Below are 72089 nucleotides of genomic sequence, written 5' to 3' on the forward strand. Positions count from 1 at the left end.
ATACATAGATATTGATGAGTTAAAGGGCTTGGTTTCTTGGGATATTGATGAATCATACATAGATCATGATCAAGATTATGATTATTATTCTCCATTTTCGAGTTCTTTTGATTCCAATATTCAAATATGGAAAGATGATCTTGAGAGTATGGTTCTTGAAGATATGAATAAACCATGGGAGGATCCAACTTTCAAAGCCTAATTTGTGGGGAGATTGCATTAAAAGTTAAGCTGGTATAATTGAATGTATGCATGGTATGATCGATCTTAATTAATGCTTTAGTGATCATTGAAATTATTATTATTAGACCCATGTATTCCTCAAATCTTCAACTAGATACTATGTAGTATGAGTCAGTTTTTGAAGATTCATTTCATGTTTATTTGATGGGTACAGTGACTTGTATAATTGTTAAACACTGTTTTAAAGTTATGCATATGCTATGCTATGCTATGCTATGCTATGCTATGCTATGCTATGTATGTTCTATCTTTTATTTTTCATATACTTTTCCTTTTCCAAAAATGAATGGATTATTGTTTAATTTAATTGGTATTAAATTAGGGCGCTCGCTCTATGTACGTATTAGAGGGGACAGAGTGGAGTCGGGTAAAAAAGGAGCCGGAAAGGAACACGGCCCTCCAATTTATCCCGGGCAAATATTCACATAATGCGAGGAATTGAAGTGGGATGATGAAAAAAACCGAAAAAAATATGAAAAAATCTTGCGCACACATATACGCAAAAAAATATGAAAAGTAGGTCTCTCTCATGGACTCATCCCATTTTTACCCAACTCCCCGGATTCACATTATCTTCCCCATTCATGGTCCCATTTTTTCCAATTTCTTCTTGAATTTTAGTGGGTTTCGTGAAATTCTTTCCGATTTTCCCAGTTATCACGTTTCACCTCCAACTCAACTCTCATTTTTCCCCGGTTCCCATTTTCTTGAATCCACTCCTCATCTTCTAAAGCATACCCAACATTCCTATACTACAAAAAGGGGGCGGTACTAGCTACAGATAAAATTTAATTAAACCATCATAAATAACATGATAACTTATTTTTTCAATATATGTTTAAAACGTTAAAAGTGTAAAAACATATTATTATTATTATTATTAAACCAAATTTATTTTTTCTTCAATGCATGCATGATGCATCAGAGAATATAATTTATTTTAATTATATTACTTACCTAGTAAATTAAATATATACATACTATTCTAAATAAATAGTTTCGTTTTCCATGTGAGAGCATTCTCAGTGGTTGTGAGAGGATAAGAGATAAAGTGGTTGTGACGGGATGAGAGATAAAGTGGTTGTGACTTGTGAGTGAAGGAGAGACAAAATGTAATGATAAAAGTATAAAAAAATATTATTTAATTGAAAATGAAAGAGAAAAGATGGTGTTTTTAGTGTAATTATAAAGATGAAGATAGAGAATGAACTGGGAATGCTCTAAGTATATAGTAATTATATCTAATAACAATACTAATAACTTAAAAAAAGTTTATTAATTTCATTATACCTTCACATTAGTACGGACTTAATCGAACAAATTAAGTTAATTAGAAAATTATTAATAAGAATTATATAAACACTAAGTTATTTTTTTTTAATTAGACCAATAACGAAAAAGATCAAAATAAAACTCATAAAACATGGTCCCTAAGGCTGTGTGCTATGGTGGGGGGCTTCGAAGCTCCTTCACAGTGCCACGTCAGCGCCACGTGGGCACTAGGGCATCGAAGCCCCAGGGCATAATGCCTCGAGGGGGCTTCGAAGCCCAACTTTTTTTTTATATAAAACAAAAAAACCAATACAAATACAAATAAAAAAACATACAAATAAAAAAACCAATACAAATAAAAATAAAAACCCTACAAATAAAAATAAAAATCCTACAAATAAAAATATAAATAATGCTCGTCGTCGTCGTCCTCGTCTGCATATTCGGCCGATATCTTTGCTCTTCTTTTTATCATTACCTCCCGCGACACAGGATCTAGATGCTACAGATCTTTTATGATAAGCTCGAGTTCCTTTTGTTTTGTTCGCTCCAAGTGCATCGCTTTGTATTCCTTAAACATTGTCTGTCATTCTTCGTGCACTTTAATGATAAGATCGTTAAACTGTATAATAGGAAGTCAATTATTTAATCATGTAGAGTGTACATTTAGCCGATAAAATAAATAAAAAAGAAGTTTGTACGCAATAATTTAATGTTTTAAGTTCTAACAAGAAGATGCGATAGTCAAATGCTAGAAAAAGTACCTAGGATTAGGTTTACTATAGATGATAGAAAAATATTGATGGACATGCATGTGAAAGACACAAGGGTCTATGATACATGATACATTATTTCAATTGGTCTGAGTTGATGCAAGATTCTCTTTCATTACCCTCTTGTTTGTCTCAAAATAAGGATTTATTTTAAGAAAGCAACGTAAAACTTTACTTGATGGTATGTCAAGTTTGTAAAAGGCATCAAGTGAATATAGGCGGGTGACTAAGGAGTTGGATGTATTTAGAATATTCGGAGAGTATTTGTATAGTACTCGAACATGACAAATACAAAAAAAAATAATTTTTAAATCTTATATATATACTAAATATCATAAGTTTATTAATATTTATAACAAAATAGATGAACGTTAGTATAAATAAGAGAATCACATTTTTAAATACTAAGCTATTCAAAAATGTGCTAATCATTAATTAAGAAATAATATTCGTTCTTTAACATTATAGAAATACGAATTATGTTTTATTTTATTAAGCCAAAATTGGCTCAAGTTTGACCGACTAGATCTAATTCTTGTCGAGGTTGATCACCTTTGACCGATAGTAACTATGCGGAGTTAAACGTCGCCTTGACGTCATACCTTGTAGCGATTACTCGGAGAGTATTCGGCAGACCTACTTTTACAATACTCGTATTACCCGCACTTGAACAAAATGTGACCCTAACTCATGCATATAGATAGACGTCTTTAGTCTTTACATGTCAAAAATACTTAAAAGAGTTTCAACTTCACTAAACAAAAAAACAATTATAAACCCGATCTATTACACGTCTCATGAGTCAGGGATTTTTAGCATCAAATATTCCCACTTCAATCTTTCTTAAGTTGAAAACAAAAACATATCATATGACAAATGCTTATCATTATGAGCAGGATTCAGTTAAATGCTCCCATTCTTATGCCAGTATCTCTAGTAGGGATGACACCTTCATCTGATCTCGTGTAGAACACGTAATAAAGTTCAGAAATGATCCCCGTGAAAACCACAAACGCAGCCCCCGCGCCAAACACACCTTTCCTCAGGGTCTCACATGAAGGCGGGTTAGCCGAGAGTACGGTCCTGTACTTTGTGTGATACGCGTTTCTGATAGAACCTGCAAGCAGGCACGCCTCAGCAACGATGAATGTCACCCTGATCAAAATCCATACGAAAAGGAAGACAGGTCACTTTTTGTACAGGTCGTAACGTGTCGGGTCAACCCAAAACACTTATTTTGTTTAATAGATAGTCAGTGTGTCAAGTGTGATTGAAATCCTTTTTTTTAATAAAGTAAGATTTTTGGAAGACTTCTGGGCCGGTGGGCCACATTGACAGAGTAATGGGCCAAATGGGTAACTTTTTGTACGGGTCGAAGCGTGTTGGGTTCGCTCAACCCGAAACACTTATTTTCTTCCACAGTCAATGTGACAATGTGATATAAATTTTATTTCTTTTTTTCTGTCAAATAGAATATAACTTTTGGATGACTTCAGACCCAATGGGCCACAAAAGGGTAACTTTTTGTAGGGGTCGAAGCGGGTTGGATCGATTCGTAACACTTAGTCAGTATGTCAAATGTGATTTTATTACCTTTTCTTTTTCATAATATAGCTTTTGGATGACTTCTGGCCAGGTTTTCCTTTTAAGCTAATTAAAATTTATTTTACCCATTTGACCCGTCAGAGATACAGTTTGACTTATTCTTGATAGATTGGAGGTACAATTTAACTTTTGTATATGGTCAAGAATGTAATTTACCAGCATGTAATGAATAAGAAGACAGCTAATGCCCTGGAACGACCCGGGCTCAGAATCCGTCCACAACACAGGCAAGGGGTTGCAAACATTACAATGAGTTGGCTCACAAGCAGGAACAATAATGCACCAACTCCCAACCCTGTTGCTATATCAGATTCATAAACACAATATCTTGAAGTTGCATCTTGAACAATTCGAGCCTGTCATTCAATTAAACACAATAAAAAGTTATACTTAACAGATTGTTGAAATATCGGAGGGAGTTATATTTACCAACAAGCGCTTGTAAACTTAAAAAATTTAGATATTTACACTTTGTGAAACACATTTATACTTCCATTTTGACTTATAAAAGTCAAATGGATCAGTTCTGTTCTTCGAGGAAGTTTTGACAACTATATAAATCTACAAACACACTTTCAAGCACAAAAAACCATAAGGTCCCGGGTATATTTTGACTTCAAAAGTCTAGCAAGAACAATAAAAAGTGTGATCCAAGACATCAAACCAAGCAGGGCCGTCTCCGAGGATTTGAATACCTCGGCCAAGCCGAAATAAAAAGGCCCATAGCCTTAACGAGTAAAGAAATATATAAGCTAATTTTTTTAAACGAGGCTTAATGTTATAACAATAAATACTGAAAAATATATTATTTAAAAAAATACCATAATAACTAACGACTAACCAATGATTTGTGAAACTCTCCTAACATTGGGGAAAAAATAGCTTGGTCCTTGGTGGCAAGCTTGGTCAACCGTGGAGGAGCCTGGTGGTTAACAACGAACCAACAGTGGTGGTCGACTAGGTTGGTCGTTGTTCAGCATTCGTAAAGAAGGAAGGAACCAAACAGAAATTTCAATCAACCGTGTTTTCTTTTATTTTGCATCAGGTTTTTATTTAATTTTTGTAGTTTTTAGTTTTAGTTTGGGCCCAATAATTTAAACTTGATTAAATGGATTATGGATAAAGAAGAATTTTGGGCCCAATAATTATAAGATGGTAAAGAGCAATTCATATTATCTAAGTTTTATATTTTTAAATGTATATATAAAAAATATAGATACAAAAAGTTTTGGCCCCTAAAAATTACGTGCCCCGGTCGACGGTCCGACCGGCGCCACCCTCCAACCGGCCATGAAACCAAGCACCCCCTTATGAGACCTCAAAAATACCCATATAATGCATATAGCTATTCAACTATGATACAAGCTTATACTTCCTCTTTCCCAAATCTAGGGGGTGTTTGGCCTAGCTTTTTTTAACATGCTTATAGCATTTTTTTTACAAAATAAGCTTAGTTTGGTGTTTGTTTTAGCTTTTTAAGCTTATGCTTATAATCTTATATAAGCTAATTTATAGAAGCTAGTTGGAAGATGGTTTTTAAGCTTATTTAAGGAAGCTTATTTGTGTAAGGGTGTTAAGTTACCCATTTGCCCTCAAAGGAAATGGTTTAATCCATTTAACTCCATTTAACTCCTATTAATTTTTAACAAATCAATTAGTAATTAATACATAATTAATGCATATTGTTCATTTTAACCCGTGAAAAGCACATTTAAAGTGTCATTTCATCCTAACCTATGTTAGGCGTTAAAGTATACCCCATGGCCTAAGAGGCAAATGGTGGATAATTAATAAGAGACAACTTATTACTGTAACAATTTAACAAATTATTGACGCATAATTAATAATAGGTAAATGGTGGATTTTCAGAGAAGAGGCAATTAGTTGATCGAATGGTTTCACCCGCCGTGAAGTGCGGGGTCGAAATACTAGTTGTAAATTATATATTGAAAGTTACCCAGAGTGTATTTTAAACCATAAAATCTTATTTCAAGAGGTTAAATATTAACTCTTAGATAAAAACAGTTTTCGGGTCACGCCCGTTATTTACATTTCTGGTGTTTTATTAGCTAACAGCTTATAAGATTTAAACACTTCAGGCTTCAGAGCCTGGTCCTTTAATTTATTTGCATGAAAAAAAATATATGGAAAGAATAATGGTATTGATAGTCTAGAGTCTAGTGACATTAATGAAATAGATGAAGACACAAGTACACAACGTAGAATAGATGATTTATGCATGAGTGCAGTTAGAGATATGATTGCAGGAGATCTAGCCAAACAAAGATGAATGTTTATTGAATATTAATGTATTTTTGTAGAAATTTTGCGTCATTCTCGATATAAATTTATCCAAAAATGATGTATAACTCATAAAAATAAAGTAGATACATATAAAATATAAGTTATGTGATAATATGTAATAATGCCCTTTTTGGTCATTTTCCTAATATAAGCTAAATAAAAAAAGGTAACAAAAACACTTGAAAAGAGCTTATCAACTTATAAAATATAAGCTCATCCAAACACATAAAAGGAGCTTATCAAATGGTTGAAAAAAAGCTATAAGCTTCTATCCAATAAAAGCATAAGCTAAAAAATAAAAGCTAGGCCAAACACCCCCCTAGAGTCCAAAATCTTATAGTACAAAACATTCTAAACTAAAAAGATCAAAGGGCCAATACACATTTTGAATTTGAATTTAAAATAAAATATGAAGCATCAGATATATCAAACAAAAAACCAAGCAAAAGCAGAGCTAACTAGCCTTTCAAGAAATCAAGTTAATCATTCCTATGATGAAATTGTAAATGGAGTACCAATATGAAGCATTTCCTAGTTCAACTATAAGGCAAGCTGAAGAAACACTAAGTGACCCAGTACAGATTATAGATAATCTGGGGGTTAAGTAATGTTTCCCACGGATGAGGTCTAGCTGAGAAGGCTGTTCTTCAGGAGACCTGCAAAACAAACACCGTAAGCTCGTCACTGAGAAGGGGGGGTTCCTCCTTGTGACCACCCTCCGGCGTGAGAATCAGACTAGGTTGCTCTGAATATAAGTGTATATTAAGAGATTGCTAGATAACTGGATAGCAGATGATCTTACCATTCCAAGATGTTGGAGTATTTATAGCCGAAGGTAGGTTTCCAAGCAGGTACAGCCGGCTGAATAGTATTCCTGTTCTACCAACAGTGGACTATGCACAGGCCATACTGGTTGGTGGGTAGGTTACGGCCAACAGTGACAAAGTCGGCTGCACTATTCCACCAACTGTAGATTATGCACGTCCCACCTACTGTGGATTGTACGCAGGCCATACTGGTTGGTGAAAAGGTTACGGCCAATAGTAACACTATTCCACCAACTGTAGGCTGTGCATGTCCCACAGTAAGGGTTGGTGAGTAGGCAGCGGCTAATAGTGACAAACAGTACTAGAGGGTGCTCCTCCTCACACTGTTGTCGGTGAGCTGTCACCCTGTGATTGGCTCATGGGTTGTTCTGGTCAGATCGTCTGTCATATCCATACCTTGGTAGGTATAGTACAAAAGATCTTTCAGAATCATAGACTGGCTCATTTAGGCGGGATTGTTCCCGCCTTGCTCATTCCTTCATGTGACTACTGAAGTATCTATTGTCTTGTGCGTGTAGCCCTGCTGTCTGCGGGTAGCCTTCCCTGATGGCTTGTATCCGCAACTGCGGGAACAGGCGGGGTACTTCACCATTGGGAGGCTTTCCCTGCGTGTACAGCTTGCGTACTGCGCGTAAGGTTCTATGAGCATGGTGGGTCCTGCGGGAGCAGATGGTCTTTGCGCAGACGTCCCTGTTCAAGGTGAGTCTTGCGGGACCAACTGGGCTCTGCTGGGACCTACCTCTTCAAGTCCCCCCAGTCCAATGTTCTTCTCATGAATGTTCAATAAAGTGAGGTGAACTTTTGGACTTTAAGCAAGGGGTTTTGAAAAGGTTTTTAGTTTTAAGGTTCTCCGTGGGGATTCTTCCCGCGGATTTCCTAATGTCACTTGCAAAAATTCCCGATTTTTTGCTTGATCTTTGGGTATGATGCGGGTAGGTATGTAACCTTCTCGCAAGTCAGGAGCGTTGAGTCTCACTTGTGTGGATTCTCCTTGAGGTTTTAGTGGTTTTGAACATAGTGATCAATTATGTTTAAACCACCAATTCCATCCTGGAGCCTCAAGACAATGTATTTCTCGACGTTCCCGCTATGCGGGGATGTTATTTCCGTTTCCACAAGCATTGCCCAAAAGATCCTTCTTGGTTTCAATTCCCTGCGGAGCGCTAGGTATGTGAAGGGTTTTGCCTTAACACTGTACCCGTGCTCGTCTTACAGTTACTTTTATCTTCATAGTTTAATCTTCAAGTCTTTTTAACACTTTCCTTCTTTACGCAGGTGTGGATGTTGGCGCATTCCAGGGTGAGGGGCCGAGTACAACCTCTCCGCCAATGACGGTAGGCTTGGTCAGCCTACCTGAGGCGTCGACCCAGGCGCCTGCGCCTGCTTCCGCTGGTTCAGTTGCTCATTCTGAGCCGACTGTTCCAGCCGAGATGACGTCACCGCCGGCGGTGAGTGCAATTTTTACAGCATCGTTCACCGAGCCGGCGGTTACTGTTGCTGCTGACTCTTCGGCGGCGTCCGCGACGGACACCATGCCTCCGCCATCGACTGCGGCGGAAACCATGCCGCCTCCGCCATCGGCCTCGACGGCTGGACCTTCAGGTACGCGCGGGGCTTCTCGCCGATCTTTGTCACCTTCCCATCTGCCTGACCTTTTGGATGGATTTCCCTTAGGTTCAGGTGATGGGTTCGGTGGCTATCGGCCTGTGATCGACCCTACAGGTGCGTAGGGTTCCTTTGTTCTTTATGTAATTTTTATCATCTTTTCCTAACTGCTTTGTTTCTTTTGCAGTGTCGGATTCCAATGAAGTGTATGTTCCAAGATGGAACATACGCCGAGGAACAACCCTTCGTACACCTGTGGAGTGCGTGGACTGGGCTCGCCACGTTGCTCCCCATGGTGCGTTGGGGGAAGCCATGGTTAGCTACCAGGAGGGTAGGCTAACCAACGAGCTTCGGGTTCTCCTGGCCCGGATGCAGCCACGCGTCGAGCTGCTTTGTCGTGAAAACGACAAGTTGAAAGCAGCTCGTGTTAAAGAAATATCTCAGGCGCGTGCTCTCCGGGAGGAGAACCAAAAACTGACCGCAGTATCTGCGGAGAAGGAGAAGGCCTTCAAGGCCCTCGAGGCTGAGGTTCAAGCGCGACTCGAGGCCCGCTCCAAGGCTGCCCAAGCTGTTAACGAACAGCTTCGGCTAGCTAAGGAGACTGCGAGGAACGCGACCGAGAGGGCCACCAAGGCTGAAGCTGTTGTTGAGCCTCTCCGCCTGGAGAATGAAGAACTTAAAGCTATGTTAGAGGCTCTTCAACAGGCTCATGATGCCTTGGCTATGGAGGATGCGAAGAAGCTTCAAGAGATCCTGGACCAGAGGGGTGTGCTTGCGCAGACCGAGCGGAAGCTTAAGGGCGTTGAAGAGGCCGCTGCAAAGGATGTGCTTCTCGCCAATCTTAATAAGAACGAAGCTGAACGCGCCTGCACCCAAGCTCTGGCTGCCAAGGAATGGCTTCTTCGAGAAGCGTTGCCTGAGGTATTTTAGTTTATGTCGTCACGCTTTCCTTTGTAGAATAGAAGTTTATACTTGTACATTTTTTGTAGGTTGTGCATTTGGTGTTTTCAGAGACATCTTACGACGATGCTATGAGCGCAGCCCTCAACGCTTCTCATGAGGATGGGGAACGGACCGGCTTCCTGCTTGGTCTAGGGTTTGCTGAGAAAGGCGTCCCGCCTTCCAACTTCCCTCTGTATAATGCGGATACCGAAACTATTTATGACCAAGCAGTGAACCATTATGCTGCCTTCCCGCATCCGGTGGTGGAGAAGGTAAATGAAATTGCTGCTGCTGATGATGGGCTTGCTGTCCTTAGAGCTTTCCTTGAACCGTCACACTCTGCTGATGGTGCGGGTCCAAGTGGGAGTGGTCCTGAAGCATGATCCAAAAGATCCCTTTCCACCACTAGCGTAGATATTTGCTCTTACTTCTTTTGTATGTGGGCATATACCCAGCAATGTTTGTAATATTCAAGTTGAAATAAAGAATGTGTTTGTCCTTTCCTTTATTTAACGCATGTTTACACTTGGCAATTTCTTTAGTACTTAGATAAGTTAACTTTTTGACATGGTAAATTATAAGTTTATTTTTTCTTCCTCTTTCATGATTGTGCGGGTAAGACCGTCACTTGCACTTAGTAGGATGGCTAAACTTACATTTATCCTGCGTGGAAGTTTTCCTTATCTTTTCCTTGAAATTTTCTAAGTGTTCAGAATAAGTTAACCCTTGAACGTGGTAGATGATAGGTTGAAGTTTTGCTTCCTTGTTTGTGATTGTGCAGGCAAGACCGTCACTTGCACTTACAAGGATGGCTAAACTTAACTTACATCTGACCTGCGTGTAGGTTTTCCTTAGAACTTTTAACATTTTTAGCGTTGTGTTTATGCGGGTTTTGCCGCCTTCCACACGCAACTACTTACTTCTTCACGCATTGGTGCGGTGAATACCGGCACATGGGAAGTTCATAAGTTAAAGGCAAGGCTATCAACACATTGTGTAAGGAGAATCATTTCCATTAGAAGTGGCTCTAGGCCTTTTCTTTACAAGTTTGGAATTGATCTACATATAACATTTGCGTAATTGAGCTCCATTCCATGTTCTTGGGATAGGAGTGCCATCGAGACTTTCAAGCCGGTATGCGCCTTTTCCCAGGACTTCTTTGATAGTGTATGGCCCTTCCCAGATCGGGGCCAGCTTTCCTGAGCGCTCTTGGTTTGAAGCCTCGTTGTTACGCAGTATGTAGTCTCCTTCCTTGAAGTTGCAGAGTTTTACCCGCGTGTTGTAGTACTTTTGCATTTGTCGTTTGTAGTTCTCTTCACGCACTGCGGCTAAGTCTCTGCGTTCCTCGGTTAGCATAAGATCCAACCGTCTTTCCGCATCATTGTCTTCTGGCTGACTCAAGACCCTTGGTGAGGGTAGACCAATTTCGACCGGGACCATGGCTTCAGTGCCATAAGTGAGGCTGAACGGGGTTTCTCCCGTACTGGCCTTCTTCAGCGTTCTGTTTGCCCAAAGGACGTGCGGAAGCTCGTCCACCCAGCCGGATCTGTGCTCCGAGAGTCTTTTCTTTATGCCATCAACGATGCTTTTGTTTGCTCTTTCCACCTCACCATTCCCTTGCGGGTGTGCCACTGAGGTAAAGGTGTGGGTGATTTGAAGTTCTTTTAGCCACTGTTGTAGCTTCTTGTCAGCAAAGTTGGTGCCGTTATCGCTCACCAAATTCTGTGGAAGTCCAAAACGACAAATTATAAATTCCCAAATAAATTTTTTGATATGCTTTGCGGTTGTTTGGGCTAAAGGTTTTGCTTCTATCCACTTGGTGAAGTAGTCGATGGCTACCACTAGGAACTGAACATTTCCTGCTGCTGTAGGAAATGGGCCTGTCACATCGATGGCCCACTTCTGAAATGGCCACGAAGAAGTGACTGGAACCAGTTCGTTTTTTGGGCGATGCGTGTTAGGTGCGTAAAGCTGGCAAGACCTGCATTTTCTGATGTATGCCAGTGCATCCGTATGCATCCCCGGCCAAAAGTATCCCGCGTTGTTTAGCTTGGCTACAACAGCGCGGGGACCTGCGTGTACCCCACAGATGCCTTCGTGTACTTCCCTTAAGAGGTAGTCGGCATCTTGGTTGTCCACGCATCTCAAGAGTGGACCAAGAAAGTTACGTCTGTAAAGGATGTCATTGACGAGTTGATAATTCAGTGCTTTACAGCGTAGTTTTCTTGCCTGTGTTTTTGACTCTGGTAGTATTCCTGCTGCAAGGTAATTTATTATTGGTGTCATCCACGTTTCTGTACTGGTTTGGATGACACAAATTTCCTTGTGCGGGACTGATGGTGCTTCGAGGAGTTCAATGCGGATGTCCTTTCCCAAGTGGGTGAAGGCTAGTGATGCAAGCTTGCTTAACGCATCCGCAGATTTGTTTTCGCTGCGCTTGACGTGTATGACTTTACAATCACTAAAATCACGCATAAGGGTTTTTGCCTGGGCGAGGTACAGGGCCATGGTGTCGTTCACAGCCGTGTACGTCCCATTTATTTGGTTGGCCACCAGCATGGAATCCACGTGGGCTTCCAAGTTTTTCACTCCCATCTTACGCGCAATTCTCAAACCGGCCAAGAATGCTTCATATTCGGCTTCATTATTCGTACTTGGAAAATCCAACCGAATAGCGTAAGTATATTCTTGGCCTGCTGGGTTGGTTAATTTTAACCCTGCGCCTGAACCCTCGTTACTGGCTGCTCCATCAGTGTAGAGTCGCCAGACATCATTGACGTCCTGTGCTGGGGAGGGTTGAGCCTCCTCCTGGCACTCTTTCTCCCGCGAAGCGGGGACTTCTGCAATAAAATCGGCCAGGACCTGGCCTTTTATGGCTGGTCTTGGCTTGTACTTAATTGCATATTCTCCCAATTCAATTGCCCATTTGGCTAGACGTCCTGATAATTCGGGTTTGCCTAGAACGTTTGAGAGTTTGAAGTTGGTGAGAATGGTGATTGGGTGGCCCTGGAAATATCGTCTTAACCTGCGTGAAGCGTGTATAAGTGCTAAGACTAATTTTTCGAGGGTAGAGTACCGGGTTTCTACGTCTGTTAGTACACGGCTAACATAATAGATTGGCATCTGGATGCCCTTTCGTTCTACTAGCAGGACTGCCCCGGTTGCTCTATCTGTTGCGGAAAGGTATAGGATTAACTCCTCTCCCGCTTGTGGTGCTGTAAGTGTTGGGAGTTCGATCAGGCGTGACCGAATCTCCTGAAAATCTGCTTCCGCTTCTGGTGTCCAGCGGAAGTGCGTTTTCTTCAAGCAGTTTCTCAATGTTGACACGAAAGGAAACGACTTATCCGCATGGTTTGCCAAGAAGCGATTAAGTGCGACTAGTCGTCCATTCAGTGTCTGAGCCTGTTTGATGGTGGTAGGTGATTCCATTTTAACAATGGCTTCGACCTTTTCAGGGTTCGCTCTAAAGCCATCTTTAGTAACAATGACTCCCAAGAACTTCCCTTCTTCCATCCCAAATGAACACTTGCTCGGGTTGAGCTTCATGTTTATCTTTCGGAGCGTGTTGAAAGTTTCTTCAATGTCTTTCAACATCGCCTCTGGCTCGAGGCTTTTGATGACCAAATCATCCATATAGACTTCCAAGTTTCTCCCGATTTGGGCATGAAACTCTTTGTCCATTAGTCGTTGGTACGTGGACCCTGCATTCTTAAGTCCGAATGGCATCATTTTATAACAAAATGTACCATCGGGCGTCCGAAATGCGGTTTTGTCCTGGTCATCAATGGCCATGTGGATTTGGTGGTACCCCTTATACGCATCCAAGAAGCATTTAAGGCGAAATGGTGCCAACGAATCCACTTTGAGATCAATTTCTGGTAACGGATAACAATCTTTGGGGCATGCTTTGTTCAAATCTTTGAAGTCTATGCACATGCGCCATTGTTTGTCATTCTTCGGTACCATTACGGGATTTGCAACCCATGTTTGATATCTACTAACGCGTACGATGCCTGCGTCAAGGAGTTCCTTGACTTGGGTTCTACACGCGTTAGTTTGTTCAGGCCCCATTACTCTGCGCTTTTGTACGACTGGCGTAACAGCTGGATCGCACTTAAGCTTATGCTCCGCCTTACTTCGGGGTACACCAGTCATGTCAGCTGGTGCCCACGCAAAGATGTCAGCGTTTTTCTGCAGTAAGCGTTTGAGTAAGGTGCGGGTGGGATCAACGATTGTTGGTCCAATGGTAACGGCCTGGTCGGGGTATTTGCCATTGAAGGCCCATTTTTCTGGTTCAGTGATGGTTGGTTTAGCCTTTTTCGGTTTGGGTTTAGATGAAACAGATGCAATGCATACCTGGGGAATGCCAGAGATCATTGCTACACCCTCAGCTGTTGGCCATCCCATCATGCCATGGACTGAAGATACCACGGCGTTGAATCTTGCCATCCCGTCTCTTCCGAATAGGATGTCGTACGTATGATGTGGCTTTTTCATCACGACAAAATCCACGTCTTCTGTGCGTGAATGATTCCCATCAGTAAGAGTAACGGGGAAAGATAGGATACCCAGGGGTGTTTCTGTACTTCCGTCAAACCCTTCCATTGAAGCGTAGACCGTTTCCAAGCGTTCTTTGTCTTCGTCATCCAGCTTATCAAAGAACTGCCTGTACATCACTGTCGACGAAGCGCCGTTGTCAGCAAGAGTGCGTGAAGTGATGTAGTGCCCCAGCTGGCTTCTGATGACGATGGGGCCTTCTTTGCTGGGGCCTCCTGGCACTCGCGGGAAGCGCACCTCAGCTTCCTTCCACGCGCATGGTTCTGCCACCCGTCTTTTTCTTCCTCTGACCTTGCCATGAACCATGTTGATGCTGATATCGACGGGCTTTCGTCCGTTACCTCTGTACCGGTTGTCATTCCTTCCTCCCTTCCTGATCGATGCCACAAGATGTGCAAGCCTTCCATCCTTGACAAATGTCTCAATAATATCCTTCAAGGATGTGCACTCTTCAGTACCATGACCCTTTGTCCCGTGGAAATCACAGGATTTGCTTTGATCCGCATTAGGTTTCTGCCGGATCAATGGGGCTTTAGGCCATGGCAATTTTTCCGTGGCAAATATCTCCGTGACGCTCTTCGTGAGTGGCGTCCACCGGTGTTTTCGGCTTGAAGGGTGTGTGTTGTCCCTTCCGCCAACAAGAGGGCGAGAGCTGGATGAGGTGTCAAAGTTTACCCTTGACTGCCAAATACCTAGCCTCCTCTTTTTGTTCTGCCGGGCGATCCGGACATTGTTCTCTCTGGTCCTCTGCGTGTAGAGGTGTGTACTCTGGGGAAGATCCCTTCCCAGTTGCTTTTCCGTCTCGGCAAAGCGCTTTGCCGCCGTCATGATGGCATCCCAAGTTGATGGCATGCCATCCTTACCCGTCAATGTGCGGATAAGTTCTGGGTATTCGGCGCCTTGGATGAAGGCGGCGCGAACCAGATCTTCACTTATGTTGCCGAGACTAAGCTTTTTGGAGTTGAAGCGAGTGATGAAGTCTAGTAGAGATTCATCCTCCTCTCTCACGCAGTTAAGGATCGTCCACTGCTCTTCAGTGTACTTCCTCTGTTGGCTGAAATGCTGGCTGAACTTGTTCTGAAAGTCCGCCCAGTCATATATGTGGTGGATCGGTAAACGATCGAACCATGCCCTGGCCGCTCCGACCAGAGTCATCTGGAACATGTAGCACCACGTGGGTTCCGTCCAGTTGCTGACGGTAGCCCCCGCAATGAACCTGTTCAAATGGTCGTCTGGGTCGGATAGACCATCATAAGTGCCAATGTTGGACATTTGTTTGGCACTTCTCGAGGCGATTGCTTCCGCAATGTCCCTTGCGAACTTTGACTTCCCTGCATTTGTAGCAGTTGGTCTAAAGGTTTTGGAAAAGTCACGCGGGTTTCTCTCCACGATTGGTTTAAAGGCTTCCCCAAAATTCCTTTTTGGTTGGACGTCCGTTTCCTTACGCTTCCCTTTCGCCTTATGGCGAGGGTTCGCGTCGGTGTCGGACTCCAACTCGTCGTCTGAGTACTCGCAGTCACTGCTCATATTGAGGTGTTGGCGAGTACTGGCGAATTCGTCAGCCTGTTGAACTGAACGCAAGCGTTCGTCCAATTCGGCTTGGAATTCTCTTTGCCGTGCTTCGGCCCACGCCTTCACTTGATCTAGTGTTTGGCGAGGAACCTTCGTTCGTTTTTCCAGTTGGGTATCGGAGAACCCCAATGGAATATTTACTCCACTTGCCCCGGCTTGGGTAGTCGGGGTAGTGTTCGTAAGGATTGTATAACCGCCGGTGTTCCCCCCAGTTGCTGGGGTTGTTACCGGGGTTTCTTGGTCGGTTACTGGCCTTTGAACCGGAGTAACGTTAACCATTTCTTCAGAAATTGTGAAAAAACTAAAATAGTTCTAGCTTTTATGCACGGATGGCGCCAATGAAGAAACACTAAGTGACCCGGTACAGATTATAGATAATCTGGTGGTTAAGTAATGTTTCCCACGGATGAGGTCTAGCTGAGAAGGCTGTTCTTCAGGAGACCTGCAAAACAAACACCGTAAGCTCGTCACTGAGAAGGGGGGGTTCCTCCTTGTGACCACCCTCCGGCGTGAGAATCAGACTAGGTTGCTCTGAATATAAGTGTATATTAAGAGATTGCTAGATAACTGGATAGCAGATGATCTTACCATTCCAAGATGTTGGAGTATTTATAGCCGAAGGTAGGTTTCCAAGCAGGTACAGCCGGCTGAATAGTATTCCTGTTCTACCAACAGTGGACTATGCACAGGCCATACTGGTTGGTGGGTAGGTTACGGCCAACAGTGACAAAGTCGGCTGCACTATTCCACCAACTGTAGATTATGCACGTCCCACCTACTGTGGATTGTACGCAGGCCATACTGGTTGGTGAAAAGGTTACGGCCAATAGTAACACTATTCCACCAACTGTAGGCTGTGCATGTCCCACAGTAAGGGTTGGTGAGTAGGCAGCGGCTAATAGTGACAAACAGTACTAGAGGGTGCTCCTCCTCGCACTGTTGTCGGTGAGCTGTCACCCTGTGATTGGCTCATGGGTTGTTCTGGTCAGATCGTCTGTCCTATCCATACCTTGGTAGGTATAGTACAAAAGATCTTTCAGAATCATAGACTGGCTCATTTAGGCGGGATTGTTCCCGCCTTGCTCATTCCTTCATGTGACTACTGAAGTATCTATTGTCTTGTGCGTGTAGCCCTGCTGTCTGCGGGTAGCCTTCCCTGATGGCTTGTATCCGCAACTGCGGGAACAGGCGGGGTACTTCACCATTGGGAGGCTTTCCCTGCGTGTACAGCTTGCGTACTGCGCGTAAGGTTCTATGAGCATGGTGGGTCCTGCGGGAGCAGATGGTCTTTGCGCAGACGTCCCTGTTCAAGGTGAGTCTTGCGGGACCAACTAGGCTCTGCTGGGACCTACCTCTTCACAAGCATATGCTTCCTATCTAATATCTACATGTCAAATTAACCGATTAAGTTTAAAGATTGGGGAATAGATAGTGGCACGCAGCTCATTGCCCAAAGCAAAAACAGTCTAGCGGTGTAAACGAGCCGAGCCGGAGCTCGGCACGGACTCGACTCGTTTATTATTTATTAAATATTTAACTTATATTTATACTTAATCTCTGTAAATATTTTAATTTTTATTTGTATATATAACATAATATATATTATTTACTTAATTTTATCATAATCATATATAATAATAACTATGATTATAATTATTATTATTAAAGATATATTTTACATACAGTAAAACCTCTATAAACTAATACTCGAAAAATTAATAACCTTGATAAAATTAATAATTTTTCCAGTCCCAACTTGGAATCAGTGCAAAATTGGACCCCAATCAATAAAATAACAAGATAATAACTTTTTTGAAATCCTAGTGTATGTAGATTGGTCCCAACGAAACTATAAATTACTAATTACTAAAAGATTCCAAATTCTAAGATTGTCTAGTGAAAAATGAATCTATAGTCACTTGTTTTTTGTTGAACTTCAAATCTATATTGAGTTCATCTTTAAATCACCTCATTGCACTTAGGAGTTAGGGCATTGTCTTCTCGTATTGCAACAAAAAGTTGTGAAGAGTTGTTGACGCTTGCAATGCTTCTTTCCGAGTGACCAGTTCCAAAGCTATTTAAAGGTAATATGTAAAACCTATTGCAATTAATAAATTACTAATCAATCGATATAATAATATATCGCTAAATTAATAATATATATCGCTCCTAACATTATTAATCTACAGAGGTTTTATTGTTAAAATTATAAAAACAATAGGCTCGTTTAGGCTCGCGGGCCGGCTCGAGCACAACATCTGAAGGTTAGGCTCGGGCTCATTTAATAAACAATCTCGAGTGGCTCACCTACGGCTTACACCCCTAAAAACACCAATAAGCTTTTTTTTGTAAGTCAGATTAAGTACCATGGACTATGCCTATAAACTTGCTTGTATACTTTATAAGGTTGGGGGCAATTTCATATGTACCTCTATAAACTTGGAAAATATCATATATACCCATTCAAAACTAAGAATATCATGTATACCCTTACAAAGTAGTTAAATATCAAATATACCCAATTCTTTAAAAACAATTGGATAAGTGATCATTTTATCCTTATTTAGTTATTTTTCTCAAACTCTAAAATTTCATATCTGTCTATTTTTAACTTCAAAACTTGGTATTTATCTATATTTAACTTAAGTTTTTTTGTCCATTATTTTCCTAAAACTTAAAAAATCTCAAATAATGTCATCTTGCTTATCACGGTGTCAATGAAAAGCCAAATAAAATATAGGATTCAAACCAATATAAGGAAAAAGGGTAAATTGGCGATTATGTAAAAGTTCATTAAAGTTGGCTATGTATATATGATATTTTTAGTTTTGGCTAAGTGCATATGAAAATTGACTAGTTTGTAAGGGTATGTATGAAATTGATGTTACACTTTGTGAAACGCATTTATGCATCCTCGTTTCCAAGAGATGGTCTACTTTGACTTACAAAAGTCAAATGAATCAATTCTTCGAAGAAGTTTTGACAGCTACATTAATACAAAAACACAACCTTACAAACAAAGACACTTTGAAGCAGGAAAAAGACAAAGGCCCCGAGTATATTTCGATTTTCAAAAGTCTTACTATGATTCTTTTTTAGCTATTAAAAAGCAGAACGTGCATAAAACAAGAAATCTGGTAAGAACATTCACGAGTGTGTCTCAAGATATCCACCTAAGTACCCCTTATGAGACCTGAAATACCCGTATAATGCATATAGCTATCCAACTATGATACAAACATATATTTTCTCTTTACAAAATTTAGAGTCCTACTGACGTTTACTAGTCAAATGAAATGGCTTTCATGTTCTGGATGTTTTAGATTATAGAGAAGGAACAGATCATTATATCAGTACATAACAAAAAAATATCTTATCATACAAAACATTTTGAGCTAAAAAGCTCAAAGGGCTGATACACATTTTGAAATTTAAGAAATGTGAAGCATTAGATGTATGAAACAAGAAATCAACCAAAACTATTCTTTCAAGAAATCAAGTTACTCATTCCTATGATGAATACCGTCAATGAAATACCAACATGAAGCTTTTCCTAGTTCAATTGTAAGGCAAACCTATGCTTCCTATCTAATTTCTATATGTCAAATTAACCGGAAAGATTAGGGATGTTCGAATAGACAGTGGCTCGCAGCCCGTTGAACAGTCTAGCAATGTAAACGTTGGCTCAAGAGAAGTTTTCACTCATTTATTATTTATTAATTATTTAACTTATGTATTTTTACTTATTTTTGTACATATATTAATTAATTATAGTTTTTATGTATAACAAGACATAAATTATTCACTTATTTTTATCATTATTATATACAATAATAATAATTATGATTATAAGGCTAGTGAGCCGGCTTGAGCTTGACAAGTGAAGGTTGGGCTCGGTTCATTTATTAAACAAGCTTACTTTAAGGCTCGAGCTTTTAGTAAGCCGATCGTGAGTGGCTTGGCTTGTTTACACCTAAGTGAGATTAAGTGATACAATCATTATTACAGTTGAAAAGAGTATGAAGCTAGCTAATCTACAAATTTTGACCTAGAACATTTAATAATAATAATAATAATGCAGATAGAAATTGAGCAAAGAATTAGGCAAAATAATAGTAAGAGTGAATAAAGAGGAAATGAAGTAACTGACAGAGGCTCTCCTTTGCTCAGCGGCAACAGCAAGTGCGAGAGCAACCAGATCCAACACAAACACAACACCTAAAAGCAAAAAAAATACAATAACATAACGATGATTTTTATTCAAAATAATATCTAAGCATAACATATATCTTTAAAATTTATGTACATCATGCGTTAATCAAATAATATAGAACGAGCCAAGAACAAGCTTTGTTATTAAGGCTTGAGTTCGGCTCATTTAAACTTAAAAGGGTAAGATTAACCTAGCTCGGCTCTGGAGTAGTTTTTCAAAATCAAACTCAACTTCTTTATTTTGTTATTAGTTAGTGTATTCAAATATTTTTATAATTGTTTAGATATATGTAATTATAGTTATAGTTTTAATTTTTTTATATATAATATAGTATATCTTACTTTTAAGTATATTTATCGTGATATTAGAGATAACAATAGTTATTAATGAAGAGATTAAATAATTAAAAGAATAAAAAAAATATAAAAAAAAATCTCGATTAGGCTCACGAGTGGGCTAGTTTATTATACGAGCCTCATAACAGCTCAGCTCTATTCAAGATTTTAACGAACCGATCCTAATAGCTTATGAGTGGCCCGGCTCGTTTAGTCATTTAAACGAATGAACATAGGTTTGTAAACGCAGCGTGCACATGATTTGTTATTTAACTGCACGAATATGTATAGCAAGTTCATAGAGATGTAGCAAGATATTGATTGAATAAATACAAAACGTGATGATTTGTATAGAACCAAAGAAGTTGAAATAAAATTATTATAAACACTTTTCCAAATGGTTTTTAATATAATAATTATTAAATTGATTGTTGATTAATCGGTTGAAATTTGGGATAAAACCTAGAAAAGGACTGATTCAATTGATTTTGAGCCTCAATGGCACATCCAGATATCCAATACACATGCTACAACATCCCAAGTTTCTAACAATATAGCTTGGAATATTGATGATTCATCCTTTTGTAACGTGTTGTTATCCTAATTTTATTTAGTTGGAGTGTTAGACCGAAATGTCAAAACTATTGGTTTTTGGAGTTAGTGGTAAATATCAAGTTGTAGTGGTCAAAACAGTCACGTTGTATAATTAAAAACTGAGCAACTACTCATGGACGAAATGGAACGTGAAGTAATATGGGCATTCCCTTAGCCAGTTTGCCACATATTACTCAAGAACCAACATTATAAATTGTGGGTCATTAATCATTATGGGTAAAATTGATAAGGAATAAAATGCATCATTATCATTTCATTGGTTAGCTTGGTTATCTAATGGAATAGAATGAATTTTTATTTTACGTTGTTTGGTAATCAAGATAAGAAGAATGAATGGAATACAAATGTGATGGTGGTGATCGGTGGTGGTGGCGGCGGTGATAGCAATCGAAGGTGATGGAGGTAGCAGTGGTGACGGTCAGTGGCAGCCAAAGGTGGTGGTGGTGGTCGCAGCCTGAGGTAGTGGTGCCGGCGGTGGTAGTGGTCGGTGGTGTTGTTAATGGCGCGACATGGTGAAACACCGCGAGCACAACAATCTAATGTTGTCTCTAACCTAGTTCTACATGAAGCATGCCTCCGGCGCAACACTGCCTTTGACGAAAACAGAAACTCTGGTTGCTTCTTGTATTCTCTCGCCTCATCTAAATAAAACGTTTTTGAGATCACCTCTAGCGCCTCACGTCGCAAGCGCGCTTAAGGCTCGCCTTTTTAAACCAATCTCACAAAGGATGCCCACATAATTTCGACTGAGTTCTGGGTTTTCCACAGTTACATGGGCGGACCTTATTAAGGGCGGGGAGGAGTTGTGCCCCCCCCCCCTCCCGGTTTTTCGGTTCAGAAGTAGAATATATAACCCATGTCTTTGTAATTATGCTATGTTTTATATCTTTTGTCCCTCATATCCGAAAGCTCATATTCATTTATGTGAAAGAACATGTTATTTTTGGGATTTATGTTCTTGGTTGCTGTATATGTATGAACTTATGACTAGCTTAAAATTTTTGGCCCCTCCAACGTAATTGTTCAAGTTCTGCCACTACACAGTTATGTATGATGCATCACCATAGAAGAAACGATAATGGGTATTGGTTTTCCTCTCATGATCATGAGGCTACCGCGGTTCCCATTCCTAGTAACACCCAACCTCGTATTTTTTCAACATCCTTACCATCTCAACATAAGTATTGTTGGAAGATTGACGAAATAAGCACGTGCATCCTTTGATAATTTCAAGATGGTTTCTCCAATCAGGCTTATAACTTGTGTCATCCGATAGCGAGATTTATCTAAATTTCTATATATATCAAAAGACATAACAAATTTCTTCGTCGACTTTTTCTTCATATCAACACATACCATTCAGTGGAGCACGTCATAGCATACCGTGAAACATTCAGAGTCAACCTTGAACTTCAACTTCTCAATCTCGCTCTAACTATTAGAATTAAGCTTAACACATGAAAACATGTGTTGATAATAGTTCACCCGGGTCATACGACTACATTGAGATCATCGTTGGTTGTATCATAACCAAAGCCTCAATATATGAGATTAGCCTTAGGGGCATGTTAGACTAGACTTCTCTCTCTAGTAAAGGGATTAACTACTGAGAGTTGACTACCTTGGAAACAAGATGTGATACATAGCAAATAATTAGACGAGCCAATGATTCTGTGACGTATAAGTTCTAAATTACTGGTAGGTGTTGGGGCTAAATGCATTCGTCTATCTACAAACCGAAGATCTCTTTATCTATTTTGAAGTTATACCATAGATATCTATTGATGAATGTTGGAGTTGCAATTAATGAATATTATGCCTTGCACACACTTTTAAAACTAAGCTAGTCCTTGTCATCTGATCTAGCGAGAATATGACCAAAATCACCTCTTTAAAAACAAATTTGCCATTAACCCTAACAAGATACAAAAATCTTGATGAGAACCCTATCAAATAACATGGTTGAACGCATCATATTACCCAAACCACAAAATATTAACTTAAAGTGGTGTATTATTTATTTATTTAATTATGTTTGTGATCTTGATATTCTTTTATCTAAGCTCATTCGTGTTCTTTACTTCTTTTATTTGTATTCGGTCATGTTTTTTTAAATATAGAGAGCAAACATAAAACAACAAGAAACTCCATTCACATTTGGCCACACTTTCTCGAGCGTGACTAGCAATGTCACAAAAATTTCTAGAAGGGTGGCTAAAGGTTTCAAACCGTTATACGACGATCGCATATTTTTCTTAAAGTGTGACTAAAGGTTATAAACTGTTATACAATGGCCACATGAGTAAATAAAATATGTGGCTAACAGTAGGGTACAAAGGTTAGAGATGTTTTTAATGACCTTTAGCTACACTTTTAATTACGAGAGTGGTATGGTGGTTTTTAAAAAAGTGTTATCGTAGAACTATTTTGGCTCAGTGTACAACAGCTGATGCAAATGTTGCAACACAACTACTTTAGGTAAATGAATTTTATAGGCGATAATGTTGCCGAGTCTCTTGGTTTCAAATGGGTTAAAGATTGTAATTGGGTAAACGGGTCAACGGCAAACAAATTGGATTTTTAATAGTTTCACGCCCCTGCCGCAACGCGAGGGTGTTTATATTAGTTCAAACATATAAGTGAAGATTTGAACCTCACATTCACCCTTTTCGGCATAGTTGTGAACCTTTTAAGTCTTGCGATAAAAATTATTTGTAGCATCAATACCTTGCATATTATGTGTATGTAATTAAAAACCAATTTGAGAATTTTAGTTTTTTATACTGTTGCCACTAAAGTTTTAAGTATTTACTTTTTGGCTCACAGAGTTTTAGTTTAGTTCTTCAGGATTTTCCCACTTAAGTTTCAAATATTTACCTTTTGATCCTTAAATTTTTACCATCTAGATTACAAACATTTACCTTTTGACCCCTTAACCATTTGGTATTGAAACTTTTATTGTTTCACCTTTTGTCATAATACTTTTAAGCGTTACAACGTTTGTCACCAAACTTTTCTCACAAAACTTCTACCCTTTCAACTTGGACACAAAATTTTTTACACTTTTTAATGAAACTTTAAGACTTTCAACTTTGATCACGAAACTTTTACCGTGACAAATCAAATTACCTTTTGGCCCCTTAACCATTTGGTATTGAAACTTTTATTGTTTCACTTTTTGTCATAATACTTTTAAGCGTTACAACGTTTGTCACCAAACTTTTCTCACAAAACTTCTACCCTTTCTACTTGGACACAAAAGTTTTACACTTTTTAATGAAACTTTAAGACTTTCAACTTTGGTCACGAAACTTTTACCGTGACAAATCAAATCAATACCAGATGTGCAAATTAACCATCATAACCGTTAACCGACATAACCGAACTAAGTGAAACCGATAATCGACATAACTGGCGGGCCAGTTTAATGAAATTTTGAAAACCGCTAAATACGGGTCGGTTTTGTTTAATGATAATTTCAAAACCACCATAACCGAACTACCCCATTTACAAGATTCTCAACTTTATGTAGCATAATTAGAAGACGTTTCTTATAATTTGGAGAAAATTAAAGGAGGTTTGAGGTAATAAACTAATAATGCTCTCATTTTTTCACTATATGATTTAATATTACTAAAAGTTGAATCCATTTATCCTTTGTTTGAATATATATTATTAATATTATTGATTATATATAGGGTTGCCACTTTTACCCGAAACCCGAAACCCAACCCAAAAAAACACGTACCCAAACCCAAACTAAGCCGACCCAAAAAACCCAAGCCTGAGAAAAGACTAACCCGAACCCGAACTGAAGTAATTCGGGTTGGTTCTCGGGTTTGATTTATAAGTTTCGGGTCAACTCGAAAAACCCGAATAAACTCTTAATTTTGAAATTAAATATATTTTTAGGTATAATAGGTTTAGTCTTAGTCACTAAAGTTGTCTGAATCTGAGCCTAATCGACTGTTGTCATTCAAACTATTATGGATCGATTTGTTTATTGTTAATTTATGTTTTCTGTTTATTACTAATAGCAACCGTAATCGAACAACCAAATCATGTCTGATTGAAGACGATTATGGTTTGAGTTAGTTACTTAGTTTTACTCTTCTTTTGAATTGTTTTTATGACTTTATCAAGTTATGATGGTTTTTTATTTGATTATTTGCGGTACGAGCAAAGAAGAATTTGTTGTATTATTTTTAGCATTGAAGTTTTTATAATATTTTTATTTTTTTTGTTTCATTTTCTAGGATACTCGAAACCCAATCAACCCAGCCCGAATTACCCGAACCCGAAAAACCCGTGAGAGATTTGGGTTGGGTTTCGGGTTAAGATTTAAAACTTTGAAACCCGAAGAACCCAACCCGAAAAACCCGAAACCCGAAAAACGAACCCGAAGAACACCCCTAATTATATATTTTGTTGAACTATGCCATGTCATTTTTTTTTTAATTTTTTGGTAATATTTAGTAACAAAGTTTTAGGCTCAATTACATCATTTTCGTCACGGTTAACCGACCCATAACTGACTCACTATAACCTTCAAAACCAATTAACCGAAACCGCCATAATGGATTGGTTATGGCTATGGTTATCTATTAACCGACATATTGGTTATGATTATGTGTTTGGCCTAAAACCGTTCCAAACCGACCCATGCACACCCCTAATACCAACTGAGTTTTGTGTCTGTCCCCACCTCAATGGTAACTTTCAAACATGTAACACATTAAATTCGCTCTGTCGCATGATCGAGTACAAATACTTGTTTGTTTTAGAGCCAAACTCCATACACTAATCCTTAACTTTAAATTATTTTATAAGTTTACGTTTTTTTTAATGTTATATTTAGCACCACACTTACAATTGAAACTAAGGGCGCGTTCGTTTCACAGAATTCGTGAGAATTCAAAGAAATTGGAAATAAAATTCCTTGACATAGCGTGTTCGTTTCGTTGGAATTGGAATCTTAATTCATGAGAATCTAAAATGGTGTGTTCGTTTGTCAAATAATTAGAATTGGAATTCAATTCCTTCAAATTCCTTTAAATCAAGGGATTCTAAATCCTTTCAAAATGTGAAGGATTTCAAGTGAATTCGTTGGAATCTTTTCTCGAGTTTTTTTAACGAGAACAACGAATAAAACATTTTGATTTTTTTATTTTTTTGTTTTCGATTTATATTTTGAGTTATGAATTTTTTTTTATTATTTTTTGAGGGGTTTTCAACATCCCTCAAAAAAATATTCAAAAAAAATAATAAAAAACTCATAACTCAAAATATAAATCCAAAACAAAAAAAGTAAAAAAACTAAAATGCTTCCGTTGTTATCCCCGTTAAAAAAAAGACCGATTCCAACTTATTTGTCAAACGAACACATCAAGAATGAAATGGGATTTCAATTCCTTTAAATTCCAATTCCTATTGGAATGTTTAGATTAATCCAATTCCTTCCAATTCCAAATCATATGCAAATTCCAATTCTAATTCCATTCCATTCCGTAAAACGAACGTGCCCTAAGTGTATGTTAGGTTGGAGGTAATTGAATGAAGGAGGAATGGAATGGGAGAAGGAATGTATTGGATAAGGGAAAGAAATGGAACATTACCATTCATTTGTCTTGTTTAGTTAACCTATAGGAATGAAATGAATTATTACTTTATGTTGTTTGGTATCCAAAAAAATTGTAGGAATTAAATAGAAACAATAAAAATACTCCTATCTCAAAATAATTTTTTTTACCAAAATAAAAAAAATTACATTGGCGACGGTGGTGGTAGCTCCGGTTACGAAAATGGTGGTAACGGTGGCGAAGGTAATGGCGGTCAAGCGGCAGGGGCGATGGCTATGGTGGTGGCGGTGGTGGTGGGGATGGGGGTGGTGGTGGCGGTGGTTAAGAGGTGGTAGCATTGGTAGTGATGGCGATGGCAGGGTGGCGGTCAGGTGGTGGTGGTCAGGAAGCGACAGTGGTGGTGGCAGTGATGGCCAAGTAGAGGCGATGACAATGGTTACGGTGGCTACGACGATGATGGCGGTGGTAACGCTGGTTGTAAGGTGGTGGCGGCGGCGATTGTTGCGGTGGTAACGCTGGTGGTAAGGTGGCGACGACGGTGTTGGTGGTGGTGGTTGTTGTTAAGTGGTGTTGTTGTTGAGAAAGTATGGTGAAGGATGAATGAAATGAAAAAAAAAAGAAAGATGGTGGTAAGGAATGGTTTTGATGGAATGAGATTCCATGTGTAATGGATAATTCCATTCCATTGAGCAACCAAACTATTGGGTTTCAGTGGTGATTAGTTAAAATTTTGTTTATTAAAACCGGTTCAATAAACGTGGTAAATAATAATTAATCTTATTAATTAATAATTATACGCAGCGGAAAGTATACAATTAATCAGCACCGAAACTAAACTCGACAGGATCCGGTTACACACAATACGAGTATGAGTCAAACAATAAATATATAATTAAAACTAACGATATATTTAACTTTAACTCGGTTAATAAATAACCGATTGAGACACCGAAGGCTTACGAACCGAGCTAGGTGACACAACGAGATCAACGACCAACGGTGGTGGTGCACGACGGCAACCCGGAAGCGACGGTGGTGTGCGGTTGCAAACGGCGGTGGACAGCAGCAGTCGGCTGTAGACAGCGGCGGTCGGTAGAGGCGACTGACAGTGGCGGCGATAGCGAATGGCAGTGGCGGCGACGGAGCAGCGGCGGTGGTGGTGTTGACCGACGGTTGTAACATCTCGGATTTTTCAAACCCGTATTCGTTTACGTTTAACTCGATTCAGGAAAGTATTCGGATCTTTCTTATTAATAAAATTATGTATTTATTATTGAAATAATTAATTTTATTTTAGTTTATAATTTCTTAACTTTCATTTATGCCAAATAGCCCTTTAAAACTCTTAAAATCGGTTAAAATGGCTTAAAATGAGTTTTTGGAACTACAGGGACTAAAACTGTCAAAATTTGAAAGTCCGGTGAAGTTGCAACTTAGCGCGGCGCGAATATGCAAGCCTTGCATCTTAGCGCGGTGCGAAGATGCAGCCAGATTCGTTTAAGATCTTCGTTTAATGCTAAATCTTTCCTAAATCAACCCTAAATCACGAAATTTGAGCCACAATTTATTGTATTTAGTGTGTAATGATGTCTAGGTTCATACTCAGTAATTTGGTTAATATATCGATGATTTAAAGACCTGATTTCATTCTTAATTATGTGATTTGGTTACCAAAATCGACTCGTTTCTTGTCCAACAAGTTGGTTTAACCCCTATACAAACACATCATAATTCCAAACCCTAAACTTTACTGCAACTAAGCATTCTCAGCCGTCACATACCCTCTACCCGACGTTTCTTGCTCATTTAAGTGACGATTCGTTAGATTCAGTTTGACTTTATCGGTTCTATCATCTTTGACCTTGATTTCCCGTTAATCTAAGCATATTCAGAGTAAGTTGTTAACTGATCAAACGTTCATTAATACTCACTTGTCGATAACCCTCAATCAATTTATGAGATTGAGGGGTATTGACGGGTCAATTAGAGTCAAACCCGTTTAAGGGCAAAATAGTCAATAACTTTGACTATCCGTTTTCTCATACTTCTGGTCGGATTCAACGTTCGGTCCAGAAGACTTTTATTCTCGTAACGAAATTTTAAAGCTACTAACCAAAACCTGACTTTCGATTCGCTGTTCGGATTCTGGTAAGTACCAGCTCGCTTAAATCTTTAATTTAACATAACTTGAGTTCTAAACGTCCGTTTGGATTGATTCCAGCAGCCACGAGTTTGTTTTTAATTGTATTATCATATCTCACAAATTCATATTCTGATCATTAACATTTGACCTGTAGTGGACGACTTGCTTATTCTATAGCTCGTTAATCGCATTTATTAATCGCTTGTCAATAATCTAAGGTGAGTTTGATCATTCCCCTTTTTATAAACTATTTTCAAACATTTTGGGGACATATGCGTACTTACTCATATTTTCTATCCTATATATATACACAAACTCGCAAACATAATCATTGTGTGAATATCAGTTGAATGCTATTTGCTAATTGCTACATGTTTAATTGTTTACTTGACAACATTTGGAGAGGTCCAACATATCCCCTTTGCATAGGGTTCTCATTAGTATGATCATACGACCGTCTTAGTAACCGGAGCCCGATTCGCTTGGCGAAGATAAAACGACAATTTTAGTCATTATAATCAATGCCCGATTCGCTTGGCAATGATTCATTGGCACACTAGCACGATTTGGTTATATAGATTATTACCACATAGATTGGTTTGCACTTTTACCACTTATCATTTATTATTTATTTATTATATAACTTTTGTTGTGTTAAAATTGGTGATCATCTCACTCAACATGTGTTGTTGACAAACTCCATTTTCTACGCATATGCAGGATGCCTTGTATTGAAGATTGAAGTTGGAAACTTAGACAAGACCTTAGGATATAAACAAGATAACCATTGCTTGAGCTTACATTCATGTATTTAAATTATTTGTTCTATTTGGATATTGCGTGTATTTATTTTCAATAAAATAATTAATTAGATATTGTCACATTTTATGTATGATAGTATCTTCGAGCTGTGAGCAATCGGATCACGCCCCGGCATTTCCCCCTTAGGTTGGGGTGTCATAGCGGTGGCTAAGGTGGAGAAGGAAAGAGATAGACTTGTTAATTGGATTCAGGTTTAGGTTATAAAAATATCCTATATTTATATAAGCCCTTAATTAGGTTTAGCTAATTTAGTTAGTTATAAACCCAATGGGCCAATAAGTCCATGTCTTGCTCCAAAGCTTGTTCCATGTAATTTTATCTTGTTAAAGTGTCTAACCCGGTTAACTAACTTAAGCGGGTTAATGGTTCGTTACCTCACGGTGTAACTTTCACGGGTCATAACCCTGTTGGTCGTATTGACTTACCCGAACCGATCCATAATTCCAACAGTCTCCCACTCAGACGGTTTCCGGTTAAATTACTCAATACTGACAGCCAGCGGTGCTCTAGCTACACATAGCTGCCCCCAACAGGTTATAGCATTTTAAATTCATTAACCAAAACTATCTTGGAATACACTATTGCAAGATAACGAATTTATGGTAATCGTTGTCGTCTATCCTTTCTGTATAAGACATTAATTGAACAACGAGACATGGATCAAGTTCAATCTCATATGGCTTTCAATTATTATAGTTCTCGATCTAGAATCAAAGTGGTCTAATCAAACACACAATAAGTTTGGGATGCCTCAGACTTCACCAATTTGAATCAACGAGGGCGCTAAGATGTCTAACTGTTACATATCATGTAAGAGTACAGAATCCCATCTTGAATACATAAAACTCCCACTGAACTTCAGAGTATTCCCAACCAATGCTTTTATAGCTGGCAGTTACATGACAGCGGTTGACACTGATAAAGAGTAACCTTTAGTAAACGAAAGTTCTAATATGTATCTCAGGTCTAAGGATACTAAATGAGTATACCAGTATCAAAACATCTTATGACTAAGATCCATGAAGATGATTTGATGCGAGTTACATTCTACGTCATTCATAATGAGGTCTGTGAGTTTGGAAGTCAACTCCTTGAGTCCAAAGTCATAATAGTCTTAATTCAAAATCGTTCCCACGAGTCTGGCCGACTACGAATAATTCAGAATACAATATTCATGGATTAAACGTATTAAAACCGAACACAGTTATATTATTTAACATTTGCATTTAACCATTAAATCAAAAGAGAACTTAATAGTATAACTGTTTGAAATGTTCAAACATCCAAATATTAAAACAAACTACTAGCTAATCTAAGACCAATAGCATCTCGGTGAAGATAATGCTTGTCTTGAGTCATCCTTTTAGTGAATGGATCATCTAGGTTTTGATCTGTGTCTACTTTGCTTATTATGATGTCTCCTCGTTCCATTATTTCCCGAATAAGGTGGAACTTCCTTAAAATGTGCTTGGCTCTGTGATGATATCTGGGCTCTTTGGCCTGAGCAGTAGCACCTGTGTTATCACAGAACACCTCAATTGGCTTATGAATACTAGGAACCACATCAAGATCAGTGATGAACTTCTTCATCCAAGCTGCTTCTTTAGCAGCATCTGATGTAGCTATGTATTCTGATTCGGTGGTAGAATTCGCCAGCACACTCTGCTTGGAGCTTTTCCATTGAGAGTGAATACATATCCTGATTATGAGCGAGAATCATCTCGGTCAGTCTGGAAGCTAGCATCAGTGTAACACCTTACAGTGAGCTCTTCTTTCACTCCTCCAAACACTAAGAACATGTCCTTTATCCTTTTCAGTTATCTTAGAATGTTCTTCACAGCAGTCTAGAGGGCAATGCCAGGGTTCTGCTGAAAATGACTAGTCATGCTCAGCGCATACGAGACGTCTGGTCTAGTACATAACATTGCATACATGATAGAACCAATCGCCGAAGCATATGGAATTGCTTGCATGTGCTTAGTTTCAATGTCCTTTGTCGGAGATTGTGATTTGTTCAACACAGTTCCTCTAGCCATGGGGAGAGTTCCTTTCTTGGAGTTGTCCATTGAGAAGCGTGCCATGACATTGTCTATGTATGTACTTTGACTCAGCCCTAGAAGCCGATTAGACCTATCTTGGTGGATCTTGATTCCTAGAATATAAGCAGCTTCACCAAGATCTTTCATTGCAAAACAAGATCCCAACCAGTTCTTAACTTCCTTAAGCATAGGGATGTTGTTTCCAATGATCAGTATATCATCCACATACAGTATGAGGAATGATATAGTGCTCCTACTAGCCTTTCTATAAACACAAGGCTCACCTTCATTTTTGATAAAACCAAACTCTTTGATTTTCTCATCAAAATGAAGATTCCAGCTACGAGATGCCTGTTTAAGTCCATAAATGGATTTATTCAGTTTGCACACCCTGTTAGGATATTTAGGATCGACAAAACCTTCAGGCTGAACCATATAGACATCTTCAAAAAGGTGTACATTAGGCAAGTACTCTTGACATCCATTTGCTATATCTCGTAGTCATAGTACGCGGCCATGGCAAGTAATATCCTTATCGACTTAGTCATAGCAACGGGCGAGAAGGTTTCATCATAGTCAATACCTTGAGTTTGAGTAAAACCTTTTGCGACTAGCCGTGCTTTATAAGACTGTACATTTCCATGCATGTCGGTTTTCTTTTTGAAAACCCACTTGCTCCCTACTGCCCGACACTCATGGGGGGGAGGGTAGCTCAACCAAGTTCCAGACTTGATTGTCACGCATATATTGCATCGCGGCGTTCATGGTATCTTGCCATTTCTCATATTCCGGATCTAAGATAGCACATTTGTAATTAGCAGGTTCGTCGCTTGACTCGGCTACTAAGAGGACTTCGGGACCATCTAGATGTCATAGGTATTTAGAATTCAGCACGCGAGTACTATTACTTCTCAGAACGCTTGTGTTCATGTCTGATGTCTCAGCAACAACAACTTGTTGATCAGACGTTCCAACTTCCTTAGCGTTTGTTTCTGGTTCTTGAATTTCTTCAAGATCGACAATATTATCTCCATTTCCTTGTTAGGGCTCGGATTTTCGGTATCCTAAGCAAGCAGTATGTTCAGGATAACTTCAGGATATGGTATCCTCCAAGGTCAGGTATCCTAAATATACTGTATAATTAACAAATCGTTCGCTGTCTTTCCTTGTTTACCAGGTCAAGAGATTAATCAAGATTGCCTGAAGACTCGGACTTGTTGTTAATAAGACGTGGCCAAAAAGGAAAACGTGCTTAATGGGGGAATTAACGGCAAATTGAATTTAGTCTACTATTTCCTAATTGTAGGCATGATTGTTAGCTTTTATTTTTGTATAAATATAGAGCTATCTCTGAATCATTTCACACACAACTCTCACGCTAGACTTAGTAACACTCTGTAACATGATCCAAAGAGAAAAGCTCCACCATTTGTAACATTTTTCGTTATTAATAAACTGGTGGTGATAGTTTTCACCACCCGGGGTTTTTTTCTTGTTATCCTCAGGATAACGGGTTTTTTCCTCGCAACAAATCTCTGTGTTCTAGCATTTTTCCATTCATTTCAAGAAAGCACCAAGTCCCATTTTCTTTTTGGGCAAAGCTCCAAAAGGAATGAGGCAAATTAGTTCTACACATCATCGATTGGACCATGTTTAGCAAGGTTCGATTTCTCCTCTCGCTCATGCCATTGTGTTGGGGTGAGCCTGGTGGAGTGAGCTGTGAAACAATTCAACGCTCTTTTAAATGATGAATGAATTCTGAGATGAGATACTCTCCACCTCGATCTGATCGAAGCATTTTAATAGTTATCCGAGTTGGGTTTGTACTTCATTTTGAAACTCTTTGAACTTTTCTAAAGTTTCATGCTTGTGTTTCATAAGATACACATAAGCATATCGACTATAATCGTCAATAAATGAAACGAAGTATCTTTCATGATTTCTAGACAAGGTTCTAAAAGGACCGCATACATCAGTATGTATGATTCCTAGCAGATCCTTTGCTCATTCATTCTTATAAGTGAAGGAGCCTTTGGCAAGTTTTCTAGCTAAACAAGATTCGCAGTCATCAGAAGAGTCCGGTCCTATGGATTATGTGGCCAAGTCGGCAATGCCACAGAAATGTATCATTGATGCCAGACCTAATACGTTTAGAAAGATTATATACATTATTGTTTATTTGAACATCAATCTCATAAATACCATTTCGAGGTTTAGCCTCAAAATAAAAGATATCATTCAAGTAGGCAAAAATAGAAATACCATTAAAAGCGTACTTAAATCCTTGTTAAAATAGTAAAGAAACTAAAATAATGTTTCTGGTTAAATCAGATGCAAACAAACAGTTATTTAAAGTAACTACAAGGCCAGATGGACAAGAAAAATGATATATGTCAGTTGCAAGAACCGGGACTCTCTTACCATCACCAACGATGAGATCCATGCTGCCTTGTTTCAGCTTCTTCCAGTTTTCAGGCTCCTGTAAGACTAACGATGTGGTAACCACATCCGGTATCAAATCCCCATGTGTTGCTAGAGACAATGAAAAGTTTAATAACGTAAACGGAAATACCTTTAGAGGAGCTTTCACCATTGGTCCTCTGCCTTTTCAGCTCAGCAAGGTAATCAGGATAGTTACGCTTCCAGTGTCCCATTTTGTTGCACTTATAGCATTGGCACTCCTCAGGAGACGGCGGTGGTACCTTTGAAACACCCTTGTTAGTGTTGGTGGCAGACCTGGCAGCAATAGTAACCTTCTTCTTACCTTTACCGTTATGACCCCGGTTCTTGGGTTTAGGCTTGACGACAACAGCAGATCGAACCATAAGAACTTGATTGTTTTTAGTGGGAATATTCATCTCAGCTGTCTTGAGCATTCCATGAAGCTCCGGCACTGTCTTCAACCAGCCATTCATATTGAAATTCATTACAAACTGGTTGTAAGAGCTGGGAAGAGAGTTTATGATGAAATCCGCTACCATTTCATCTGACATGGGATAATCAAGTTTCCTTAGTTGTTCGATGTATCCTTTCATCTTGACGACATGCGCACTAACAGGTGATCCCTGTTTCATTCTGCAGCTGATGAGCTGCTTCATGGTGTCATAGCGTTCTTGACGGGTTTGTTTCTGGAACATGCCCTTGAGTTGCTCAAGCATCTCACAGGCATCAAAATCTTCCAAGCCCTTAGCAAGCTCGTAAGACATGGTGGCAAGCATAATACAGGCAACTTCAGCAAAGTCGTTCATATGTTTGTTAAGAATCCTCTTGGCATCAGTAGTATTGTGTTCAGGCTCAGTTGGAGCAGGTCCATCGAGAACATAGTGCTTCTTTGCCATATTGAGAACAAGTCCCAAGTTACGGTGCCACTCAAGAAATTTGGTGCCATTCAACTTTTCTTTCTCAACGATAGCCTTGAGGGTGAATGAGGAGTTATTATCAGTAGACATCTGTTTAAATAAGCAAAAGTAAATTTTAATTAGTATTTTCGATGTTTTAATCCTATTATCAATGACCCAATAACATTAGTAAATAGGAACTTGAGAATCTGGCTTCCAGTTACTAATGGCAGCTGTAGCACACAACATTAGTAAGTGGTTAGGCAGACAGACAATGATTGCCAATTGTGAATAGAGCACAACTCTAGTTTATGAGGCCTATTAAGACAACATTTGCCTAAGTAGATACGCTTAGTCTCATCTATGTCCACCTTAGTCTCCAGACAGCTGTAGCACGTTGTCACACCCCGTTAAGCGAATTGCGGAAGTGTAAAACGGAAATGCAACAGATACAACTGGTATCAAATACATTGTTCATAAAGAAACATTACTAACTAATTTACAATATATTACATCGTTCTAACATCTTTTACAAACTAGGTGATACAATCAAACCGGTTCTTCAATTACTTTACTTCTAACTCAAATGCCCATGACATCAATCACCAATCAGACACGTAACGCACAAGAAATTACTTCTCATATCTGATTACCTGAAAAGCATGTTAAAACAGGTCAACTACGAATAGTTGGTGAGTTTCATAAGTTTTAACGAAATCAGTTCTGCGCACCATACAGTCATAGTTTGTATGTACACGCGTATATAAGAAAATGTATTTACATTTTATATATATATATCTACGTCTTTGTATACTGATATGTATGTGTATAAGTTTATGATAGAGTTTGAAACTACGATAAAATCATGACTGCTCATTCATACTTCGTGTCTTCATTTTCCAAATAAAATCAACCCCTGTGGCCCCCTTTCCGCCAACAACGGTTCCACGTAAAATCACCACTATGATCCCTCTTCTGACCACAATGGTTTCACGTAAAATTAAACATTACACGTTGTATACACAAACAATTATTATTTTCTACACATAGAATTTCCTACACCTATCCACATAGTATGTATATATATATATGCACACAATACACACACACACATATATAGTATTTATCACGTATTACTAATCACTGTGGCCCCCTTTCCGCCCACAACATATATAATCATAATATTTTCTTAACACTCATGTCATAATCAAGTTATTTCGTTTAGTAAGCGGCAGCAGAACTTGGCTCATAGGCCATACTCAACTTTAGTTTAGTAAGTTGCAGCAGAACTTGGCTTATAGACCATACTCAACTTTAGTTTATAAGTTGCAGCAGAACTTGGCTCATAGGCCATACTCAACTTTAGTTTATAAGTTGCAGCAGAACTTGGCTCATAGGCCATACTCAACTTTAGTTTAGTAAGTTGCAGCAGAACTTGGCTCATAGGCCATACTCAACTTTAGTTTATAAGTTGCAGCAGAACTTGGCTCATAGGCCATACTCAACTTTAGTTTATACTATTGTGGCCCCCCTTTCACCCACAATAGCCCCATGGCCATTACAGACCACATTATTCCCAAATTAGTTATGTTTAACATAACATGACGTGTTTGTATAAACATATTATCACATGTAATTTCATTATGTTTTGTCATTCGTACTCTCTCCACTTAATATACCAATCAATGATAATAATCACCTTTCATCAGCACGTAATTAATCATTATAGTTGTAGGGACTTTTCAGACATACATGTTCAGACAATCTATATCCTGAACCGTTTTCTGGTAGATAATGTATATAAACACGCTTTTCACCCCAAAGGTTTGTAATAGTTTGAAAAGAGGGGTCATGAAACTCATGGTTTTGTAGGCACTCAGTGTGAGATCAGCTCGGGGTTCGTTTCCCTTGCTATCACTTAGTCCCTTAGCGGTTTTGGTTCGTTTCCGCATTTCTAATCAACTTTTCAAGCTCTTGTGCTCCTATGTAGGCTAGATACAAGTCCTTGTTCTTGCTGGGTTTTGAGAGAACTAGGTTGTTCTACAGATTTTCCACAAGAAAATATCTTCAAAAATATCTTGGATTTGTTTATATTTAAAGGAAAACCAAGGGTAAAAAGTCTTTTTTGGCGGGCTGGGCATGTTGGGCCCCTTTTGGGCCTATTTGGCCCAATTTTCTTGATTTACGTGCCCGAACGTGAAATGCCGAGCCCAAATTTATTTCGGGTTCGGTTTTTGGCGACAAAAATATATCGGGTGCGACAAACGGAGCGAAAACGAGTGTTTTGGGCTAGTTTTGTGTAAAATTATAAAAACATTCTATACGTTTGTAAAAATTGAAAACATTTTCACGTATCGCTTAAAACATTTCAAATAAGTGTTCGGTAAGTCTTTTTCGGCTTAACGGATGATACAATGCTTGTTTTGTAACTCTCATCCGCGCTTAAATCTATAGCGGGTAATTAAACGAGCATGTTTTCGTTTAACTAGTTTGATATCATACTAAGGCCTTAATATCAGTATGTTGGCTTATAATAGACATATATCTCGTATAGATGGCCCCTCGGGATGTCTAGGTCATAACCAGACCCATTCGGTTAATCGTTCGTTCGTTACGCAATAAGCGGTTAATTGCTTATTCGATATATGAATACTAAAGTGTACTCGGTTTTGCCACGGATGTCACACACGTAACAGGAGAGTAAAGTAATAGTCGCCATAGTATAGTCACTTGTGAAAGGGCCGGATGTGTCAACGAAATCCTTTTACCTTGACAGGATAGGCTAGAAATCAAGTGCGGTGTTGTAGCTCCAAACACTTAAAGTTTCACAGTATGCCTCAAGTGTGACTTATAGTAGGATGGCATAGACTGTTGATTTAAATTGGGATTAATTTTAAATATTACCGAATAAAGTAAAAGTCCAGTTTTACTTTATTAATCGAGACAACTTGATGAACTCTTTCATCTCTCAGGACACTTCATTTTTAACATGTTTTAATTGGGTTTATTACCATACAAACATAGTTTAATTGCCAAAAATCATTCCTAACCATGCAAAAATCTTTAAAATGGTCCAAAAACACTTTTTGATCATACACATGGTTAGAAACCTGGTTTGATAGTTTTCTTGGCCATAAACATGGATTAGAGGGTTTAAATGGTAGATTTTATATATCCTATCACGATAATACTAACCAATTTTAAGTTAATAGTTTTACCTATTAAGTTATTAGTTATGGAAAATTAAATTTAGTTTAATTTTGGAAAACCTGATTGGTTAATTTATTTTAAAATATTTTGTATTAGGTTGGTAGTATTATAACCTATTATAATTAAGCAAGTAACCACAATATCAAATAAGAATATGTAAATCTTAAATGGCCAAAGATTAGTGATTGATCTTGCTAGAGCCTATTAGCAAGATCAATCGAGTCAAGGGGTCACAAAACAAAACAACCACAAGGATGGACTCGTGATGCATCCCGTCATCTTTGGTAACTCCCACTGACTTCAAGAACTCCATGAGCTCATCCTCGGTTTTCCTTCGGGTCTTCTTCATTACAAAATTACACTAATACAAATGAAAAACTAAACCCTATCTATTACAATTTTGAACCATCAAGGTGGCCAAAAACCATAAAATAAAACCAAAAATTAAATACAACTTTTGAACCATCCACATGGACAAAATAAAGTCGTTCAACCAAACAAACAAGGTCGGGCCAGATTTACATATTCAACGAAAATTAAGTCGAGCAATATTTTGGTCAAATACAATAAATAAAATTTTGACCAAACTAAAATTGCCCTAATATTTTATCTAGATCAAAAACGTCAACTACCTTGAAGTTTATGATGTATAACCGATAAAATTGCCGGATTCGACTCGTATGTTGTAACCAAGACTCTGATACACTGTTGGATTTCAGTAGTGATCAGTTAAAATTTTGTTTATTAAAATCGGTTCAATAAATGTGGTAAATAATAATAAACCTTATTAATTAATAATTATAAGTAGCGTAGCGGAAAGCATATAATTAATCAGCACCGAAACTAAACCCGACAGGATCCGGTTACACACAATACGAGTACGAGTCAAACAATAAATATATAATTAAACCTAACGATATATTTAAGTTTACCTCGGTTAATAAATAACCAATTGAGACACCGGAGGCTAACGGACCAAACTAGATGATACAACGAGATCAACGACCAACGGTGGCGGTGCACGACGCCAACCCGGCAGCGGTGGTGGTGTGCGCATGCGGACGACGGCGGACAGCAGTAGTCGGCTGCAGACAACGGCGGTCGGCAGAGGCGACGGGCGGCGGCGACTGGTAGTGGCAGCGACGAAGCAGCGGCGGTGGTGGTGTTGACCTGCGGTGGCTAGGGTGGAGAAGAAAAGAGATGGACTTGTTAATTGGATTCAGATTTAGGTTATAAAAATATCCTATATTTATATAACCTCTTAATTAGGTTTAACTAATTTAGTTAGTTATAAACCCAATGGGCCAATAAGTCCATGTCTTGCTCCAAAGCCCATTCCATGTAATTTTATCTCGTTAAAGTGTCTAACCCGGTTAACTAACTTAAGCGGGTTAATGGTTCATTACCTCACGGTGTAACTCTCATGGGTCATAACCCGATTGGCCATATTGACTTACCTGAACCGGTCCCTAATTCCAACACAAACATCACTTTTTTCATTTCACACAATGAGTCATTTCATTCCCCCTGTCATTGCTGCATACCAAATGCTACCTAAGTTGTTAGATTAAAAACATGAGAACTAGGATGGCTTATTATATATATATATATATATATATATATATATATATATTAATTCATATGTTTCTGTAATCTCACATTATGCTACTGTTTTACCCCTAGAGATTTTAAAGCATCATGTACAGGCAACAAAAGCATGCGAATATTGCCTGCTGTTGTGTCTTTGTTAACTGCCACTTTCTCTCTCTCTCTCTCTCTCTCTCTCTCTCTCTATCATTTCTAACATAAACTAAAAAAATCCACGACTTCATCAATCTCACACACAACCACCACGCCAGCTACTCCGACACGCACAGACACGGCGGTGCCACCTTGGAAAAGCTTATCTACAACCCCAATCAATACATGCACCTAAAGCCTCGGCCGATTACAACCCACTAAACAGGTCAATCTCCCACGCTACAACCTCAGACTCACTCAATCAATTTCAAACACGAAAAACTTCCGTCAATTGACTCTTCGTCGTTGGTTATTAATACTTAAGGTACAAATTTGACAGAAAATAAGGGTTTTTTTGGTACCAAATCCCCAATTTTTCAAGCTATTCTCTCAGGCATTTTCAAACAAACAGAAGGTAATTGATAATTTTCAAAGTAAAATTTTATTATTAAGATGATGTATTTATAATTGAATTGTGGTTATTGAATCGATATATGCTCTGCTGTTTATGTAACACCGTGAAAATACCCCATCTAATTTTGGGCTAAAAGTGCAAATTTTAGAAGTTAAGTGACTAAAAATGCCAAATCTGGAAGTAGGAGGACTGAAAATGAAAAACTTGAGTTCTAAGACTCATTGCGCTACGCGATTGTCCCTTAATTAACCCCGTCGCGCTATGCGACAGAGAATTTAGCATTTCAAGAAAAAGGGGGCGCTGCACTACGCAACGGCCAAACCCAACTGGTCCATCGCGCTACGCGATGACCAGGTTAAGTAACCTGGGACACGTGGCCAACCACATGTCAACACGTGGAAGATTCTGGTTCATTACGGCGTCGCGCTACACGATGGCCATGGGAGGAAGCCCATCGCGCTACGCGACGGCCTCCAAAACTCGCCTATAAAAGGGTAACTACGGGTTCAAGTCATTTCATCCCATTTTCCCCTTCGTTTCACACACATAACCTAGGGATCGTGTCAAGGTTGTTCCGGGGTTCCGAGGTCTGTTCTCGCGAAGAAACGAGGTGTTGTTACACTGTTTAACGAGCCGTTGATCTTGTAAACGAAGCACAAGCCAAAGTGCTGTTGATTTCTTAAGCTCTTTAGTTCTGCCTAGCCGATTAACATAGGATTAAGGTTAAGTTACTTTACTAGTTGCTTTAAATACATAGCTATAACTTAGTTAAGGGTATAGTCGTTAAACTGTTAATATTTTCCAAGTAATGCTTTATAAAGCAAAGACGTTGCTTCCACGTGAAGTAATGTTACCAAAACTATTATTTTGACGGGCACGTAGTAACTGGAAGGGGGGTATCATTAGTAGACTCTTCTTGCCTAAGGAAAGCAATTCGTATACATCCCAATCAACCGCGGGACCCGTTTGCTTACCTGGAGAAGTTTGCCAACGTGATATCCTCTATTAGGCCAAAGCGTGCTATTCCAAACGTCATATGTAAATCCAAAGTATTTTCATAAAACGACTATAACTATACTAAGGTTAGGTCAGACCTAAGAGTCTACTGATCAGACCTCGAGTTTGCTGAACTGAATCAGACTTCAAGTCTGCTGATCAGACCTCGAGTCTGCTGAAACTGAAACAGACTTAAAAGTCTGCTAAATAATACCAACTAGGTACTTATGCAAACCTATTATGATATATAGGTTAATAGCATACTGAAGCCAAGGAGGTTGATATTTCCAACTGATAATATAAGGTGAATACGTTAACCTTTTATTGTCTGAACTGGTTTTACTCTTGTAATAGACTGGTTTTTTATTACAAAGAGTCTGATAAATGTTTGCATGAGATATAATCTCTAAAATCGTTATAATACAAAATAGATAATAAAAAGCAACTCAGACCGGATACACATGTGTCTGGATCCAAACATAACTGATAATTGGCATACAAAACCAAGTCAGTCATAACCAGTTCTCCATAAGGTTTACATAGCCTAGGGGAAGGTTGTCTCCGAACAGGGGCTATGTACTCGAGGAACCTTTGAATTGTGTTTGTAGGGCAGTGGTACAAATCCCGGGAATGGACAGGCATTCCTGCTGAGTTTGTGAAACAGAAAACTATGTTTGTATTTAATGATTGTTATAAATGTTTTATCAAGTCAACGTTTCACCAGCATATAGCTGACGTGTTTTTCCCACCCTTGCAGGTAATTAGATGACAATAGATGGTATACAAGGATTGGAGTCATAGAAGATCGCTCGAGATGGCTTGTTTTTTAATATCATAATTCCTTGTATTAATAATATCACTGTTTTGTAAAACTGAAACTCGGGTGTTTAATTCCCGAGTAATTTTGATAATGTAAATAAATATTTCAATATTTCAAGACTTCCGCTAAATTGAACCCGCTACTCTGATATATTTACAAAACAGGTACCAACTGCTGGTCACACTCGTAGGCCTTGGATCGGGGTATGACAGGTTGGTATCAGAGCAATCGGTTTTAGCGAATTAGGTATTAATAAAAATTAGTACCTAAGCTTTAACCATTTATTCGATAAGTAGGGATAAGTTATGATTGGTAGTCTACCTATCCCTAAGTTTATATATATGCAGATGTCATATACAAATTATTATGGACAAAGACGTCGGGTTGCAAGGAGGTCAAATCCTGCCTCGATGCCCAGCCATCTGATAGATCTAGCACAAATTTTGGTCCTAAGTGGCCGACTGTAGCAGTGAACCCAACTGAGCCGGTGTACGCAAACCCGGCTGATCTGAATAACTGTAATGACCCGATGAATCCAAATCCTATGAATCAGATGAACCAATATCCTTTTGATCAAATCAATCCCTACCTGGCTTACGGAAGCCAACCAGTATATGCTCCGGGAAGCCCCGAAATGCCAATTGAAATATCAAGTGAGACTTCAGAAAGTGTCGCTGACTGGTACCCCGAACTACTATCCATATGATATGGAAGTTCAAGTAGAGTTAAACAGGAAACAAGTATTGAATCTTCTAGCTGGATGAATTGTCATTCCAACCTGAGTCTGTGGCATTTTGGATCACCGCCACCAGGTGCTTAAATTCTAGCAAGGCCACCCCAAGGACCCATCCACTATTCCGAGGTTCCTGGTTTTCCACCATACCAAGGACCTATACCGACTGAGGCTGAACAAGCATATATGATACGGGAGGAGGCCCGACTCATCGAGGAATTCTATACAACGAATATTCTCAATAAGGAAATGCAGGCGTATGTAGCAAATCCTCACCTGTGTCCAAGGGAAACCGCTTATCTTTTCCCTTCTGCATCTGCACCCGTAGGATATCCCAACCCTCCTAATTCAGTAATGGACGAACTAAGAAACGAGAGGGTTAAGAAGAAAAAGATAAGAAACAAGATCATCAAGAAGTGTGATAAAATGAAGAGCCTAGTTAAGAAATGGGCCAAGGATTAGGATTATATAGATGTTGTTTAATCATGTTGTATTTTTCTATCCTTCTGTACTGTTATGAATAAAAGCATGCGTCTTTTGTTTTAAATCCATGTATTTATGTGATTTACAGAATGTCTGAACAATAAGAAACCCGAGTGAGTCGAGGGAGTCAAGCTAACAAAGCGAAGACCCCTGAAAATAATAATTAAATTCCAGAAGAATATATTAGAGGCATACGTGATATGATAAAAGAAACGGTTTCCCCCGTTAATCAAAGAAGTTGTAACTCCGTTGATAAAGATGGTGCAAGACCACACGGTTAATTCTAAAAGTTTAGCCAAGTCAAAATCGGTAAAACAAACGCAGCCAAGCCATAACGTATCAGTACATTCAAAAAGAAAAGAGACAGAAAAGACAAAAGATGAGAAGGAAAAGAAACAAGAAGGCTATGAAAGTTCCACTGCTGAACACGTCCCAAATAAAACAAAAAGAGCAAAAGTTAGCACGGGATGTACCTTTAAAGATTTTCAAGTGTATAAACCAAAAGAATTCTATGGGCATAAAGGGGCGATAACAACGCTCCGTTGGATTGAGGAAATGGAATCCATAGTGATTATAAGTAAATGAACCGAGGAGGAAAGTATCCAGTACTCTTCTCAGATGTTCAAAGGAGAGGCGCTGGAATGGTGGAATACATTGATTGAGATCAAAGGAAGGAGTAACATGTATAACCTGGAATGGAAGACTTTTAAAGAGTTAATCAAGCAAAGATTCTGTCCCATTCATGAGGTGGATCAAATCCAAACTAAGCTTTGGAATCACAAGGTCATTGGTACAAATATCAAGGAATACAACACTAAATTCCTTGAGTATTGTCGGCTTGTACCGCATTTAGTCACGCCCGAATATAACAAGGTGACGCGGTATATTTATGTGTTACCAAAGGAAATTTGTGATCATGTAAGATCACACATGCCTGCTACCATCGAGTCTGCTATCGAATTAGCAGGGTATTTAATGGAGAGCATGATCAGAAACAAGGATGAAGAGAAGAAGGGTGTATTGGAAAAGAAGAGGGAGAAGAATGAGAAGAGAAAGTTTGAGAGAGTGAAGGAAAGGCTGAATGTGTTTAATCGGCCAATGTGTAAAAATTGTGGTAAGAAACATGAGGGCAGATGTTTGAAGCCTACACCTAAGACTGATGTACGCAAGTTTGATCCGTTCTCGACTTGCAATTTCTGTAAGAGGCTAGGTCACAAGGAGGAGGATTGTAGGAAATGTTGATTGTTTGCTTTGAGTGTGGTGAAAAGGGACACTTTATTGCGGAATGCACTAAGAAGAAACAGGTAGCTGCAGGCGCCAGTGGTAGTGGTGCCAGAAACGAGGAGAGAAAAGGAAATGCCCGCGCTTTCATGCTTAACACTCAAAAGGCAGGAGAATTACCTGATGTAATTACTGGTACGTTTCTTATCAATAATGTTTATGCTAGAGTATTGTTTGATTCAGGCGTAAATCAAAGTTTTATAGATTATAAATTCTGTGATCTATTGAATAAACCTCTAGCTAAGCTAAATAATCAATACGAAGTAGAAACGGCTAATGGATCCTTGATTAAAATATCTGAAGTATTAAGTAGTTATATTTCCTTAGCTGGAAATGATATGCCAGTTCAATTATTACCTATGGAGTTAGCCGGCTTTGATGTTATCCTAGGAATGGATTGGTTAGCCGCCAACCAAGCCCGAATATTATGTAATGAAAAAGCTATTGAAATCATAACTCCAAATAGGAAAATTTTTCGAATAGCTAGCGATAAAGAATCAGGTAGAATTGAAATTATTTCAAAAATAAAGGTAAGTCATTATTTGGGTAAAAGTTGCTTAGCATTTATGGCTTATGTAACCAAGGAACCTGAGTCTAAGAAAATAGAAGAGGTCCCAATTGTCTCTGAGTTCAAGGATGTATTCCCTTATGAGTTGCCTGGAATTCCACCGGATCGAGAAGTTGAATTCAAGATAGATTTAGTTTCGGGAACGGCTCCAATTGCTAAATCTCCTTATAGATTAGCACCAACCAAAATGAAAGAATTAAAGAAGCAATTGGATGAATTATTGGAGAAGGGATTTATTCGGCCGATTTCTTCACCTTGGGGAGCTCGATTCTGTTTGTAAAGAAGAAATACGGATCCATGAGAATGTGTATCGACTACCGAGAATTGAATAAAGTATAATCAAAAATCGATACCCACTTCCAATAATAGATGATCTCTTCGATCAGCTACAAGGGGCTAGTTGTTTTTCCAAAATTGATCTAAGATCCGGGTATCATCAATTGAAGGTTCAAGAAGAAGATATATCCAAGACTGCATTTAGAACCCGGTATGGACATTATGAGTTCACCGTTATGCCTTTCGGACTCACTAATGCTCCGACAGCATTTATGGATATGATGAACCGAATCTGTAAACCATATTTGGACAAATTTATTATCGTTTTCATTGATGACATTCTAATATATTCCAAGATGAAAGAAGAACATCAAGCTCATTTGAAAACCATACTAGAAACGTTAAGGAAAGAAAAGCTTTACGCGAAATTTTCTAAGTTTGAGTTATGGCTGTTCGAAGTACAATTCCTCGGACATATTGTTAATGAGAAAGGAATCCAAGTAGATCCAGCCAAGATAGAAGCTATTTTGAAATGGGAGAAACCCAAGACCCCAACGCAAGTTCGAAGTTTTTTGGGGTTGGCTAGCTACTATCGGAGATTTATTCAGAATTTTTCAAGAATAGCGGTTCATTTGACATCATTGACCCGAAAATCAGTTAAATTTGAATGGGGACCGAAGCAAGAAGAGGCATTCGAAACTCTTAAACAGAAATTAACAAATGCACCTGTTTTAGCCTTACCTGAAGGGCAAGAGAACTTCATTGTATATTGTGATGCTTCACATATGGGCATGGGGTGTGTTTTGATGCAAGGGAAAAAGGTAATTGCTTATGCTTCACGACAATTAAAAGTTCATGAAAAGAATTACACCACACATGATCTTGAACTTGGATCTATAATCTTCGCATTGAAATTATGGCGACATTATTTATATGGTGTAAAATTTACTGTCTATACTGATCACAAAAGTTTGAAGCATATATTTGATCAGAAAGAATTGAACATGAGACAAAGGCGATGGATGGAGACATTGAATGATTATGATTGTGAAATTGTGTATCATGAGGGTAAAGCTAACGTGGTAGCTGATGCTTTAAGTAGAAAAGAGCATGAAAAGCCAAAACGAGTACGAGCTTTGAGATTAGAACTCAAAATTGATCTATTAACTGAGATTAAGGAAGTTTAGAAGTTGGCACTAGAACAAGAAAATATAAAGGCCGAAAAAGAGAATGGTACTATAGATCAACTAGTAAAAGGTGACAATGAAATACTCATATTAGGGAAAAGAATCTGGGTGCCGATGATTGGAAGTTTACGGGAGAAAATCTTAGAAGAAGCTCACAAATCCAAGTATATGATGCATCCGGGTAGTGATAAAATGTATCATGATCTTAAGGATGATTATTGGTGGATTGGAATGAAGAAAGAAATTGCCTTGTATGTAGCTAAGTGTTTAACATGTTCAAAGGTTAAAGCCGAGCATCAAAAGCCATTAGGTTTGTTGACACAACCTGAAATCCCAATCTGGAAATGGGACATGATTACTATGGATTTTATCATGAAGTTACCTAAGACATCTAGACAAAATGATGCTATCTGGGTCATTGTTGATAGACTGACCAAATCAGCCCATTTCATTCTGATTCAAGAAACATATAGCATGGATAAATTGGCACAACTATATGTGGAAAACATTGTAGCATTACACGGTGTGCCATTATCAATCATATCCGATAGAGACAGTCGTTTTACTTCCAACTTCTGGAGAAGTTTTCAAAAGGCAATGGGTACGTGTTTAAATTTGAGTACTGCTTATCATCCCCAGACCGATGGACAAAGTGAAAGAACGATTCAGACATTAGAAGATATGCTTCGCGCTTGTGTTATAGATTTAGGTGGTAGTTGGGATACTCAACTATCTATGAGGGAATTTTCATATAACAATAGTTATCACACAAGCATACATATGGCTCCATACGAAGCATTATACGGACGGAAATGTAGAACACCTGTGTGTTGGTTTGAAATTGGTGATAATCAGTTATCAGGTCCCGAGATTGTTCAACGAACAACTGACCAAGTGATTCAAATCCGAGAAAGATTGAAAGCAACACGTGACAGACAGAAAAGTTATGCTGACGTAAGGCAGAAACCGTTAGAATTCAAAGAATGAGACAAAGTGTTGCTTAAAGTATCACCTTGGAAAGGTGTGGTTCATTTTGGAAAGAAAGGGAAGTTAAGCCCACGTTTTGTTGAACCATTCAAAATTGTTGAAAGAATAGGTCCTGTAGCTTATCACCTTGAGTTACCCGAAGAGATGCAAGGAATCCATGACGTGTTTCATGTATCAAATCTACCAAAATGTTTAGCTGATGAAACACTTGCTATGCCTCTAAAAGAAGTACAAGTTAATGAGAAACTCAAATTTTTAGAAGAGCCGATACGGATTGAAGATAGCCAAACCAAATTCTTAAAGCGTAAAAGATTGAAATTAGTAAAAGTAAGACGGAATTCCCGACGTGGTCCGAAATTTACTTGGGAACTTGAGTCTGAGATGAAACGAAAATATCCACATCTTTTTACATGAATCTCGAGGACGAGATTTTTCTAAAGGTGGGGAGGATGTAACACTGTGAAAATACCCCATCTAATTTTGGGCTAAAAGTGCAAATTTTAGAAGTTAAGGGACTAAAAATGCCAAATCTGGAAGTAGGAGGACTGAAAAATGAAAAACTTGAGTTTTAAGACTCATCGCGCTACGTGATTGTCCCTTAATTAACCCCGTCGCACTACGCGACAGAGAATTTAGCATTTCAAAAAAAAGGGGCGCCGCGCTACGCGACGGCCAAACCCAACTGGTCCATCGCGCTACGGGATGACCAGGTTAAGTAACCCGGGACACGTGGCAGCTTCTGGTTCATTACGGCGTCGCGCTACACGATGGCCATGGGAGGAAGCCCATCGTGCTACACGACGGCCTGCAAAACTCGCCTATAAAAGGGCATCTATGGGTTCAAGTCATTTCATCCCATTTTCACCTTCATTTCACACACATAACCTAGGGAATCGTGTCAAGGTTGTTTCGGGGTTCCGAGGTCTGTTCTTGCGAAGAAACGAGGTGTCGTTACGCTGTTTAACGAGCTGTTGATCTTGTAAACGAAGCACAAGCCGAAGTGCTGTTGATTTCTTAAGCTCTTTAGTTCCGCCTAGCCGATTAATGTAGGATTAAGGTTAAGTTACTTTAAATACATAGCTATAACTTAGTTAAGGGTATAGTCGTTAAACTGTTAATATTTTCCAAGTAATGCTTTATAAAGCAAAGACGTTGCTTCCACGTGAAGTAATGTTACCAAAACTATTATTTTGACGGGCACGTAGTAACTGGAAGGGGGGTATCATTAGTAGACTCTTCTTGCCTAAGGAAAGCAATTCGTATACATCCCAATCAACCGCGGGACCCGTTTGCTTACCTGGAGAAGTTTGCCAACGTGATATCCTCTATTAGGCCAAAGCGTGCTATTCCAAACGTCATATGTAAATTCAAAGTATTTTCATAAAACGACTATAACTATACTAAGGTTAGGTCAGACCTAAGAGTCTACTGATCAGACCTCGAGTTTGCTGAACTGAATCAGACTTCAAGTCTGCTGATCAGACCTCGAGTCTGCTGAAACTGAAACAGACTTAAAAGTCTGCTGAATAATACCAACTAGGTAATTATGCAAACCTGTTATGATATATAGGTTAATAGCATACTGAAGCCAAGGAGGTTGATATTTCCAACTGATAATATAAGGTGAATACGTTAACCTTTTATTGTCTGAACTGATTTTACTCTTGTAATAGACTGGTTGTTTATTACAAAGAGTCTGATAAATGTTTGCATGAGATATAATCTCTAAAATCGTTATAATACAAAATAGATAATAAAAAGCAACTCAGACCGAATACACATGTGTCTGGATCCAAACATAACTGATAATTGGCATACAAAACCAAGTCAGTCATAACCAGTTCTCCATAAGGGTTACATAGCCTAGGGGAAGGTTGTCTCCGAACAGGGGCTATGTACTTGAGGAACCTTTGAATTGCGTGTGTAGGGCAGTGGTACAAATCCCGGGAATGGACAGGCATTCCTGCTGAGTTTGTGAAACAGAAAACTATGTTTGTATTTAACGACTGTTATAAATGTTTTATCGAGTCAACGTTTCACCAGCATATAGCTGACGTGTTTTTCCACCCTTGCAGGTAATTAGATGACAATAGATGGTATACAAGGATTGGAGTCATAGAAGATCGCTCGAGATGGCTTGTTTTTTAATATCATAAATTCTTGTATTAATAATATAACTGTTTTGTAAAACTGAAACTCGGGTGTTTAATTCCCGAGTAATTTTGATAATGTAAATAAATATTTTAATATTTAAAGACTTTTGCTAAAATGAACCCGCTACTCTGACATATTTACAAAACAGGTACCAATTGCTGGTCACACTCCTAGGCCCTGGATCAGAGTGTGACTGTTTAAATTATATATTTAGGGTTTTTTTAATGTTATTGGTAATTTGTAATCAAATCCTAATTCTTGTATACATGTTAAGAATGATTTTAAATCACTTCTTTCTATACTGTAATTTGCTTTAATTAAGTTGTGTTTTTTGAACTATGAATTTTAAGATTTTATAGCATTTATGTCATGAAACTAAGTGAATTACATCAATAAGTCTACAGATAAAGACTAAAGATTTTTCTAAACCAAGCCAAAAAAAAAAAGCCCAGGAATCAATATCATATGAGAGGTACATATTATTGATTTTGTTCCTCAAGGTTATTAGAGCATCCGAAGACAAATTACAAATGCTCACAAGTCATAATTCTCCATTGTGCAGTATGAATCTAAAATCAAGTATGATTACGTTAAAAGTAAACTGAAGCAATTTTAAAGGATGGGCTAATATTTGTATAATTATGGGGTAAGGAAAAAAAACCACACTTTACACAACATTTTAAAAGCTTTTGTTAATAAAGCAAATACAAAAACTGAGGTTTTTTATGTTACATGTATGTTCTTCGAAACATGAGTTTTCCTTTCTATTTGTTTTCCTATGATTACTTTTCATGTTTTGGGAAGATTACTAGAAAATTCGGCCTTCATTTTCAAGGTGCTTTTCATGCTAATCAAACTACAATTTACTATACTATTAAAGTTAAACTAATTGTTAAAACTACAACAACATATAGTAAATCTCGGTTATGTTTGAACTCCAATGCTTCAAACGGGTCAAAGTTGAAAGCTTTACTAAAATTTTAAAGACGAAATGTGTGAAACACATATTTGCAGAATTGTGTCATTCATTACCTTTCATGTTTAGAAAGGTTATCTGGGTGATAATGTTAATATGAAGTCAACCGTTGGGAGTGTGCTACTTCACCTACAGAAGATATGCAATTTTTAAGGTCCATTTCATGTATTGTTATTGAAGTTTCCTTTATGACTTTATGTATTTTGTTCTGTTTAATTCAAAGAATGAATGTGTGTTAATATTGGTATTTTTTGTTGTATATTCTGTAAACTATGTCAAAAGGCACTTGACTTACCTTAAGTTCAGTTGTTTACCATCTATGTTTCACATGCATTTAAATAATTTCTCATATATGTTTTGACAGTAACTAACAAAAATAATAACTTGCAATTAACTAACAAAAATAATACTGGCAATTCCATGCATGCCCGGGCCGCGAAGCACGGGTAAACCAAATATTTCTTGTTTAATTTATAAGCTAATCCGGCATTTATTAACTAAAAATATATATGATTGATTTATTATTATCAAATAAAAAAATTATTATATTTTTATCTTTTTAATATCATTTCTCGTTTTATGTGTCATTCTCGTGGAGAGTTCATGCTAATCTTCTGTGTATCATTACAATTCTATCGGAGGTCCCCAATGCAGGCCCACATTTGATATTACTCCGTCTCCTATGCTAAATACCAATAGCTAAATAAGACATTTTGGGTTTATTTATATATTTTATTAATGTTCATTTCTTTCTTTATATATTGTGTCGTTTTAGTATGCGCCTTCAAATGAAGAGAAGAAATGGTTTAAAATCATTTCATTGTCACCAACTTGTAAACAGCTACATCAAACATTTCATCTTTTTTCAATAGTTAATTTAGTATAATTACATGGCAAGTGAACAAAACTAATAATTTAACTGTTAATTCACAATCAGTCCCACAATTTTCTTAAAAATAATAATTTTTTTTTTGGTTATTTTTCGATAACACGGCAATATCCATATGTGGCTTTTTAAGACGCGATGTCAACTGCTCATACTGATTTTGATGCTCCAAGCCAGACTCACCCAGCAACACCATCGAAGAGGAAGCCCACAATTGTAGGAAAGCTAGGTCAAATTTCGAAATTGAGACCTTAAGATTCAAAGTCTTAACCATCACACCATGCATTTTTTATATTATTAATTTACTAGCTATATTATCCACCCATATGATACATTTCAATCCTAAGAATTTAGTAATCAAAGTTATAAATTTTATGTATATATATTTTGTAGATAACATATACAAATTTCTATATTTCTATAATATATGAGATGCTGAATATATAATTTGTATATGCATATCATCCCCTTGGTAGATGTGATTTGTTCCGAAGATCAACTAGTCATGTGAATGGTACTAAATCTCATTTTGTGACCTAATTAACGTCGTGTTAGTAGATGTGTTGAACATGTAAATAGTCAACCATTAGAGATATGAACACAAATAAAGCCAATGAAGGATTAAAGGAAGCTAACGGGACGGACTGACAGAGACACCGCCACACGGAGAAGCCGGCAGCCCAAAAGATAAAACCTAATTGACGGACGGAGAGTCGGAGGCACGGAGTGACGGACGGTCAGAGTACCGTCGGAAGCCGGAGACTCGAAACTTGGAAGACGGAAGAGTGGAAGACTCGGAACTCGGAACTTGGAAGACGGAAGAGTGGAAGACAGAGGAACTTAGGTAGGTATGGTTGTATGCTTTTTCTTTTTGTTAGTATTGATATTTTGATGTTCATTGTTATACTTATATATAATATATAATATATTGATTAATTTAATAGAAATATTATATAGAATAACTTATATATGTTGATTAATTTAATAGAAATATTATATAGAATAAGGCATTTATTATTTAATATAGATATGTATATAAGTATAATTGTTATTATGTATTTGCTTTGAAATAATAGGAATATGTCTCCTAAACAATTATCCGGTGCTCAAAAACGTAAAAAAAAAAGAAAACGAGATGATGCAATAAAAAAGTCTCAAGCCGGCGCTATGCATAAATTTATACAAAATCGGCAGTTGAAAAGCCTATTGAAGAGCAAGAAAATGCTAATGAACAAGATCATGTGGAAGTAGTACTTGAAGAGTCGGAAGAGGTAGAGCATGTTGAAGCTAATATAAATGAAGAGCATGTCAATCATAATCATGTTGATATATTTGATCCAAGAAGGTGGGAAGGACTTAATTATGATGAGATTAAACTTTTGGTTGAGAAAGGTCTTAAAAGAGATAATAATATAGTAAATGGTTCGTATGATAAGCATAAAAGACGATTTTCATCAACTTTATATATAAGAACTTTATCAAATTTGGAGAAATGTGATCGCCCGTGGCTAGTATATTCGATAGAGGTAGACAAGATATTTTGTTTTTGTTGTAAAGTGTTTAGAAAATGGCTCCTGAATGATAATTTGATGGGGAAGGTTATAATGATTGGCACCATGCTTCCACTAGTGTCAAAAACCACGAAGTTTCCTTGGATCATCTCACAAATATGAATAGTTGGTTTGATATGCGTAAAAGATTAAAGTTGAACGATACAATTGATAAAACTCAGTACGAGCAATTCAAGAAAGAAAGAGACTATTGGATACAAGTCCTTTTAAGAATCGTTGCATTAGTCAAGTTTCTTGCTAAAAATAATTTAGTATTTCGTGGAACAAAAGAAAAGTTGTATCAAAAAGGTAATGGTAAATTCTTTTTTTTTTTACTTCAGCCAAATTGTAACTAATTGTACTTCTTATTTGAATTTGCTTTTAATAGGTAATGGAAATTTCTTGGGTCTTGTTGAAATGTTGGAAGAGTTTGACCCGGTTATCAAAGAGCATGTCCGGCGGATCATAAATGATGAGGTTCATGTTCATTATCTTGGACACAACATCCAAAAGAGTTAATTTTTATGATAGCTCAAGAAATTAAAAAAGAAATCATAAAGCAGATAAAGGAAGCAAAGTGTTATTCAATCATATTGGATTGCACTCTAGATTCGAGTCACCAGGAACAGATGACTATAATTGTGAGGTATTTAAAGTTCTCTTCTAATTCGGTTACTGTCAAGGAGTCCTTTTTAGGGTTTTTGGATGTTAATGATACCACGGGGAAAGGATTATTTGATATTACAGTTGAGGAGTTAAAGTCTCTTGGTTTAGAATTGGATGATATGCGTGGTCAAGGTTATGAAAATGGGGAAAACATGAAAGGAAAACATCAAGGAGTGCAAACGAGATTTTTAAATGAGAATCCTAGAGCATTTTACACTCCTTATGGTTGCCATTCTCTTAATCTTACATTATATGATATGGCTACCATTTCTACTAAAGGAAAGAGTTTTTTTGGAAAGATCCAACGTATGTATACTATCTTTGCAAATTCTAATAATCGATGGCAAATTTTGAAAGATAATGTTAAATCTTGGAGTCTGAAGTCTTTGTCTCAAACGCGTTGGGAATGTCATGTCGAAAGTGTTAAAGCTATTAAATTGCAACTTGCTGATGTACAAGAGGCTTTACTTGAAGTTGGAGAAAAAGATGGTGATCTTGCAATTGCAGATGAAGCAACTACAATAGCAGAAAATATTTGTTTTGACTTTTTGGTATCAATTATCATCTGGCATGAAGTGTTAGACAAGATGAATATAGTGAGCAAAAGGTTACAATCGAAAGATATGAACCTAGAGATTGCTATTAAAGAAATAAAGAGATTGATTGACTTCTTCAAGGAATTTAGAGAAAATGGTTTTTCAAAAGCAATAGATGAAGCTAAGAAAATTGCTTTTGAAATGGGCATCGACCTGATATTTGCACAAAAACGTGAAATTAAAAGGAAAAAACAAAGTGATGATTGTTCAAGTAGCCAAGAAGCTTTATTTACTCCTCAAGAGAATTTTAGAGTAAATTATTTTTTATATATTATTGATCAAGCTATTACTTCTCTTGAGACAAGATTTGATCAATTCAAAAATTATGAGAAATTATTTGGATTTTTGTTTCCACAAAACCTGAGGGGAATTGAAGATGAAGATCTTAAGTTATCCTATAATTTTCTTGAAAATGCACTAAAGTTTGAAGGAAGATCGGATATTGATAGTGAGGAGCTTTATATGGAGTCAAGCTCATTAGACACATTATATACCATGGAATTTAGTAGCCCTATTGAAGTTTTGAAGCATTTGAACGAGACCCAAGAAAATTTCCCAAATGCAAGGATTGCAGATAAAATATTGTTAACTATTCCAGTCACAGTGGCATCCGCAGAAAGAAGTTTTTCAAAGTTGAAGTTATTAAAATCTTATTTACGATCCACAATGTCCCAAGAAAGACTAAATTGATTGTCGATGATGGCCATCGAGAGCGAAATCTTAGATAGTATAAACTGCGAAAAGGTGATCAAACAGTTTGCTGTCAAGAATGCTAAGAGAGCTTCACGAATCATCGGTTAGAGGTTAGCTACTATTGTATTTGAGTTTATTACTATATATTTGCTATTTTTATTGTTATAACATTAATGTATTTTAAAAAAACCATCTTATGTATTTCGTTACTCGTTAGGGCCTATGGGCCTTTTTTTTTATGCTCGGCCTAGGTATTTGAATTTTCAGAGACGGCCTGTATTGTTGTTTGATTACTCAAATTTTCTAATCATCACTATATTACTTCCTAACACACAAAAGAGTTTGAAACCATAAAAACCTTACATTGTATATCTTTCAATAATTTATATCACACTAATGAACAAATATAAGAACTATATGATAACATAAGGCCATAAGCGAACAACCATGATTCATTGTAAAACCAAATGTTTTAGTGGGGTGGGGGCGTCATTCTTATCCACAACGTCATGCTGGGGACAAACATCATTGCACTTAAAGTAATAGGGGCGTCATTGAATAAGAGGCACCCAATGGCCTCCATTAAAGTATTCAGCTGAGGGAATTTGATGATGAAACCATCTACAAATTCAACCAATCAAAATACCATACTTAAACTTTTATTAAAAAAATAATAATAATTGTTTTTTACTTTACCATTACACCCATTTAAGAACATAGGTCTCTCTCCCTCCCTTTCTCTCATTCTCATGCATGATGACACTTTTTATTAATAATTCATTCCACAACACTCAATCTAATGGTTTAAATTGACATTGTGTATTGTAATGGTTAAAAACTTAAAACTCCTGAAGAAGCTATGATTAGAAAGATAATAGCAATCACATAACAATATTCATAACAAACTTGGTGCGTTCCCTTCTCGATATAGCCTTTTGAGGGCCCCCCTTTGTAAGAAGGTGGTGATGTGCCATTCACTATGAAATCATCGCATTTGCTTGGTCTTTTCCTTTCTTATTTTATTTTTGAGCTAACAACCTTACCATTTGAGTAAGTTGTCGGGCCAATTGTTTCAGATGAAGAAAAAAAAAAAAAAGACATAATTAGAGGTGGAAAAAACCGGTTTCGGATCCGACCCAGCGGTTTATATCTGGAGCTGGACCCGACCCTACCTACCCGGTACGGACCGAGCTTTTGGTTTCTTCCCGGAATTTTACCCAGAACCGGAACTGACCCGGATCCGTCGGAACAGGGACCGGAAAGACCCGCATTTGAGTAAGTTGTCGGGCCAATTGTTTCAGATGAAGAAAAAAAAAAAAAGACATAATTAGAGGTGGAAAAAACCGGTTTCGGATCCGACCCAGCGGTTTATATCTGGAGCTGGACCCGACCCTACCTACCCGGTACGGACCGAGCTTTTGGTTTCTTCCCGGAATTTTACCCAGAACCGGAACTGACCCGGATCCGTCGGAACAGGGACCGGAAAGACCCGGTCAAAACCTAACCCTACCCGAAACTTGAAAAAGTCCCGCAAAACCCGATCACATACCCGACTATACCCGGAACCGATTTCTACCCAACCTGGTTTTGACTTTTGCTAACTATACCCATAACCGGCTCATACCCGGCTCCTGAAAATACCCGATTTATGCATCTCTAGACATAACAAAGAAACATGACCATTGGTTAAAAAAACGATCAATTCTTGGTCCTGATTTTTAATGATTGTTATTTGTAATTACAAAAGAAAATTTCATCAATATATTTTTCTCTAGACTTTCAAAGTTACACATCAACATAAGTTTTGAATGCATAGTATACAGTTATCTTGATCCGAGAGCATCTATGAAAGCTTATCTGTAATCTAAATTTCAAGTTTCAATTTCAAGGATTTATTTTAATTATCTTTTATTTTGGTTGGCTGGTATTTACTATTTATCTTTTACTTTGTTATTATCCTTGTGTTTAGAACTTTATACAAGTAGGGAATGTGGGTATGAAATAAGTTTTAATTGAGTTTTTATTATAAGAAACTGATTATGGTATTTGATTAATCATAAAGTATCTTAAGTTATTAAAAAAAATATGTAATTCTGTAACTTTATACGGTGATATATGAAACTAATTAAGAGAACTGGTTATAAAATAACTTATCATAAATTTTAAAAATAATCTTATTTAAAACACCTTCTTAGAGATGGTAATGAGTCAAATATTAGTAATCATTAGTAATCTTAATTTCAAGTTTTCAATACTAAAGTTTTAGGTTTCGGATACGACAATCATGCACGGGCCTTCTTTTGCCATCCTTGTACCTTCTTACTTTAATCTAATGTTTAGTAATTAAAAAATAAATAAATGATTACTTTTTTTTTAATACCTAAGATAAATAAATACATCAAACTTTTCGAAATAATAAATTGATAGAATCATGCCCACTGTTTTCCCGGCGAGGCCATAGACTGAAACATTGATTATATTATTATTATTATTATTATTATTATTATGATTTGGTCAAAATCAATATTTTAAAATTCCACAACACCTTTCATCACCAACAGATTCCGTGTTCTTTGAATCTCTGAATATATTTCAACCTAATTTTCTATAAAGTAAGAGGGTGTCTTTCCAGTTTTAACCTTTTATTCACACACTGAACCCACTTACACTTGCAAAGGGGGATTTTATTCACAAAGTTCAAATCTTTTTTGCAGATTCCATGTGGGGTTTTCAAAAAGATTATTATTTGATAATCTTTATTATGTAAAGAGTTTATTAAACTTAAGTTTTTCTACGTTTATTTATTTATGCAGCATGTCAACCATGAATCTTGATGATGAAACACCACATAAACTTGAGGTTTGTGCTTATTATCTTTTGATTCTTTATCATGTCCACAATATTTGGAGCCATTATGTGGCTAGTAATTGGAGTTTGAAGTGTAAATGTTTTAGGTTTTTGATAATACATATTATATTGAATTTTCAGGGGAGAGGAATTGCAATTGTGGTATGTTGGATTCTTGGATTAGGATGTTTGGTGGCATGGAATAGTATGTTAACCATAGGAGACTACTACTATGTGCTGTTTCCAGTAAGTTAAAAGGGTTAAAGATTAATAAAATTAATTATTATTATTATTATTTTAAATATAGTTTGGCATTTTGGGCATTTGGAATGCATAAAGTAAGTAACTTTTAGTTTTTTATTTATTTTTTTTCTTGTTCTATAGGATTATCATCCAGCTAGGGTACTTACGCTTGTCTACCAACCGTTTGCGTTAGGAACAATGGCGTTACTTGCGTATAAAGAATCGAAAATCGATACTAGAAAACGCAACATTGCAGGATACATATTGTTCTTTTTATGTACTCTAGGTCTCATTGTGGTAAGCAAGATTTGGGCCTTTTGGACCTTAGCAATTGGTCTCTTGGATAATCAACTAAAACAATTGACCTAACTTGTTTATAAAATAACCTTCAGCATTTTTAAACTATAAATATTGACTGTTACATATGATTACATCCAATCAAAACACGTCACGTGTCTCAAGATTATGTACTCATTTGCGCCAATGGTCACAAATGGGGTCCACCGTGCGTCAACGAAAAGTGTGTGGCGGTCAACTGATGAATTTAAAAAAAATATATTCAAGCGCTATTTTGGTAAACACGTTTGGTCAGTTGTTTATTCTGGTGGTTTACTCTTTCTTTTATTCAAGAAAACATTGTTCTAAAGTAACATGTTGACAGGTGGATATTGCTTCATCCGGGAAAGGTGGAATCGTAAATTACATTTGCATATGCGTTTTTGTGGCGGGTTTTGGTGTGGCGGATGCTCATGCTCAAGGTGGGATGGTTGGAGATTTAGCCTTCATGAAACCTGAATTTATCCAAGTTAGATTCAAAACCGGGCCCTTTCTTTTTGCGTGTAACTCATCAAAATTACTGAAAGTATAAACGTTCCTGTTTTGCAGTCTTTCTTTGCTGGTTTAGCAGCATCGGGCGCTCTAACCTCGGGCTTAAGGCTAATTACAAAGGCTGCTTTTGATAAATCTTCGAATGGTTTACGAAAAGGGACTAGTAAGTGTTATATTATTTTCAACGACTCCGGTTTCATTATTTTATTAAAGTCACTCAAACTTTTTTTTAACTGAAAGAACCACTCAAGTTTGATGATTAAAAGTATGTGACTCAAATGGATTAAATATTACATGGTAGTTGTTTAGTGATTAACCTTTTCAATTCAAATAGAAAAACACAATTGTTAACTGGTTTTAGATTTCGTTTACGTCATTCTGTTTTAACCATTTTAAAAAAAAATCACAATAATGTAATAGAAACTTGAATATTTTTTAGTCAGTACAAAGTTTGAGCGACTTTAAACAAATTTCAATATGGTTTCGTTGAAGTTGCTCAAACTTTGTTCTGGCTACAAAAAAGCATTTGAGTTTTGATCTTCTTTTCTGCAGTGTTATTCCTTGCAATCGCTACATTCTTCGAGTTTCTCTGCATTTTCCTCTACGCATTCGTCTTTGCTAAATTACCAATTGTCAAGTATTATCGCGCTAAAGCTGCACGCGAAGGCTCAAAAACCGTTGCATCTGATCTTGCTGCAGCAGGCATTGAAACAGATGCAAACCAAAGAGTAACTTTTCATATTTCTTTTAAAGAGATTTGTAAATCATTCTCAAGTGTTTAAGACAAAATTGTTTACTTTTTCCTAATTTTTGCAGGCTGAAATTGAAGCTAAGGCTCCCGACCGTTTGAGCAACAAACAGCTGCTGATCAAGAAACTTGATTACGCATTGGATTTGTTCTTTATATATGTCCTCACACTCTCCATTTTCCCGGGCTTCTTGTATGAAAACACAGGAACTCATAGTTTGGGCTCTTGGTAATAGTTTCTCATAAAACCAATCTAGAATGTGTGTGTGTGTTTTCTTTTTTTTTTTAAGTCCTTGTTTTAACAATTATATTTTTCATAGGTACCCTCTCGTTTTAATCGCAATGTATAATGTTTGGGATTTTATAGCAAGATACATTCCTCTAATCGAATGTATTAAGCTGGAATCGCGAAAGTGGCTAATGATTGTTATATTATCACGTTGCTTGTTCGTTCCCGCTTTCTATTTCACTGCAAAATATGGTGATCAAGGTTGGATGATTTTGCTTATATCTTGGCTTGGATTAACAAATGGTTATCTTACTGTATGTGTCATGACCGTAGCCCCTAAAGGTTGCTCGGTAAGCCAATATTACACTAAAAAGGTTATATATAATCTAGTGTAGTTTATTCACATATTGTGTGTTTTTTTTCAGGGTCCAGAGGCAAACGCTTTAGGGAACATTATGGTGGTGTTTCTTTTAGGAGGAATTTTCTTAGGTGTCGCACTTGATTGGCTATGGATAATTGGTAATGGAAGCTTTTGATTAGCAAATTCTTGGTGACAATTGACTCAAATGTTTTGTCACTTTTTTGTTTATGTTTTCGATCCTTGTGAAACCAAAGAGTCTTATCGTTAGCGCACCGATGGTCGAAGATGTTAACCTTGTGGCATTTCCAAGTTATATATGTTGATTCTTAACGTATACAAGTTATGCTTTTAAATATTTGAAAATATAGTAACTTTTAGATGTTGTCTCATCTTATTTATGTTGAGTTATTATGTTAATACAATATATTTCTCATGGAAAGTCATTTATACCCTTGAGTTCCGAGAAAAATTAACGGAGTTAATAATTTGAACGTTATTGGCAATAAATGGAAACCTCGACGGCCCGGATGCAAAAGAAACTTTTTGGACGAAAGTCACAATATTAATCAAACCTTAGGCATGATTTTGACACTTTAATCTTTTATATTCACTGTATCTTTCTGAACTTAATCATAGTTCTACAATTTGCATCTTAGAATCTTGAATATATCTATCTAAAACAACAAGTTAGTTGTGAAGCGAACATTTAACTCAACCAAAATACAAAGACAATAAGAGCGGATTGTTTTAAAAAAAAGACAAATAGTAGAGAATGCATCTAACTATTTGAAGAGGTAGGTCCCAGTAGAGCCCAGTTGGACCCGCAAGACTCACCTTGAACAGGGACGTCTGCGCGGTTGGACCCGCAAGACTCACCTTAAACAGGGACGTCTGCGCAGTTGGACCCGCAAGACTCACCTCGAAGAGAGACGTCTGCGCAGTTGAACTCGCAAGACTCACCTTAAAGAGGGACGTCTGCGCAAAGACCAACTGGATCCGCAGGACCAACCATGCTCAGAGACGCGACGTCCTTACGCGCAGTACGCAAGCTGTTCCCGCAGGAAAAGCCTCCAAATGGTGACGTACTCCGCCTGTTCCCGCAGCTACGGATACTAGCCATCAGGGAAGGCTACCCGCACAGCAAGGCTACACGCACAAGACACTAACTCTCAAATAATTCAGTAATGTCACCTGAAGAGGGAATGAGCAAGCCGGGAATACTCCCGCCCAAAGCCGGGAATTCTCCCGCCCAAATGAGCCAGTCCGTACGCTACTGGAGGACCTTTTGTACTATACCTGCCAAGGTATGGACAAAAGATCTGACCAAAGCTGCGACAGCTCACTGACAACAGTACGACGAGCAGCACGCTCTAGTACTTAATGTCACTATCAGCCGCTGCCTACTCACCAACCCTTGTCGTGGCACGTGCATAGCCTGCAGTTGGTGGAAAAGGAATAGTACACAGCCGGCCATGTCACTATCAGCCGCTGCCTACCCACCAACCACCAGCACGGCACGTGCGTAGCCCACAGTTGGTAGAAAAGGAATATAATACAGCCGGCTGTACCTTCTTGGACACCTACCTTCGGCTATAAATACTCCAACACCTTGGAACGGTATCATCATCTTCTCTCTAGCTATTTCTCTTAATATACACTTATATTCAAGAGCAATCTAGTCTGATTCTCACGCCGGAGGGTGGTCACAAGGAGGTACCCCCCCCTTCTCAGTGACGAGCTCACGGTGTCTGTTTTGCAGGTCATCAGAAGAATAACCATCTTGCCGGACCTAACCCTCGTGGGAAACATCTATTTAACCCCCAGATTATCCGTAATCTGCCCGGGGTCGATTAGTGTTTCTTCATTGGCGCCATCCGTGCATAAAAGCTAGAACTAATTCTTTTTCAGTTTTTTTCAAAACTTCTGGAAAGATGGTTAACGTTACTCCGGTCCCGAGGCCAGCGAGTGACCAAGAAACCCCGGTAATCACAACCCCAGCTACTGGGAGGAACACCGGCGAGTACACAAATTTTACGAACACTACCCCGGTTACTCAAGCCGAGGCAAGTGCAGTAAATTTTACGAACACTACCCCGGTTACCCAAGCCGGGGCAAGTGCAGTAAACAATCATCCCCTGGGATTCATTAATACCCAGGCGGAAAGACAACAGACGAGGCTCCCCCGCCAAACACTTGATCAAGTTAAAGCGTGGGCGGAAGCACGTCAGAAGGAATTCCAAGCTGAGTTGGACGAACGCTTACGTTCACTCCAACAGGCTGACGAATTCGGAAGCACTCGACAACTGCTCAACATGAGCAATGAGTGCGAGTCCTCGGACCTGATCGGGAGGAATCCGACAGTGACGCAAACCCTCGCCATAGGGCGAAAGGGAAGCGTAACGAAACGGACTTCCAACCGAGAAGGAATTTTGGAGAAACCTTCAAACAAAGGAACGCGGGGGGAAACCCACATGACTTCTCCAAAACCTTTAGACCAACTGCTGCAAATTCGGGAACATCCAAGTTTGCAAGGGACATTGCGGAAGCAATCGCCCCGAAGAGTGCCAAGCAGATGCCCAACATCGGCACTTATGATGGTATATCTGACCCAGACGATCACTTGAACAGATTCGTAGCGGGGGCAACCGTCAGCAACTGGACGGAACCCACGTGGTGTTATATGTTCCAGTTGACGTTGGTTGGAGCGGCTAGAGCGTGGTTTGACCGTCTACCGGTCCACCACATCTACGATTGGGCGGACTTCCAACATAAGTTCAGCCAACACTTCAGTCAACAGAGGAAATATACTGAAGAGCAGTGGACGATCCTCAACTGCGTTAGAGAGGAGGATGAATCTTTACTAGACTTCATCACTCGCTTCAACTCGAAAAAGCTGAGTCTGGGCACTATAAGCGAAGATCTTGTTCACGCCGCTTTCATCCAGGGCGCCGAATACCCAGAGCTTATCCGCACGTTGACGGGTAAAGACGGCATGCCATCCACATGGGATGCCATCATGACGGCGGCCAAGCGCTTTGCCGAAACAGAGAAGCAACTGGGTGGGGATCTACCCCAGAGTACAAACCTCTACGCGCAAAGGATAGAGAAAACGTCCGGACCGCCCGGCAAAACAAAAAGAGGAAGCTAGGCATTTGGCAGTCAAGGGTAAACTTTGACACCTCGTCCAGCTTTCGCTCTTTAGTAGGCGGAAGGGATAACACGCACCCATCAAGTCGATACCCCCGGTGGACGCGGCTCACCAAAAGCGTCACGGAGATATTTGCCACTGAGAAACTCCCATGGCCAAAAGCTCCAACGGTCCGGCACCGACCTGACGCGGATCAGAGCAAATCCTGTGACTTCCACGGGACAAAGGGTCACACCACTGAGAAGTGTGTATCCATGAGGGATATTGTTGAAACATTCGTCAAGGATGGAAAACTAACACACCTTGTGGCATCAATCAAGAATGGAGGGAAGAATGACAACCGATACAAAAGCAATGGACGAAAGCCCGTTGACATCAGCATCCACATGGTTCATAGTAACATCAGAGGAAGAAAAAGACGGACGACAGAACCATGCGCATGGAAGGAAGCTGATGTGCGCTTCCCGCGAGTGCCAGGAGGACCCAGCAAAGAGGGCCCTATCGTCATCAAAAACAAGCTGGGGCATTACATCACTTCCCGCACTCTTGTTGACAACGGCGCCTCGTCAACGGTTATGAACAGGCAGTTCTTCGACAAGCTAGACGACGAAGACAAGGAACGCCTGGAAACGGTCTACGCCTCGATGGAAGGGTTTGACGGCAGCACAAACACCCCCCTGGGTATCCTATCCTTCCCCGTCATTCTCACAGACGGGAAACACTCCCGCACAGAAGACGTGGACTTTGTCGTAATGAGGAAGCCACACCACACATACGACATTCTATTCGGGAGAGACGGGATGGCAAGATTCAATGCCGTGGTATCTTCAGTCCACGGCATGATGGGATGGCCAACAGCTGAGGGCGTAGCGATGGTCACCGGTATTCCCCAGGTATGCATCGCATCTGTCTCATCAACACCCAAACCAAAGATGGCTAAACCAACCATCACCGAACCAGAAGAATGGGCCTTCAATGGCATATACCCCGACCAGGCGGTTACCATTGGCCCAACAGTCACTGATCCTACGCGCACCTTACTCAAACGCTTACTACAGAAAAACGCGGACATCTTCGCGTGGACACCAGCTGACATGACTGGTGTACCTCGAAGTAAGGCAGAGCATAAGCTCAAGTGTGACCCGGCTTTCATGCCAGTCATACAAAAGCGCAGAGTAATGGGGGCGGAACAAGCTAACGCGTGTAGAACCCAAGTCAAGGAACTCCTTGACGCGGGCATCGTACGCGTTAGCAGATATCAAACATGGGTTGCAAATCCCGTCATGGTACCGAAGTCTAACAAACAATGGCGCATGTGCATAGATTTCAAAGACTTAAACAAAGCATGCCCCAAAGATTGTTACCCGTTACCCGAAATTGATCTTAAGGTAGATTCGTTAGCACCGTTTCGCCTTAAATGCTTCCTTGATGCGTATAAAGGGTACCATCAAATCCACATGGCCGTTGACGATCAGGACAAAACCGCATTTCGGACGCCCGATGGCACATTTTGTTATCAAATGATGCCATTCGGACTTAAGAATGCCGGGTTCACATACCAACGCCTGATGGACAAAGAGTTTCAAACCCAAATGGGAGGAACTTGGAAGTCTACATGGATGACTTGGTCATCAAAAGCCTTGACCCAGAAACAATGTTGAAAGACATCGAAGAAACTTTCAACACGCTCAGAAAGATAAACATGAAGCTCAACCCGAGCAAGTGTTCCTTTGGGATGGAAGAAGGGAAGTTCTTAGGAGTCATTGTTACTAAAGATGGCTTCAGAGCGAACCCTGAAAAGGTCGAAGCCATTATCAAAATGGAATCACCTACTACCATCAAGCAAGCTCAGACACTGAATGGACGCCTAGTTGCACGTAACCGCTTCTTGGCAAACCATGCGGATAGATCGTTCCCATTCGTGTCGACGCTGAGAAACTGTTTAAAGAAAACGCACTTCCGCTGGACACCAGAAGCGGAAGCAGCTTTTCAGGAAATTCGGTCACGCTTGATCGAACTCCCAACGCTCACAGCACCAGAAGCGGGGGAGGAATTAATCCTATACTCTCCGCCACAGATAGAGCAACCGGGGCCGTCCTGCTAGTCGAGCGAAAAGGCATCCAGATGCCAATCTACTATGTTAGCCGTGTCCTAACAGACGTAGAAACCCGGTACTCTACCCTGGAAAAATTAGTCTTAGCACTTGTACAGGCTTCACACAGGCTAAGACGATACTTCCAAGGTCACCCAATCACCATTCTCACCAACTTCAAACTCGCAAACGTTCTAGGCAAACCCGAATTGTCGGGACGCCTAGCCAAATGGGCAATAGAATTGGGAGAATACGCGATAAAGTACAAGCCGCGACCAGCCATAAAAGGCCAGGTCTTGGCCGACTTTATTGCAGAAGTCCCCGCCTCACGGGAGAAAGAGTGCCAGGAAGAGGCTCAACCCTCTCCAGCACAGGACATCGATGATGTCTGGCGACTCTACACTGATGGAGCAGCCAGCAACGAGGGCTCAGGCGCAGGATTGAAACTAATCAACCCAGCGGGCCAAGAATACACTTACGCTATTCGACTGGATTTTCCAAGCACAAATAACGAAGCAGAGTATGAAGCATTCTTGGCCGGGCTGAGAATTGCGCGTAAGATGGGAGTGAAGAACTTGGAAGCCCACGTGGATTCCATGTTAGTAGCCAACCAAATAAACGGGACGTACACGGCCTTGAACGACACAATGGCGCTGTACATCGCACAAGCAAAAACCCTCATGCCCGATTTTAACGATTGTAAGGTGTAACACCCCGTAACCGCAGCGGAAACGTAAACGGGATGCGACAGACACCTCTGATATCAACCACATTGTTTATAAAGAAAACTGAATGCATTAATATACTTCAAATTACATTATCTTGTATTCCATTACCGTCTAGGTGATACACGCATCATACAATACGATACACAATTCTATTTGTTATAATGTATTCTAACATCCTGCACGCAAATCTTACATACATCAAGCACTTAGCACGTAAGCAATCACTTCATCTTAATTGTACCTGAAAAGCATGTGAGAAAACGGGTCAACTACGAATAGTTGGTGAGTTTCACAATTTTAGTAAACCATGATAAAACCATATCGTAATATAATATTATCTGGGGACTCTGTTAACCCAGTACTGTACTCACTCCGGGGACAATGTTAACCCGGAAACACTTCTAGGGACCCCTGGGGACACTGTTAACCCAGTACTGTACTCACTCCGGGGGCAATGTTAACCCGGAAACACTTCCACAGACATCTGGGGACACTGTTAACCCAATCCTGTACTTATTCCGTACGATTCCCGTACAATCAAAATATTTATAAATACACGCAAATCCATGCGTTCAGTATGTATTTAAACATTTCAATAGTAACATGCTTTCCGCCCCGGGAAAATATTTGAAAACAATTCAGAAAAAGGGGCTCGTGAAACTCACCTTAGCACATGCAAGCAGGTAACAACAATCATTATCAATTAACGCGTCCAATCTGTAATATGATCCCTAAGATCGTTATTATACACTTATTGTTTATATAATCTTTTAACCGTATCAACTGGTACATCTGGGGACACTGTTAACCCAGCACTGTACCCGTTCTGGGGGCAAGGTTAACCCAGAAACACTTCTCCGGACTCAGATTGTGATGTCGTTTAGAGTTCCATGGTCACAACTACTATTAGTCGTTATTCTCGTTTTGCGTGCCTAGCACGGTTATCCGTTTTTATGTTTCAAAAATGAGTTTTGTCACACACGACCCGAAAATAGTGGTTGACTGATAATTTAATTAAAGATGTGAAATTATAGCTCGGTTTAGACGTCCCGATTGGCCGCGGGACCCGTTTCCGTTTTTGGCGTACCGGAAACTGTTAAAATAGGTTAAAATTACTCAAATCATCTGAATTATTTTCGGATGATTTATTTTTACTTGTCTAACTCATTTATATGAAAATAGCTCATTTTTAGGGTTTTTATACACCAGTCAGCTCGCTTAAGCGAACTTCACCGGTTTACGCGTTTTAACTTTAAAAGTTTGATAATTAGCACAAATAATTATCCGTTTACTCTCGGATCTTGAAATTTTGCACAAATCACTTTTTAACAGTGGGGAATTTTATAAAAATATTTCCAGAATTAGTTCTTATATTTAAAATTTATTTATCTATTTTTAACACCATTTAAACACTAAATATGTCGTAAATACCAAACGATCTTAGAAAAATCCCAAATTTTTCCTGGATGTCCCCTGCCATACAGATAGTCCCCTGTAATTTTTTCAGAACCAAAATCTTCTTTTACATGCCCTTTTTACTAAAACCGAGCTAGAAATCCCTAGAACTCGTTTAACCGAAAAGCCTACTTAAACTTCTCCAACGGACCTCAAATTTTGTGTGTGACTTATACATGATATAAAAAGCTTATCTATAATTTTCCAGAAGTTTTCATGATATTTAACTATTTTTCACCATTTTTGGCCAAAACCAAGCATTAAATTCACCAAATATTCATCCTTTATCCAAAAATTACCAAAAATTCACAGAACTCTTATTTTCATGTGTAGAACATCCCTGTAAAATTTCATGACCTAACTCTAAACACATCACAATCTGTCCCAAAATTCCATAACCGACATAAACCGAATATACCTTTCGTTTTCCGCCACTACAAGCTACAAACTCGTCTTTCCGCCTTATCTACCACTAAATACAGAACCTACAACCAACATACCACAATACCAAGCAAGTTACACTCACGATCAAGCCATTTCTTTCATGGTTTCGGTTATGATTCCAAAAACAAAGATTTAATCGTAAAAACTCGTTTTTGATTCGTTTAACTCATTTCTTGGACCAAGATCTCTTGTATAACCCGTATACATCACTTGATCATGCAAGAATCGGTTTTCATCATTGAAACCTCATTTTCTTGCAAACAAACTCAAGAAACGAAGGTGAAAACGTAAATAACTCGATTTTTACCTCGGTTTTTCTTGCTCCAAAACTCGGTTTTTAGTTCATCTAGTGGAAAGAGTTGAAGATCATGAAGATGTTGGTGTAAAAAAAAGAAATGAAAGGTTTGGGGATGTTTGGTATTCCGATCGGAATAGGTAGGGGGTGGGGTGGGACCCACTTCTCCATTCTAGGCCACACAATTGGATTCCCGTAATCCGGATAATGTTTTGGATAATCTGGTTCAGTTCGTTTTTCGGTTAAATGTTTAATTCGGCTTAAAACGAGGCTAAAACGGTCGTTTTTCGGCTTAAAAATGAAATTTATATAAAACCGATTTAAAAACTTTAAAAACTTAAACCATGACATTTATTGACTTAAAACATCATATTATTAATTATCGCGCATCTTTTTCGGCTTGATCGATCATCTCTTGCTCGGTTTGGTATTAAAGGTTTCGTTTAACGTACCGACGTACTATTAAATCGAAATCCTTTTTCTGTGCTTTAATCCACTTATCCCGAAGCTTTAATACTTCATAACATCACTAAATATCATATATCTCGTCTATAATTGAACCCTCGATTCATTCGGGTTTCAATAACTATCGATCGTTTGATCGCATATTCAATACGGTGAATTATATATTCACGTACAATCAATACAATGAACCATGTATTCTCGTATAATTACCATGGTAACTCATGTACCCGACATTACATATGACGTAACTAACGTCTACCGGTTAGGGTATACCTGGTTTCGTCGGAATCGTTACATTCTCCCCCCGTTAATAAATTTCGTTCTCGAAATTTTACACGCCCACTATCTCCTTTCGAGAGAAATGTGGGGGGTTTTTCCTTCAGAATTCACCCTCGCGTTACCAAGTATAATCTGGTCCTCGCTGTGAATTCCACTTAATCTTAATTAATAAAGCTTGGTATGTCCAAACTGTTTAGTTTTCCCGTCTACTATCTCTACGGAATTAGTTATGATATCAAGCATGTCTTCTATGAGTACCTCTATTACTAGTACTTTCGTTGCCTAATCGCTTAGGCACTTTTCAATCCGTATACATGGCAAAACATCATGTATAGTACTTAGCCCCTGGAATACTTTAATCAATAAACTAAGTGACCAATCATGGAGATAGTTCTCATGGGGTCCAATATATTAAGAAGCTATTTTCGGTTTTGCCAAACCTCATATCACCTCTCTCTAAGGTGATGCCTTAAAATGCCTTGTCACCTCTATTCAGTGACAATGGTTTCCTTTGAACGTTGGCATAAATCCTTTGCCAATCACGCGCTGCTTTCAACTTGTCTTAAATATTATAAATCCGATTGGTTGTTTCTCGAATCAATTCAAATCTTATGGCTTGATTGACGCCCATTTTCAATTTAACAAATTGGTGATAATTACTTCACCCATAGAAAGCTTCAAGCTCTCGATGCTTCCTTCCCCGCCTTCCAATAATGGAAGTAGGATGACTATTTTGATCTGAGATCATTGAAAATGGTACTCCACGACGAGATACCATTTCACCATCATGAATTTGGGCGAGAATTCATTGTGATAATCGTCATAGATTGAGATGAAATGCGAGGATCGGTTAATCGATCCGCGATTAGCCAATTTACCTCATGCCTTTGATATATCATGAGAATTTGCGTCCCGAAATCCATTGTATTTTATTCCCACTATCGTTGGCGAATTTTCTGTCGTTGTGGCGTTCCCAAGGGTTTTCGGTATGCAGCCTTATCTCTTGCATAACTTAAATTTTCACCAACATACGTAACCATATCTTTCTCCACACTCGGTCATTAACAAAATCCTTTCAGATATTCGTATCATCAATAGTCCAATCCGATCCCGGATGTATGGAATATTTCGATCTATGCGCTTCGTCCATGAATAATTCACGAAGGTCATGGAGGGTCGGGATCCAAACCCGATTTTTGAAGTAGAGAATTTAGTCCACGCGCTGTTCGAAATTCTCCTCATTGCCATAAGGTTCCTTCTTTTCCAATTGTTCCTCTTTCAACGCCTCATGTTGAGCGACTCGAATCAGGTTCGAAGGTTCGACTGAACTATCATCCCCAGCACTCGCACTTGCAATGGCTTAACCCGATCTTTCTTACTCAAGGCATCGGCTACGACGTTAGCCTTGCCAGGGTGATATCGGATGTCACAGTCATAATCGCTTAACAACTCGACCCATCTTCGTTGCGTCATATTCAGTTCCTTCTGATCAAATATGTGCTGCAAACTTTTATGATCGGTGAAGATGGTGCACTTCGTATCGTAGAGGTAATGTCTCCACATTTTAAGTGCGAAGATAACCGCTCCCAGTTCTAAGTCGTGAGTAGTGTAATTTTACTCGTGTACTTTTAACTGTCGGGAAGCATAGGCTATAACCTTATTATACTGCGTCAACACGCATCCTAACCCTTTACGCGATGCGTCACAATACGCGACAAAACCATCGTCTCCATCGGGGAGACTTAAAATCGGCGCTTGGCACAATTTTAATGGTTTCTATCTTATTTGGATCTTTGTGAAATATTTGTTGCTTTACAACATGACCAAGGGATTATGCCTTCTTTATTCAAAATCGCATTTCGAAAACTTCGCGTATAGCTCCTCTTGCTTTGACACTTCCACAATTTTCCTTAATCGTCGTTCGTGCTCTTCTTTACGTTGCGAATATATCAAAATATCATCAATGAATGTTATGACAAATTTGTCAAAATAAAGTTTACAGACTCGGTTCATGAGTTCCATGAATGCTGCCGGCGCATTTGTTAGCCCGAAAGGCATAACTAAGAATTCATAATGGCCGTAGCGAGTCCGAAACACTGTTGTTGCAACGACCTCCTCTTGGATTTTTCATTTGGTGATAACTATATATAAGATCAATTTTTCTTAAGATAAATCGCCCTTTGCAGTTGGTTAAACAGATCATTTACTTCGAAGAAGTGAATACCTATTCTTGATCGTCACTTTATTCAATTCTCCCTAATCAACACATATCCTAACACTTCCGTCCTTTCTTTCCCAAATAACACTGGTGCACCTCATGGTGACTAACTAGGTCGTATGAATCCTTTATCCAACAATTCTTGTAACTGATTGGATAATCCTTGCATCTCGGACGGTGCAAGTCGGTAGGGTGCTTTAGCAACAGGACCAGCTTGAGACATTAATTCGATTCTGAATTCGACCTGTCAGGTTGGCGGTAATCCAGGAAGTTCTTCTGGGAAAACTTGTGGAATTTCGCGTACCATCGGGATATCTTCTGTATGTTTTCTTTTAAATACTTTGGCAATCGCGTTTGTTAAATAGACCACGTCTTCTTGTCGTAAATATTATAACATCTCAAGATGAGATTAGAGTGGTAACATAATACCGTACACTTTTCTCTGTATCTAATCGCTTCATCGTCCGAAAGAGAGCTTCTAATCATCTTCTTTTCCTATTTGATCTCAGCTTCATGTTGAGTTAGCCAATCCACGTTAACTATTACGTCACAACTTCTTAACTTTACTGGTCGTAGGTTATTAAGGAGAGGTTAATCGTTCAGAATAATAGGACAATTCCGAACAATTTAGTTAACCATTAGGGATTTACCGTTAGCGATTTTACCGTATGGGGTTCTATAGTTTCACTAATCGGTATCTTTCCAAAT

General features: G+C 38.6%; 3 protein-coding genes and 1 non-coding gene across 4 annotated transcripts; 2 read left to right on the top strand and 2 right to left on the bottom strand.

Annotated features, from left to right (window-relative positions):
• Nucleotides 1–3054: 3054 nt before the first annotated feature.
• On the bottom strand, nucleotides 3055–42667 carry LOC143534428 (uncharacterized). Its single transcript, XM_077028924.1, has 4 exons — nucleotides 42574–42667; nucleotides 19851–19918; nucleotides 4050–4249; nucleotides 3055–3443 (listed from the first exon to the last, which is right to left on the bottom strand). Exons 1-4 carry the CDS (start codon nucleotides 42665–42667, stop codon nucleotides 3188–3190), a joined length of 618 nt encoding a protein of 205 aa, XP_076885039.1. The 3' UTR covers nucleotides 3055–3187.
• Nucleotides 42668–51162: 8495 nt separating this feature from the next.
• LOC143534432 (U6 spliceosomal RNA) lies at nucleotides 51163–51267 on the bottom strand. Its single transcript, XR_013135549.1, has one exon. It is a non-coding gene; the product is annotated as a U6 spliceosomal RNA (small nuclear RNA).
• A 2408-nt stretch (nucleotides 51268–53675) lies between these two features.
• Nucleotides 53676–54998, top strand: LOC143534429 (uncharacterized). The gene has a single exon (XM_077028925.1). The coding sequence runs from the start codon at nucleotides 53676–53678 to the stop codon at nucleotides 54996–54998; it is 1323 nt and encodes a 440-aa protein (XP_076885040.1).
• A 2726-nt stretch (nucleotides 54999–57724) lies between these two features.
• Nucleotides 57725–60473, top strand: LOC143534418 (equilibrative nucleotide transporter 3-like). The gene is made up of 9 exons (XM_077028916.1): nucleotides 57725–57860; nucleotides 57990–58094; nucleotides 58233–58388; nucleotides 58753–58896; nucleotides 58977–59082; nucleotides 59472–59647; nucleotides 59736–59896; nucleotides 59988–60246; nucleotides 60322–60473. The coding sequence occupies exons 1-9, from the start codon at nucleotides 57816–57818 to the stop codon at nucleotides 60430–60432; spliced, it is 1263 nt and encodes a 420-aa protein (XP_076885031.1). The 5' UTR covers nucleotides 57725–57815; the 3' UTR covers nucleotides 60433–60473.
• Nucleotides 60474–72089: the final 11616 nt, after the last annotated feature.

This window comes from Bidens hawaiensis, unplaced genomic scaffold (genome assembly GCF_021521415.1).
Source record: "Bidens hawaiensis isolate Kalapana, Puna unplaced genomic scaffold, B.hawaiensis_p1.1 tig00010164_1, whole genome shotgun sequence".
NCBI classification, from domain to species: domain Eukaryota; kingdom Viridiplantae; phylum Streptophyta; class Magnoliopsida; order Asterales; family Asteraceae; genus Bidens; species Bidens hawaiensis.

What these genes read in the sequence shown, in the direction of transcription:
- LOC143534428 (XM_077028924.1), bottom strand. Translation starts at nt 42,667, where the DNA reads ATGGATAGTAGTTCGGGGTACCAGTCAGCGACACTTTCTGAAGTCTCA. An exon ending in GCTTCCCGGAGCATATACTG is followed by an intron (nt 19,919 to 42,573) that starts GTTGGCTTCCGT and finishes TTTTGCTTTTAG; the next exon opens with GTGTTGTGTTTGTGTTGGAT. An exon ending in CTGAGCAAAGGAGAGCCTCT is followed by an intron (nt 4,250 to 19,850) that starts GTCAGTTACTTC and finishes ATTGAATGACAG; the next exon opens with GCTCGAATTGTTCAAGATGC.
- LOC143534429 (XM_077028925.1), top strand. Translation starts at nt 53,676, where the DNA reads ATGACTATAATTGTGAGGTATTTAAAGTTCTCTTCTAATTCGGTTACT.
- LOC143534418 (XM_077028916.1), top strand. Translation starts at nt 57,816, where the DNA reads ATGTCAACCATGAATCTTGATGATGAAACACCACATAAACTTGAG. An exon ending in GTACTCTAGGTCTCATTGTG is followed by an intron (nt 58,389 to 58,752) that starts GTAAGCAAGATT and finishes ACATGTTGACAG; the next exon opens with GTGGATATTGCTTCATCCGG. An exon ending in ACTCATAGTTTGGGCTCTTG is followed by an intron (nt 59,897 to 59,987) that starts GTAATAGTTTCT and finishes TATTTTTCATAG; the next exon opens with GTACCCTCTCGTTTTAATCG.